Source organism: Esox lucius, chromosome 5 (assembly GCF_011004845.1).
Source record: "Esox lucius isolate fEsoLuc1 chromosome 5, fEsoLuc1.pri, whole genome shotgun sequence".
In the NCBI taxonomy this organism is placed as follows: domain Eukaryota; kingdom Metazoa; phylum Chordata; class Actinopteri; order Esociformes; family Esocidae; genus Esox; species Esox lucius.
This window is the reverse complement of record NC_047573.1, coordinates 25,381,477-25,451,085: the sequence shown is the minus strand read 5'-3', so window position 1 is coordinate 25,451,085 and position 69,609 is coordinate 25,381,477. Positions and strand designations below refer to the sequence as shown.

The 69,609-nt window shown below is 44.6% G+C and overlaps 1 protein-coding gene across 2 annotated transcripts; it reads right to left on the bottom strand.

Annotated features, from left to right (window-relative positions):
- Positions 1–9,572: 9,572 nt before the first annotated feature.
- ntn2 (netrin 2) lies at positions 9,573–67,059 on the bottom strand. 2 transcript variants are annotated; one of them, XM_010905113.5, is made up of 8 exons: positions 66,994–67,059; positions 66,587–66,895; positions 52,625–53,834; positions 25,845–26,033; positions 19,102–19,251; positions 16,297–16,356; positions 12,254–12,331; positions 9,573–12,078 (listed from the first exon to the last, which is right to left on the bottom strand). In XM_010905113.5, exons 3-8 carry the CDS (start codon positions 53,679–53,681, stop codon positions 11,696–11,698), a joined length of 1,917 nt encoding a protein of 638 aa, XP_010903415.1. In that variant the 5' UTR covers positions 53,682–53,834; positions 66,587–66,895; positions 66,994–67,059; the 3' UTR covers positions 9,573–11,695. The 2 variants fall into 2 exon arrangements, with proteins under 2 accessions (XP_010903415.1, XP_019902528.1); XM_020046969.3 differs by lacking the exons at positions 66,587–66,895; positions 66,994–67,059 and adding an exon at positions 63,358–63,693.
- Positions 67,060–69,609: the final 2,550 nt, after the last annotated feature.

The following is a 69,609-nucleotide window of genomic DNA, read 5'->3' as shown; positions in this document are numbered from 1 at the left end:
TAACTGTTACATTATTAAAATGTCATTCACTTTCAATTGAGGTCAAATACTAAATGGCTGACCGGACATGTTAGTTGGGTGAGGTATGTGAATGTGAATCTAGTCTACACCTAGCATTATGAAGTTAGCATCTGTGTGAAGAGAAACTAAATGAATGCACTATAGTATTCATGCCGACCCGTTACAGTACATATGTTTTGTTAAGCATTTAAGCTACAACTAGAATCAAATGAAGCAGCCATGAGTGGAGAGCTTGACTGCTTGGATGCAATGGCGTGAAAAAGACTACAGTTAGCGCCGCTAGCACTCGCTAGTGCTGTATATCCTCAATGGTTCATTGGTGTGGGCGCGACTGGCAAGTGGCATCTGTCATCGGAGTGCCCACACCCGTCGTGCACGCCAATGTGGGTTTATTTGGTTTGATACGTTGGTGCTCTGCCTGTATTTTCACAGGTGCCTGCGTTGTTAAACCTAGAGCCTGGCTCCTGCTTTCCCTGGCACACACAAGGCCCACTGTCCACAACTTCCCCTGGTGAAAGGGGGCCTGCTTTGTGGTCCCTCAGGAAATGTTCCCTTTAAAAATGTCCTCTCTCGATCTCATCACGCCCGAGTCTGGTCCTCCACTGATTATTTGGATTTATTAATGCGTTTATTAATCATGCACCGAATGTGTTTATTGTCACTGTCAGTGCGATATATATTTGATGTCAATTTAGACTACCTTTCTCCGTACTTCTGTTTTGACTCATTATTGACTTTCTCCTCAGTGTCAGTCAGGTTTCAAACGATTAAACTCATAATGTGCCATTACAAGATCAAAACACCTTTAATACGTGTTCATGCGAAATAGCTGTTTTTAACATTACACAAGCATATTTGTGTATCACTGCCTGTGTCCAACATTGGCTTGGGTGGAAGAGTAATGGGGCAGCAGTTCTCATTAGGAATGATGGGACCCTGGTTCCACTGTGGTAGCACAGGGCTGAATAAACCGACCAACCTGGAACACCAGGCCCCAAGCCAAGGTCTGCTTCTCAGCCCTAGGCGGTTTGGGTTGCTGCGCGTCCATTGAGAAAAGGCTTGCCGCTGGACTGGAGCTCTGACTGAACGCAGTGGTCTCCTGGAGCGGTGGAGGGAGGTGGAGGATTGAGCCCTGACCACCAGATCTAATGGACCGACTTGGGAAAAGACAGCTCCTATGTTCCTATCAGTCTGTCTCACGGACAAAGCTCCTCATTCCCATCCTCCCCATGTGTTTCTCCACAGGAGAGCCTGCTGGTCTTGGGCTTGTAAAAGTAAAGAGAGGGACCGGAGATCTGGGGATTTGGGAATCTCTGAGGCTCACAGTCAGTGGTTCTGTTTGAGAGAGGTGCCCTTGTCTACTGCAATCATCCATGATCTAGGCTTGCTTCCAGACTCACCAACAGGCAAACACAGGACAGGGATGATCTCAGAGCAGCGCCAGGTGAGATATCAATCTAGTCTCAGCTATCTCTGGAAGATTAAGCTTGTTCCGCTAAAACCTGAAATGGCATAGGTCATGTTTTATTCTCTTTCACAGTCTCTGTCATTTTTTTTTTTGCCTCTTTCTTTATCTTAACCAGCATTTCTTTCCCCAATTCTCTCTAATCTTCCCTTTTGCCCTCCTCACTCCCTCACCCCCTCACATCTCTCTCTCTCCCTTTCTGTTTCACTCTCCACAGATAAGTAGGTATCCCTCACCTTTCACATGACATCACATGGTAGCAATCAGAGCGGGCTTTGCCATACAAATTAGCCTGGTTAATGTGGACCGGAGATCAGTGTGGGGGCGGCAGAGCTGCTGCTAAATACCAACAGATGGGCCTTGTGCCTGGCCCAGCATAAGATAGAACAGTGAAGCACAGATTAGCACAGCATAGAACTGTAAAACATAGAGCATTGTGCTGTGCTGGCCTATCTGCAGCAATGGAAAAGGTATATAAGCACCAAAGCGGAGGTATGTGAGTGAAGGACAGAGGGTTGTGAGAAAGAGAGCGAGAAGAAGAGCGAGAGAAAGAGGAAAATGGTAAGAGATTTACGTATTTTGTTTAATTTGGAAGAGCTTTTAGTCACCAGGGTGAAATCAGTATGAAACTGTAACGTGATGGTAGAGATACTGAATTTGGTTAAGCACTGAAGGAGATGTTCTCCATCGGACCATTAAGGCAAATCCAATTCTTTTTGAGGTTTGGAATGACAAGCAGAGTTCTTTTTAACTACTGCCCAACTGTTCAGGTTCTGATCCCAGACCAGATGAGGCACCACGTTGGGATTCCTTTGCTCTGTGGTCATCATTCTGAAGAGGTATTGTCACCATAATTAATCTTTGGCCCTTCTCTATGGAACATCATGCTCTCCTCAAGAGCGGAGAAACAAGCAGGCTCCTAAACTCTGGATGTTGCCAAGATGTTTGCTTCAATAGAAGAGGATAGAATACGGTGTTCACTTCTACTATCCAGCCATACTGCCAGTCCATTCAACACTGCATGAACCTCCTCTTAATGGTGTTACTTCCTGTTGTCCATCATTTTGTCTTTCATGGTCCAGTGGTAAAACTCCCATCTCCACATATGTGTCTTCCCACCGGTACCCGTTTCTACCCTTCACCAAAACAACAAAAAATATATATTTAAAAAAGTAATATTCTCTCAGAACAATTTACTGGGCCCTTCTGTGTAAACATTTACTTACTATGACTGAATTGCTTTGTTGTCAAAAGATAGATACAATCGAGATGAATTCATTAACGGTAAGTTGCTCTGCATAAGAGTGTCTGCAAAATGTCTAAAATGTAAATGCAATCGCAATGAATAAAACATACATTCTTGGGCTGAAGCTGAGATATAAGCTATATGTGACAGTAACATTCTTTTCTTTTTTTCTTTTCATCCATATATAATGTGTTTATGGTTCAATAAATTTTTCAGTCTAGGTACATACTCTGACAGTTTGCTTTAAGGGATACTTTGGGATTTTGAGATTCGTTTTTTTCTCCTACTTGCCCAGTTAGACAAACTGATGGATATAATTTGAACGTCTGCGTCCTGTTTTAAGAAAGTTGAGGTGTAGCATATGGTTAGCTTCGTGCAACTGCTGGTTGTAAGTACGAGTAAGTAGTAGCCAGGTATTCCCAAACAGCGGATAAAACACAAGGATCAGTTATTTCTCTTTTTCTCTCATTTTTTCTTCTGGACCAAACAGTCATATGCTTTCAAAGTGGCTTGATCAGTGGGGTCTGTAAAACCTTTTCTGTGTTTCTCAACCCAGAGGCAAGTTAACAAAAAAAGGTTCCCACTCCGATCCAATCCTGACCCAAAACAAGATGGCTGCTTAAGCTCTCAAACCTGGATAGCCATTCTCTGCCAGAGCAAACACCCAAAAGTGTTACAGGAATGTTTTATCAGGAGAGACAGAAGTAGTTAAGAATTCTGAATGATGAGTAATAGAAATACGAGTAGAGGTCAACATGTCTGATATCCACAGGCACACCTGCACACAGTTCAGATACACACAAAAACAACACAGCGTTGCAGGCACACACACACACATTCCGCCAACATTATTCCCATCAAGGAAATGGGATTTTCCATAACCCCCAACCTACATTCTAATTGTAAAGTGGTTGAAATTTGTAACCATAATCAGCAATGTAAAAGGGAATCATTAAGTCTTTTTAAACATGGAAGAAATGTAACAAATGGAAAAAGGAAACACAACTGGCAAGTCTTGCGGTAAAGAGTTGTTTTTTACAAGTTATTGGCTAGTTGTTTATGCTTATGGCTACAGCGTTTAAAATACTGTTTTAATTACATTTTAGTAAAAAAAAAACAAAAAAACTTTGCACTGTGCCATTTAGTGATGAGACGCCACACATTAATGTTACAATCTGGATGTAGGGTGGAACATGATGTCCACTGTCTCATCTGAGTGTATTAATCTGTAACGCAGGTTTGAGCGCCAGACCAGACGCCATGCAGAGAACCGAGTGTGAAGCTAGAAGACAGCATTGACAACGAGAGGCTACGCAAGGGGTTTTCCCATTTCAGTACTGCTATCAAAGAGATGACGACAGACCCTCTTCTTCCCCAAGGAGCTCACCAAGGATGGTTGCATTTTGTCCACCGAGCAATTACAGTCCCCGGCCCCGAAGAAGGAGCAGCGCGTTGAGGTTCTGACAAGCCAGTGTACAGAAAGGAAGGCCGGCAGCATGTCAAAGATCAACCCTGACCCCGTGATTATCTCCAGCCTGCTGCTCAAACTGGCTTCATGGCTGCCAGTCAGGGGAATCCAAATAACTTGATTTCATGCTGACACCATTGTGGAATTTTAACTTGAGTAATGTGAAATAAGAATGCCACATTACATAGGGCTCTTACTGATGTGTTATTTGTACATTAATGCCTCTGGCCCAGAACTGTCCTGCCTACATTCCACAGGCTGACTTCACTGTGACAACCAGCTGGCTATGCAGACCACCATCTGAGCGGCTTTCACTGACGAAGATTGAAGACCAGCAGAAACAAAACACAACCTCTATAAAACAGTTTTGATTTTGTTTATTAAAAATCACAAACTCTGTGAGGTCTAGATAAGGTTAACAAATAACTTATGAGTATATTTATTAAATGTTACATTTGGAAATACTAAAGAGAAAGGCTAGTCTCAAACACACACACAAATTCAGACCTCTAATGTTACAGGCTTTGAAGAGACAGACTCATCCCCATTTTCAACAGTACCCAATCAAACACAAAGCCGAGGATAGGATTAGGATGGAGCCAGCCTCTCGTACCCAACGCTGTTATCAAAGCCGTTGCAGGACCACACCGGTTTTATATTACATTTCTCCTCACTTTCCATCACTCAATAGTGCAATGAGATTTGTTTCTCCAATAAACGAGACCAACAAAGGAACATGACTCAGGTTATGTACTCAGAGTCACCTCACTGCAACAAACATTGTCTGGTTGTGTAGAAGAAATTGTTGAAGTGTTGACGTCATTAGTACGGAGTGTGGACCTGGAAGGGTTTATTTGGATTTGTCTGTTAGTGCCTCTGAGGAAAAGTGTCAACGTCCCCCCCCCCAGGTTCATGAAATGGAAAGATCTAAAGATTGAAGGAGGACAGATGTGTGAACAGAGGTGTCGTCACGCATGTTGTCAGTTCCAGGGAGAACCAGGGTGTCTTCAGTGGACGCCAGCTGTTTTTACTTAGGGAAGAATGGAAGAGGAGAGAGAGAGAGACTGAATATTTATGACCTGGGTCATTGCAGACATCTCACCACATTTCTGTGGTTTCCAGGGGGCTCTGATTAGGTGACCCACAATACACTCAAAGACATACATATGTGCATTTTTATATGATGCTAATACGCGCTTGCACGCACGCGCACGCACACACGCGCACGCATGCACACACACACACACACACACACTCCATGTTGAAAAACACCATTGTTTGGCTTTGAAGCCGAGTGGTAATGAGGTCCCATTTAAGTCCAATGACGCTGTTTTGGCAGGTTATGAAAGCGTGATCAGTCAACCCCCCCCCCCACACACCCTAGCCCCCGGGTGGTGTGTATGTGTGCGAGTAGGACGGGATTTGGCATAGATCCGCCACGCACCACTCCACCTCTGTACGAGGCAGCAACCCTGTCCCACACAGGAGTGCCTGGAATCACTAGGCCATCACCTCCTTTTTTTTCTTCTTCTTCTTCTTCGCATGAACCCCCTCTTTTCCTGCAGCCCACCTCCTCAGCTGGCGAACAGAGAGGTGGTCTCACAGCATGGCTAAGACTTCTCACTTACATGCTTAACTGGCCAACATCCATCTGAAGAAGAACCAAGCCAGGGTTTCTACTTTTCAACGTTGTCACAGCCGATGTTTAATGACCTTTAATGACTTAAACGTAATGGTGGCAGGGACAGAACGCTCAAGGCCTTTTCTCGGGCTGCGTTCATTACAGCGTGTTGTTTCAGAAATGCTTACAAGGACAATGGTACCTCCCGTTTCCACAGCATTCTTTCATTTAGTGCCTGCTGAATACAGCCCTATGTTCCATCTCTGAACAGATTCGACCAGCCAAACAAAACCAGGGAAATGCCTCCACTTCACATATATCCTCTTGACCAACATGACATCATGAACAGAGAGAGAAAAAAAGAGGGTGAAAAAAGCACCTCCATAATTCTCCTGTACCTGACCTCTGTGCAGGGCTGAGACTTCCCTATTCTGAATATTATAAAGATTATTGAAAAGGAGTAAAAGCAAGTAAGCCAGGTGAAATGAGAGTGCATTGACGGAGATCTTGTCAAAAGCATTATTTTGGGACTACAGGAGGGGGGGGGGGGGTTATCGGGGTAACCTTTGACCAATCAGGAACTGTGATTTAGTACCCCAAATGTCCAGCTTCAAGAATCTCATTTGAGAAACGAGGTGGTATATGAAATGGCTGGAGTCCTTAATGATCCTAGTGATGGATATAGAAACAGCTGTTATTAGAATGACAATGTTAGTACTCAGCAGTTAATAAACCACAGACAAATCATATATTGCTATTTAACAAGGATTAACAAGGATTGCATCTGGACTATGTCTAAATAAATAAAAAAGTTTCAGTTTGAACGAAAGCTGGGCATTCTTTCCACGGGATTGAGATGTCCCTGGTCCACGCAAAAAGCCCATCCTCACGTTCTGTTTCCAGTCAAGGAGCAAACCAGCCGGACTGCCGGTAGCCAGAGACCATCCAGAGCCTGCCGGCGCGTCTGAGATGTCACGTCAGATAAGCTCTTCCTGTACGGTCGAGTGTATTTCAACACATGATTTCTCACCCCTATTGGTGGGAGACATGGACCCAGTACTGGTCTAGCCAATCTGACAAGTGCTGGGAACGCAGCAAGTCTATCGACCATGGAAACTCCACAAGTCCAACGTCTCTTGGCATGGGAAAGCAGAGAAGTGGTCGGTTGGGAGAAGGGAAGGGAGGACAAGGGGAAAAAGAAATGGAATGACACCTTTTGCTTTCCGTACTCCCAGGACACCTTGGCTGATCCCGACCCGATCTCAGAGAGGCTGCTGAGGTGGAGGCTGACGGCACAATGGGGTAACAGATTAAGGTGGGATGGGCCTCCGTCACGGGATGAAGATGTGTCCGGAATGTCACAGTCCAGGTCTGTGTACGTCTCTGCCCAGGTCTGTGTACGTCTCTGCCCAGGTCTGTATATGTCTCTGTCCAGGTCTGTGTACGTCTCTGCCCAGGTCTGTGTACGTCTCTGCCCAGGTCTGTGTACGTCTCTGCCCAGGTCTGTATATGTCTCTGTCCAGGTCTGTGTACGTCTCTGTCCAGGTCGGTGTACGTCTCTGCCCAGGTCTGTGTACGTCTCTGCCCAGGCCCTATTTCTGGTCCAGGGATGATAAATGACTGTTTTCCTGTAATTATCTGATGGCCTGTTTGGTTAGAGGGTGGAGAGAGAGGCGTCAGTGTGTGTGTGGGGTGGGGGTGTGGGTTTGGGTTTCCTCTAAGGTAGAGGTAGGGGTCTGGAATGAGATGGAGATGGGGGAGGCAGCACTGTTTATTTTCAGAGCTTCAGCTTCTGCTCCACCTTCGGGGTGAAGTGCTACAGTAGCCTGACCAGTTTACAGTTTGGAAAAACACCAGAACAGAAAGCCGTTAACTGTCACCCTGTTATGAGAAAGGAATCGCTAGACAGGCCGCTTGGTTACCAGTCATTAGTATATGAGCAAACACACAAACACAGGCTTTGGTCTCGGACAAGACGACAGCATTTTCTCCATTGCTTCAGCTGCACGAAACACAAAAGACAGGACAACGCACGCTTCTTTAACTAATAATTTATTTTGTCATTTACGATTAAAAAGTCAGTGGTCATTGCTTCAGTGGAAAATGTACAGGGAAGACTTATATAACACAGGTGAGGAAGGAAGCCGCGTGGGGAGGACGGAAACAAATCGCCCCGTCGCCACTCAGGAGGACTGTGTCTGTGAGCAGTGCACCGTGCTGAGACTCCAACGGGGGTAGCATTTCACAGACGTATCCTCAGTCATTCAATGCTTTCTCGATTTCACATATTTCATAAGGACTCATAACACCTGGTCTTGTAAGTCTAATGTTGTGGTCACAATCGTCTTGGGCTTGGATGTGTGTTTCTATTCTGCGTGTTTAACCATTTACGTCACTCTGGCTTATTAGGTGACAGAAAAAGGATTGGCAAAAAATGTATTGGCAGTTCAGTGCATATTTATAACACTATGCCCAAAGGGCAAAGGTAAATGAAATGCAGACAAAGTTAATGAAAGGTTGAACAAAGCAACAAGGCGGGACGGAAAACTTTACATCAGGGCTTACCGAAGGTGACAAGCCTGAGGTGAGAGGGCCGAAGAAATTCTACTGCATTTAAAATCAAGTCAACATTCGTCATTGAAAATCTCCTTCAATCCCTTGTAACCCCTGTCACTTTTCCTCATTGTCCGTTTGTCTCAATCTTCTTACTGAGGTACTTTAATAAACACTCTTTACGAATTTACGAACTCACATTCTCTCACTCTCCCTGCTCACTTTTACTCTCTTGCTTGCTTACACACACCTGTGTACGCCATAAATACTGCGTGAGAGGAACAAAGGCAGTGAGTTATGACCCTGGTTCCTCTGCCAAGCTGTTGGGCTTGTTAACATTAAACAACGGGGTGGCTCACCCGACGAAGACTGCTAAATGGCTTTCACAAAGTTTCTATTTCTAAACAACATGTGTAAGGTTTAGTAAATCTTGTAATAGGCCTACTCTAGTCCTACATTCAGGGTGGCACAGATTAAAGAGGCAGGTTAAAAAGGGATATATATGATTTATAACCCGGTCCCAGATCTGATTGAGCCATCTTGCCAGCACTTAAATAACCACAGAAGTTGTACGAGTTGGCAAAAGTGCCCAAACATATTGGGACCGGTTAATATGAAGTGTTGACGTTGAGCAACCAGGCATTGTAGACCGTGCAGTACAACCCGTGACGAAACGGCTTGGTTATGGGCTGAGTCAGAGAGGGATTCTGGACATCTGACATCAACATTCATCAAACCTGCCCAGGCTATCCACACATACCATGCAGGCAAATGGTGGCTACGGTAACTCCACCTGTTTGACATCTTGTCAGAGATAGCGATACATAAATAATCGGAAAATTTGGTTCTGCATTTTTGTGAAATTCCATCTCAGGGAATTCCACTACGGGAATATTATTTCTACTCTGAAAAGTAAGTGGATACGTTGGTTCTCTTTGCTGTTCTGAGAAATAAAGTTAAATTTAACACCAAAATGTATGGAAAACAACCTTTACTTTGGTTATGGGTTGGTTTTGGATTGGTCTTCAAAGCATTGTGCTATGCGAAATTTTGAATCACCGTATGATGCAAACATTGCTACATATGCGGAAGAACCCACAACCGTTACCCATAGAACCTATTCTAACCACACAGACCTTCATGTCAAATTCAAAATCCATTCAGCTTTTTTTGTTGTTGAAAGAATGACAATGCTTGGTTCACATTCTTAGCTTTAACGACATAATCTCATAAGTACAATCATACCATGTGTCTGTATGTGGTTTTTACATTTGACATTTTCTCATTTATATACATTCTTGAAGAAAATTAGAACAAGACTGGAGGACTTTGACTGGCTGCCGTGTCTCACTACTGTCACATTTCTAAGACACAAAAACACGCACATTCTAGAACAGAAAGAGACAGCAGCCTGACCAGAGGAGAAGAGACACTCTTCTGAGTGGCTTTAACAAACATACCGCTGCCACCGGCCAACTAATAGCGTGACATTACTGGTGGCATACAGCTTGTTAGCATGACCTCTTAAAACTGGGTTTACATTGTACCTTCTTTCTTAAATAAATTGTAAAATGCTTTTAAAAGGAACTAAAGAAAAATACAAACTTTGAGAGCAAAACAGATATTCCCTTGTGGTTTCATTTCTGTCCTGATTTTCTCATTTTCTTGATTCAATTTAGAAACAGGCTGATGCATTATTGGCAAACGAAGAGAGACATTTCGGCAAGGCCAATTAGGGGAGATGACTAAGGACATTTCCTTTGGATTTTGATGTTAACATTTGTTAATTCCCTGCTCTGCTTCCTGTAACCTTTTGCTTCGCGTCGGACTGACCAGCAAAACCACAAACATGCAAACATACAAATACTTGAGGATATACATATTCTCTCGTATCATAATACAATCAGGGAGCATAAAGAAGCTTGGAACGTTCCAGACTCATTCATTCTGTCAATCTGATACAGCTGGAAAGGTAAACTTAATCCAGCATTTGTCTGTTCTTTGCCAAATGGTAATGTTGATTTTAGCTCTTCTTTTAGCAAGCAGTCGCCAGCCCGTCATTGGACACATCAAAAGTGGCAAACATTCACATCAGAGAAATATTAGAGGAGAACCAACAATATTGGCGACACAATGACATCTGCAGGACGTTTTTTTTTTCTTCCAACAAACACTGGAAGACATTATGCATATTATCTCCAGAGGTTTTCCTGGTAACAATGGCATTGTTCTGTTTCCGAAGCCGGCTACTTTCTACAAAAACAAGAGGAAGATGAGTCAGCCAGAGATGTGTGGTTCCATTTCCTGCTCGTGGTCAGAGGACTAGTGGGCAGCATTCGATTATGAGTCAGTAGGGTCTGTAGTCGTGGGATCCGAGAACAGGAGTACATGAACATAGCAAAAAAGGGAGAAAACAATCAGGTTTTAGAGTTTGCCAGCCTCTAAGCAGTGTCACTGTCTGTGTATAAGCGAAGCAGTGCAACCAGCCAGTGAGCGGGGGGCTCGTCCGTGATAGCAGCTGCAGAGTCTCCGCTAGAGTCAAGCAGTTGCCCCCGTCTATGTTGTTTATATACTATAATGGCTATGGTGGTAGAAGTGAGGTCTGGTAGTGAAGGCCCCCAGTGGGTACAGCCCTTGTTGTGAGGAGGATCCTCTGAGGATGAAGACGGAGCCGTTGAGGTTTCTTGTCCAGAGTTGATGTCTACTTATCTTCCATTAGAATAAGGAGTGTACGCAACAAAATGACTGCTCTTGGCTAGTCGGTTATCGGCTTAGGGACCGTGAGACATTGGGTGGAGCCAAGGTTGCGCAGTGTGTGTCTTTTAGTTGGTTGCGCCACGCATGGGACCCCCCATGGGAAATCAGCCCCCGTTTCTGCTCTCCGTGCGTACTCCTGGTAAAAGAACGGGAAAGGTGACCTTCAATAGTTTTGAAACACTAACATGGTGACAGGAGCTGAAGCAGTCTGAAGGGGGAGAACTGGAGAGTTGGGTCGGGGTGCAGAGTGGATATCTTTGCCGTCGTTGTCGAGAAGGGCGTCCACTCTTGTCTACTATTCGTACCCTTTTTAATGGTCCCTTTTCAAGGCAGACCGATAGGAAACAAAAGACAGTCACAGTCCTACGATTATAACTGGAAATAAAACTGAATTATACATTATACACAAAGTGGTCCTTAAACAGGCAGGATACATGCAGTCTCTGTAATGTGCATTGGGCCCCGTTTTTGGGGGTCAGGGTTTGGAGGGTGTTGGGGGAGGTGCTCTATCCTGCCAACTAGCGGAGAGGGTGGATGGGGTTTGTGGTGCAGCTCTCTCCCCCATCATGCTTTGCCACACTTGCCCTTCTTCTCTTTGCGCTGGAACTTCCGGAGGCGCCGTGTCCAAACGTCTCTCCACTGGATAACCAGGCTGTTCTTATCAGCCAGGAGCCCCACGCGCTCTCCTCCTGCGGAGGCCCCGGGTCCAGCCCCGGGCCCCCCTGCCCCAGGACCCCCGGGGCCGGTCTCGCTGGTGCCCATCACCAGGAAGCGCTTGCTCATCTGGATTTTGGGACACTTGCAGGCCAGGTCCTTCATGTGGATCCACAGGATGTTATCGCCCCGTTTCAGCGGGTCACCGCGGCTCTTGTAAACGGACACCACGTTCACCGAGAACTTGGCCCAGTCGCCCACCGTCTCCATGTCCAACACGTTGATTTGCACCGCTGATGAGAGACAAACACATACAGCACACACAAACCAAACTGTAATCAGCATGTCATAGCCTTCCAGCAGCGTTTAAGACGTTTGTCATTGTTATTCGCTGTCCTTTGATTTGAGCTAAATCCCCCAATCATTTGTTGATAACTAAATGCAGTGTTCAGTTGTGCAAACACTCACCATAGTCTTTTTTGCAGTATTTCTTCATGTTGATCTTCAGATTACCTTTCACTGGTTTGCAATAGGACTCACAATCTGCTGTTAGAACAAAGAGTACAATTAAAACCCTCCCTAAAAAAGGCAGGCTAATAATTACACAATTAAGTTTCATCACACACTTAACTAGACAGCGGTAACACACTAAGAAATATTACACATTTAACCAGACAGCAATTACGAACTTGATTTTAAAAACGTGAAGATGGCTACTTTCTTAGGGCTTGAACAGACATTAGGATTACACACACTGAAAACACACACACACAACAAGAGGTACAAAGACAAATATGCACACGCGCATAAACCCACACACGCTGAAACATGCTCACGCGGCCACACACACGCCGGGGCTCTGAGACAGGCGTCTGGAAAAAGAGGACACGTTGGGTTTGGTCGGCTTTGCTGGAGTAAAATACGACCTCAGACAAATCACACGTAAGCCTCAGCAATAACCGGTTGTGGTGAAATATTACAGAGGGAGAAGAAGAAGAAAAAAAGTGTTCCGTTTGACATGTCTGCCTGGCTTTGAGGGGCCCGGAGAATAGACAGAGCCCGCTGGAAGTGGTCATGGTCGGTTGGCTATGAGTCCCACGGGGACCACAGGAAGACCACACAGCTGACCACTGGACAAACACAAAAAGGGAGCGCTACCCTGTTGAACGCGTTTCCACCTGGAACCTACGTTTGGTGGGTCAACTGGAGCGAACAGGACGGTCCCGACACGTAAAGTAAAATACTCCAACACAGGTTTGATTGAACTGGAAGACGGACAGGATATGAGAAAGCATGGATGAATGTAGTATTAATGGTACTCCAGTGGGAGGGAAAGGGCCCAACACTGTCAATAAGCCATGCCTTCACTGTGCTTGTTGTCCCAACACCGTCAATAAGCCACGCCTTCACTGTGCTTGTTGTCCCAACACCGTCAATAAGCCACGCCTTCACTGTGCTTGTTGTCCCAACACCGTCAATAAGCCACGCCTTCACTGTGCTTGTTGTAAATAGAGTTTGAAAAAATAACTAAGGAGAGGCCAGTTTCTGATGGAATTCTACTCAGGCTTTAGAAGCGGACATACCTGACACACGCTCCTGTTGTGACAACGAGGACCCCACGGCATTGCTGTGAAGCTGCGTTACCGCGACATGCGTTTTATCTGTAGTTGCGCATGACTGACCACAGCGGGTGCAAACTGTCCCAGCTTAGTCCACGATTGAGGGTGTCATGGTCAGTGAGACTTGCCATGTCGTGCTCTAGCGACTCACTGCGGCGAGAAAGGCGCCTGCAAGTTAGTTGTGGTTGTTAGCAGGAGTGTTCTCTTCCAAGCCCGCGGTTTAACATCCTGATTGACCAAACACTGTGACAAAAAGCAGCAAGGCTTGGCGGGACACGTTTCGGGAGGACGGGTATCTGTGGTTTCCCATTTCCAGCTGCCTTAAAAGTGAAATCATTGAAAAAAAGTTGCCCAGTTCCCGAACAAAACTGAAAAAGGAAAGTGATTGCTCGCAGCAGTTTCCCTGCGAAGGCTCATTTCGCTGAGGGTTTTGAGAGAGCTTGAGCAGGCGAGGGCAGGAGGAGGGAGAGGAAGAGAAAGGGGGCAAGAGGAACCAGTAAAACTGTCAGGGAGGCTTGGCCGGTAGATCAGAGTGATGGAGCTTTTATTAGCGACAAGCAGAGAGAGCCCAGAGCAGCTGCCTAGCGCCTCTACACTCACAGCAGCTTTCAATAAAGCACCGGTAAACAAACCTGAGTTCATGTGTGTGTTTGTATGTGCGTTTCTGTGATGTGAATGTGTGTGTTTGTGCGTTTCTGTGATGTGACTGTGTGTATTTGAGAGGAAGGAGGAGGATTTGGCGTGTTTTTCTTTGTCATCGGGGCCGTGAGTGAGAGCGTTTTGGCGCGGATTCATGGGTCATGTTGGAGGCCCACTGACTGAATTCTTCTGGATCTGTCCTGGGTAGGGCTGAATAAATCGGTTGACCTGTCCATCTATAGTAGCGAAGAGAACGCACCCTGGTGAGGGAGAGAGGCCGGCCAGTGAAGTCGCCTCAAGACGCAGGATCCCGGGTTGGTGGCCCACAGTGTCAGTGGTTTGTTTTCCCACCAAGAGTCACTTACTGATGGGCACTCACCTGGAAAGGCCCCTGGGGGAATCGCCCGCTGACCTAGAAAAAGCGCGTTTGAAAACACAACAGCCTCGGCGGCTCCGGTTATCCCTGTTCCCCGTCACTTTTTTCACGGTGCGGCGACAATGACAAATTGCCCCACCCCCTTGCGCATATACATGAAAATGAGCCCTTTTGATGTTTCAGGTTCCTTAGGGAGGAACCTGAGAGAGGAGATGCTGGATGTAGTAGTGCGAGGGTCGGCCGTTTGTTCCCTCACCATTTCTAATAACTAATCCGCTGCTGTCTGAATCCTGGGGAAACATTGAACATTTGAGGTCCTTACATGATGCTGACCCGCAGATAAAGAAAACACGCTGTGTTAGCCGAATTACCATATAGTTGACACAGAGCCATCTGTTAAGATGAGATGGGTCAAAAGGAAGACTGGCTGAAGGAAACCCTTGTGGCTCGCCTTATGCATAGGCTGCTTAACTTCTGAGAAGAACAGTATATATATATGAATCAACCCGTCCATCAATAGCAGGTTAGTTAATATGTAATAAGGAGAGATGAAGCTTAAAATCTCCTGAGCCGAGATGAACGGTTTTCTTATTTGTCACTGTGGAAAACACTTTCCTAGGAAACCAGAAAGACAGATGAGCGTTATGGTAACAAGCACAAGCAGAGATTGGGTTGGTGTAAGAAATTCGGTGAAAATGCCACCTAGCGTATTAGAAGAGAAAGGGAGGACAGGACCAATCATTGGGCTAAACTAGCTGAGGCCCTGCACATGATGTTAGAGTGCTGCTGGCAATGCTGATGAGATGATATCACAGACAACTGTGTGACAGTTCTTCGATATATTTTCTTATTTTCTCTTGGTCCAAAATGTTGAGTCATTTAGCAGATACACTTATTCAGAATGACTAACAGTACATTTTCATACTTTGCCCTCTCCAACTGGTCCCCTGTGGGGATTGAACCCACAACCCTGCAAGCACAATACTCTTCCAACTAAACCGCACAGGCCTTAAAAATGCATTGAAATTGAGACCCGGTCCGTCTTTGGCTGGCAGTAGAAATTCACCAAGCTTACCTCCTGGGGTGGATCCAGGTTCCTCCTAACCACTTATACAGGGTCTGATACTACCATCCCCTTATGGTTTGGAATTATGAATTCAAGGTAATCTGATCGCAGCTTTCTAGATTTAGTGTACATTTCTTCTGACCTGAGGCTTTCAGAGAGGAGAGCATCTTAGCCAAACCAAGTGAGAAAGCTGAGCAGCGGGTGTCAACGTTGTGTGAGGTGTGCCTGCGGTCACCGCGTCGTTGAGTTATGTGGTTAAAGCCTATGATGAATCACCATTTCCAAATCATCGCCTTGGCTGCAACGCTGCCGATGAAGCGAAGGTGTTAAAAAATGGGAGGGGGGTAATTGACCGGAGAGAGCCTGGACGGGGAAAGGACTGTCAAGACTCAAGGGCGGAAAAAGCTTTCGCTCAAACCGTTAGTTTGCCAGCATTCTTTTCACGCCTCAAAACTTCCTCTCCCCGGGCTACAAAAAAACGCCACTAATCACTTCTGTTGTAGCCTTTCCATTGGCTTTGGGTTTGGCTGGAGTTGGCTTCAAGCACAGTGAAGCGAAGCTAACCGGCTAAAGGCTAGCAGGCAGACATCAGTGCCAAGAGTGCAGGTTTTAAGACAATGGAAAATCTCACTTGGATCCAGAGCAGTCATTTCTTCATGGAACATCAAACAAGAGGCCCGCTCTCCATTAATATTTATTAATGCTGTATAGAAAGGGAGGCCAGAAATTTTCAAAAGCATGCCACCCCCCTCCCCCGCTTATTTGTAAGTGTCATTTGAGGTTTTAGGGTGTGGCTTGGAAAGTGACTAACCTGCTGGTTCCTCTGTGCTGCTGAGGATGACCGCGGCTGTAGGGTTCACCACTGGGATCTCTGAAATGCGCGCACACACACACACACACACACACACACAGTTTTATAGAAACAATTTATATCCATACATTTTCTGTAGACATGGTGTAATTGCTTTGGCCATATGCCTACAGTTTGCATGTGTGGCCAGGCCAATAAAGTATGCCTGAATTAAATCACAGTTATTTGACGTAGGAAGGGGCAGAGGGACGCTGGAAACGTATGTGGGAGCAAATGTTTGAACCGAGTGCTTTCACAAAAACAGAGGCACCGAACAATCCTATGGACCAATGTATTCAAACATACCAGACAGATGGCAAAGTAGGGAGGCAACCCCTCAATACCCCTGGTTAGCTTAACCAGATCCCCTTACCACGGCCAAAACAATCTAACTCAATTCCCTCCGCAACGAAGGGCCCCATTTTCAATAGAAATGCTAATGCTATGCTAACAAATGCTAACGCTAACAACAAACTCAGTGTTAATAAGAAAAACAAGCTGATTAGCTGGCTTAGCGTCGTTAGCGTTCACCCAGAGGAGCTTGCCTTTCGACTGGGGAGTTGGAAGGAGGAGGACCGGCTTGGAGTCAAACAAACAGACTGGGGGCTTTCCTTTGACACCATACAAGTGGCAGTTGGCTCGCTTCGAAATTATGGACACCCCCACTAAGAAAAACAAATAGGCCATTGAGCTTTGGACTGCTTGGTAAAGGCGTAGGGGAGAGGAGAGCAGCTGGTGAAAGGCCCGCCAGGCTGCCGGCTAGTCCTCTGAAGGTGCAGGGTCGAGGGGTGGATATTGCAGATGATAAAGGGATATTTAGATGAAGGCCAGTGGTGTCATACTAATTGGGTGTTAGCAGGCCTGGTCTCTGTTCCTGCCTGTGTTAGGGGGCAGAGGGGCTTGACCGGGGGGAGGAATGGATCGTACGATCGAATGGAAGGCGTTTCAGGGAGAAAGATGCCCTCTGGCTCAGAGGGAAAAGCTTAGATGACAATGCAATTGAATACACACGCACACACTAAAGCCAAGAAACATTTTCTCCTTATTGGTTGTCTTTCAGTGGCGTTTTAAAAAGTGTCTTGTTGGTTCTTCGGCCATGACCGCCATTGTTTCGTCTCTTTGCCCTCCACCATCTGCTCCATAACACCAATGTCAGACCAACAACCTGGCGGCATGTGGCACGACCTGGCAGAGCCGGGCATGGTAGGGCATGGCTTGGCATGGTACAGCGTGGTACATTCGTCTGGTGTGGCTGGTTCAGGTTACACAAGAGAGGTGTGTGTGTGTGTGTGTGTGTGTGTGTCATCGTGCCAAACCACAAGGCACAGCATGATGGCAAGCTGCCCTCTATTCCTCCTGCCCACAGGCGGTGGACTAGTGATCTAACTCACCCGCACAAACACACACACACGCCACAGGGGTCACAGGATGGTCCTGACATAGCCTGGACTAGTCCAGACCAGATAAAAACAACCTACCTTAGTTTTACCAGAGCAGGTCAACTGAGAACACATTGTCTTTCCTAACATAGCCAACGAGTGAGTAAATGTCTCTGAGGTTATTGTCCAATGAATGATTGTTTTAACAATGGCAGCAGAAGGCATTGATAGTGCTCACTTTCTAATTCAACACAGGCAATGGTGGATTTATGGCCAGGCTGGTTTCCCTCACGCTAACCTAGCGCTGCACGGTGCAACTTGGCCTTTAAAACTTTAATCGAATGAATAGCTAAACCTGCTAATGGGATGGCTAGCTCGTGACATCACAGGGAACATGCCTCTCCACCATGCGGTAATAGAAATAAGGTAGGAATAAAACAGCTGCACCTGTCATATGGTTGTAAAGCCCTTGTTGGAGCTGGTAAATGGTTCATGGTGTTTCCATTATATTACAGGACCATGGGATTTTTTTATGTGATATTTATGTGACAGGACTATGGTATTCCACAATGCTACAGGACTGTGGGATTCCAAAATGTTACAGGACTATGGTATTCCATTATGGTAGAGGACTTTATTATTCCACTATGTTACAGGACTATGGAATTCCCTTATGTTAGAGGACTATAGTATTCCACTATGTTAGAGGACTATAGTATTCCACTATGTTAGAGGACTATAGTATTCCACTATGTTAGAGGACTATAGTATTCCACTGTTAGAGGACTATAGTATTCCACAATGTTAGAGGACTATAGTATTCCACTATATTACAGGACTACATTATTCCATTGTTACTGTGGTATTTTTTGGTTTTCCTGTGTAATTAGTTCAGTGCCGACCCATCAGGTGCTGTGTGAAGCCTGGCCAGACTGGCGCAGCCCGTCTGGTAAAACCCCTGATGGGGAGAAATGAAACTTGGTCCTGGTCCTCAGAGTGGGCATGGCAACACAGACACAAACAGAGGAAGACTGTGTGTGCGTGTGCGGGTCTTCCCAAGTGCTTGATGTGGTTATCAATTGCAAAAAAACAGTGCGCCGTCTTTCCCGATGACAAGTAAATATGTGCTTCTGTTAAGTGCATGTCATTGACTTTATGACACAGGGCGGGCCTTAAAGCAGAAACACATTCTCAAGTGTAAAGTCATGTGTAAAGTGTAAAGTCATGCAGGAACTATCCGTGTGTGTGATATACTCAGTGAAGAGAGGCTACACTGAGACGTCCTGTGCGTGGCACTTTGTCCAAGTGTGCCCTGTAAGGGTGAAGCCTACATGAGTGTGTGTGTGAATGCGTTGTGTGTGCGCGTGTGTGTGGCTGATGTACTCACTGATGCAGGGGGCCACTGGCGAGCGGCTCTGCTGGTAGCCCTTGGCACAGCGGTTACAGGTGATGCCCGTCACCCCGTCCTTACAGGGGCACTGGCCCGTAGTCTGGTTACACGTCTTCCCTGCTGCACCCACTGGGTGGCAGTCACAGGCTGGACAGGGAGGGGGGTGGGGAGACCGAGAGACACAGAGAGACAAAGACCAAGAGACAGACACAGAGAGATGATTAGTTATGGCATTTTCCTAAACCATCTAGGGTTTGTCCGAGGCGTTTCATGGTTCATTCGGTACTCGACTCAAATCCGATGGCATTTCCAACCCCGTCATTAGTTGACTAGTTCAACACGTCTCAGGGTTTCATCATCTGCCATTCCAGTGTATTCCCAATGCCAACGGGACAGAGTGTTCCCCGGCTCCAGGTCTGGGAATCCTTTCTGCTCAACTGGGTTACCCTGCCACTGTCGTCTTCTGGCTTTTGGACCGGCCCCAACATGGTGGAGATATGTGTGTGTGTGTGTGTGTACAAGGAAGAAAAGCCTCCATTTGTCCAGTCTCTTAAGTCCTGTGTGTGACACATACACCCGCTCGGCTGTTTTCATCGCTTCCCGAAAATCCACCCTCCGCTCGCTGCATGCCAACAGCAACATGCCAGCCAGAGAGTCCCGGCCGCCAGGCCCTTTATGTGCTGCCGTGAGCGTCTGTCCCAACACACCTTGAGCTATACGGGGCTTTTCCTGTTTAAAGAGCTGCGGAACACTAGACACAGCCTGTCCATCAGGCTCCTCTCTTCCAAGACCTCTTTAGAAGGTGACAGAGAGGAGAGAGAGGAAGGGGGAGGGAGAAGGGGGAGGGAGGAGGGAGGAGAGAGAAAGAGAGGGAGGAGAGCGAGAAAAAAGAAAGGACAGAAGGGGGTTAGAGTTAGAGGAAGGAACGAGGGAGAAGAGAGAGATGGAAAGAGAGAAATGTTTTGAACTGGAGAAAGTATAAGAAAGAGGAGACCGGGAGGAAGGACTGTGGGCGAACTCACATGGTCCAGACCTTGCCTCTGGTGTGCTCATGAGCATAAACAATACTAAATCACCCTCACCTCGAGTCAACAGGGAAACCAGACGTGGGTTCGTCAGTCACACATACACACATAGCATGTATGCATGGACAAACACAAACGTCTCAGTCCGCATGCTATCAGGTATCACTGTTGCACTGTACACTGACCCAGCCTGACGGACACGGAGAAACACACAGCTTTAATATCCTTGGAACATTTGTTTAAAGGGGGTTAAGGGAATGATTTAACTTGGCTTGAACCTGCAGACCTGTCCAGAATTTTAAAATGTTTTTTTTTTAAAATCTCCCCTCTCAAAATATTCCGGTTAATGTTATCTTGTCAATCAGTTCTGGCATTGAGAATAGCCTTTAATGAAAAACAACTGGTCAAAAAATGAAAAAATAAAAACCTTGGGCGGGCGACAGGGGGACGGCTCTTTCCACCTACTTTGAGCTTAATTAGGTAGAAAACAAGCTTGACGAGTTGCAAAATTGCTAAAGCAAACTGCATTACTTAAATGTAATGTGATAGCTGGTAATTGTCATCTTGCTTTCATGAAAACAACAAGAAAGGGGAAATGAGCCTTTGGGGAAAACCCAGTAACCCAACAGTCTCTGATAGGACCTGCCAAGGAATTGCAGCTGCTGAAGGTAAAAACACTGGGGACTCAATGTCTGTGGGCTGATCGTCTACTGCTCCTTCACTTTCTGACAGAGGAGTCTTTTTTGTTTGCCATCTCCCGCCGTTACGTGGCTACCTTTTACCCTTCCAGATGATTCTACATTCTACTCAGTAGAGATGTGCCAAACCCAGAACGGGGACACACTTTTGAGAGGAGACAGCATTTGAGATCAAAGCCATCTTTAGCCATCTTTATTCTAAGTAAGATGGCCTGCCAAAACACATTGCCATCTACGATAACTAGCCAGTTATTATTGCAGCTTATTGAAAAAGTTAATTAACTTGCATTCATTCAGAAAGTTATTTGACTTCCTAATCCTTGCCAAGAAGGCTCTAATCATGAAACATCCTCCCATAGGGAGGCTAGTTTGTACTACTCTGAATGGGGGAAGTTACTCATGCTTTCAAAATGTGGAATAGCATCATGTGTATTGATAGCTGGTTTACACAGGTAGTCCCATTTAGATTTTTGTCCCTTTTGATCTGATTTTAAAAAAAGAAGAAACTTATTGGAAGTGTTTGAATGGAGCAACCTGTGTAAATTAGGCTGGGGATTGTTCTTCACGGCCTTGGGTCCTGGTTCCCCTACTGTGTGTGAAGCTGTTTATTTGTGCTGCTCGTTTTGCTGTCACAACTGAGAAGTAAAGACTCTACCAGCTGTTGATTTGGGATGGGGGTGGGGTGCTGGAGGGAATCTGGACCGTGACATGTGGGGGTGTGGGGTGTGGGGGGGGGGGTTAGCACTCTGATCTTCAGACGCACATGTGGTCCCTCAGTCCGGGTGTCCGGCTGGCGTGTCAATGTGCGTCCGCTCGTTTGAAGCTGGCGCTCGCTCTGTAAATCTGATGGCTTGCGTTCCGCTGCACCCAACCCGGCCCCAAACTCATAGAGGACTTTGATTGGGTCTCGGGTCAAGGCGGTGTAATACACAGTACATCTATATGGAATGGGTTGATGGACGGGGATGTGGGTCCAGACAATGTTGAGGGCCTCCGTTATGGTTTTGCTTTACCAATGTGACTACTCCCCCGGACAAACGCACCCATCTTCTACCCGTTTAGACATATTAAAAGGACCGCAGCAGAGGAAGCCGTCAACTGGGTTTTGAAGCCTGGAGCCGGTACATGCTAGAAAAACATAAAAGCCTTTCATTTCAAATCGCAAATATTCTATTTCTATATATTGCAAAATAATGCAACGTGCCTCTCTCCGAATTGAAGAGAATACACTAATCTAGCAGGTTATCCAAGAAACATTGAAAATCAGGTACAAACTGGCTGGCTGTATTGAACAGGGTGGGGGTTTAGGCAGAAGTGTAAACTTCCCGTCTTTTGATCTGTCTGGTAAAGTCTGTCGGGCTGGTTGATACCTGCACACCTACACTGATGAAACTGCAACCAACAATCATTTCTGAACCAATCCATTGTTTCCCTGATTGTCTAAGAGGACCATTCATGAATTGCAGTGGCATTTGCAGCCCTTGTCTTAGAAGAAATACATTGCAACCACAGCTAACATATATATAAAATACACTTCTAACACTTCACAATGACAAATCATTACATATCATAGATGTTTGTGTATAATGAACAATGAGTGAACAAAGTCTTATATCCAAAGTGGCACTTGACATGTGATGAATTATTTAGCAAAACTGCTTATCTCATTACATTTTAGAATCCTCAGACTCTACATATTTTGCCATTAATGATTATTTTTAATCATTAAATAAATAAAAAAACATCCAGTATTAAGTTATAAATCTGCCACATTAGTTGACTTAACACAAACTAACACATATAAATGAATTTGTTTCTGTTATTGTGAGAATGCAGAGCAGATAAAAAACATTACAACTGAAACATTTGGTTATGTCAACTTTGGTTGATTACGTTAACTATCTAACTTTCTTGCTAACATAAACTGAGCCAGTCATCAGAGCATATACCACAATATATATGCCTCTGCCATTATGAATCACAAGTTGTTTTATTTTTATTATTCAAAAATGTTACGTACATAGAAGCTATGTTACATCACATTATGAATGATGATGAATAACCAGGGAAATGGAAGCTAGTTTGAAGATGACTGTCAAAGAAAACCAGCGTGCTGGGGGACTCTGTGGAGGGCGCTAACACAAAAACCAATAATGGAGATGTCAGAATTGGGCCCTCTTATGTGGGTACAATTGCAACGTATTTAGCTACAGCCACATGTTTATGAGTTGTATGTAACACCTTGTAAAATGAGAAAGTTTGTATGTTTGTTCTATCCATGTACCTCTTTAAAACAAGGTTACAGTACTCTGAGGCTGCAGGTTTTTATTACGGTCTCTTTGCTCAGAAAACAACAGATGAGTGCCAGGATGGTGTTCCCGAGAGGGGCAACCCCTCCCTCCCCTGGTCAATCTCCTCCGTCCTCACACGGTCTTTCTGAAGTTTTATGTGCAGAGGCTTGGCCAGTGAAAAAGCTGTAAAAATGTCCTCAGATGTTGATTACTTTTCAAGCCTGTGTGACTGAAGGCGTGACAGACAGGCACCGCATTGGGAGTTGTAGTCTTTGGACAGGAGACATTTGTTCACTCAAACCCTGAATGGATCAATAGCACTAAGGGTGTGTGTGTGTGTGTGTGTGTCTGAGCAAAGAGTGTGAGTGTGTATGGGCACAAGAGCATACTGTCCATTGAAAAAGGTCCAAGTAGTTCTCTTTTTCTAATTGGGCTGTTTGCTCCATATACATCTGTCCGGTACTGGCATGGGCGTTTTGGTTTTTGGATTTCCTTATCCTGGATTTCCTAATTCCCTTGTTTCTCTAATTTATTCTACAAGAACGTTTTTACATACGCTCCACTTTAAGAAGCTGTTTGGAGGACAAGTCGGAGTACATTCAGTTTAAAGGCTTTTGGTGGATTTTGGTTGGCAAAGACCGCTGACGTCCTCTAAGTTTGAATGTCTTTCTTTGACATTTATTATAGTCTACATAAATGTCAGGACCGTGCCGTGTTCGAAGGCTCGTAAGGCGCAGACACCGAAGGGCTCCTGGTAAGCCTGCTTACAGCCGCGCTGTGACGGCCGGCACGTTTCTTTCATTTCCGGACTGTTTTCTTTACGCACGTAGCGGCGTAAAGCTGTGAATGGAGAGTGGCAGCAGCCGTGGCGCAGGCGCGCGGGAGCTTGGGAACCCCGCAGGGAGGCACTCGGGACTGGGGCAGAAGGCCGAGGGCACTGGGGGTAGGGGCTGGCGGGTGTGCGCGTGCGTGCTATTTAAACACCAAGTTATAACTGAGAGCAGATGGAAGGGACGCTGGCACTTGACCCATCCATCAGAGTTTCGGCCTGTCCATTAAACTGGCATTCCTCGAGTGTGTTGGACGACCCAAGCAGCAGGTCCGACAGGGACACTCGTCCTCGGAGGAGGTCTGATTGGAAGCAGACAGGTCCGGCTTACAAACCCTTCAGATGTACACGCCCACTCGTCGCTCCCCTTTTAAAAAACACCTGTATTTTATTGTGGGTGCTCTATTTCAGGCACCGACCTACTCCCCAGGCCTCACTGCGAGTGGACAAACGCATAAAACGTGGCGGCGGACAATGAATGAATCGGAGGACCAGAAAGAAGTGATAAAGACCAGAGGAGACGCTAACGGGATGAAGACCAGGGGAGACGCTAACTGGATGTGGCTCCTGGGCGTCTGCTAGATTACTAAAATGTGAGACCACTCGTTCCCCGGAACGACAGAGAGGGTGATAGAGAGGAAGAGAAAGTGGAAGAGACAAGCCCTAAAAGGCTTCTGGGATTGTTCCGATCAATCATGACGCCAGCCGCCCAGGTTGTGAGCCACTTCCACAGAAACTTTAATTTCCGTCACATCTGGCCCTCTGAGGAGTGGGTGATAAAAGTTCTGCAGCGCCGTGGATGGCTCCGCTTTGATAAAAACAGGTCGCATGGCGTCCCCGCGGCCCGATGTCAATATTAACGCGGCGATGGAAGGTGGAGTGTAAGCTATCTAGGGTGTATGAATGGCACTTGTCTTTTATAAGGGGTGTAACGCTTCAAGTCATTTTCTGTTTCAGAATACAAAATGATGCCATACTCAATGGCTTTGGGACTTACGACACGGATCTACCTCATTAATACGCCCCACCCCATCACCGAAAAAAATTACTTTGACATTAATGAAAAGGGATTTTACATTAACAATATGTCTGGTGCCGATCATGTCATTAAGAACAGATACTTCTGGCTTACTGCGGTTTGGGTTGGCCACCCTCCGAAATAGGAGAAGAAAAAGCACCAGGAGTCGGGGGAAGAGAGATTCTCACCATGTAACCTCAACTGAAAACCCTTCACAGCTAGCAATGTTGGCAGTTGTCACCATCCACATTGTTTTGAGTTCTCTGTAAGCCATCCCATAACTTCACTCATCTACAGGATTCAGAAAAAAAGGCAGGCTCCCTATGATTTGCATATTTCCCAGAGCAACAAGGTCAGGAAGCTGGTGTTGTTCTTCCGATAATACTTTTTTTCAAAAGCTCTCGCTGTAAAAACGACCCTAGAAACATTCCACAATTCAAACACCACTTTTTCCTGGAGAAATATCTCCATTAGCTGCTAACCTCATGTGGCTTGTGGTCCAAGGGAATATTATTTCTGTTCAATTTCACGAGAACAGCTTCTGTGACCGTTTCAAATTATTTTATTACGGAGGGCTGGTATCAGTCCGTTTTCTTCCCTAGATGGATTGTGAAGAACAAATGAGCTGGAAGCGAGGGAGACTGCAAACTTCTCAGAATACCGTTTATGCCGGTAGAGTCTCAAATATAACATTTCCTTCAATTCTTTCTTTGTTCCCTCTGGTGATTTATCACTTATGCGGGAGGAGTTTTGAATACAAACAATTAAACTCATCCCCCGAATGACGTGAAAGTGAAAAAAAATATTGCCACGACCCCGGCCGACCTGGATTCTTGTGAGCAGCACTGTGGAACAGTTGTAGAACACCAATAGCCGTACCTTTGCAGGCGCGACGGTGTGTGATGGGTCTGGCCATGTCCCGGTAGAAGCCCTCCTTGCAGTAGTGGCAGTGGCGCCCGGCCGTGTTGTGGCGACAGTTCATGCACACGCCTCCGCTCTTCCTACCCGACAGCTTATACAGCTCCATGTTGAAGCGGCAGCGCCGGGCGTGTAGGTTGCAGTTACACGCTAGAAAAGGAAGAAGCGGAGGGTGGGGAAGGTGGAGGGGAAAAACAGAGAGAGGTTAGACATCTTGGGAGTTTAGCGGGAGTAGATGTGCCCCGTTCACGAAACACGTCATGGCTTTTTGTTAAATTGTCGTAGCCGGACGTCGAGAACTACGTAGTTTACAACGTTAGACATTATGGGTGTAGTCTGTGAGTACCTCTTCAAGCACATTTTCAAAACAATTATTCAGACACTTTAGTGTCGAGTGGTAGATTAGGCTCCTAAGTCTCCAACAGCAACTTTCAGCAGAATACAGTCAATTCAAAACTCAGGGTCATAAAGTTATGATTCACTCTGTGTCGAGGGTGTGTGCCTTGCCGCTGTTACAGAAGTAGTCAATCATGAGGGAGATATTCACAGGGCTCATTTTCTCCATTCCATAATTAATGGCTGGAGCCAGGCTCTGTTCGTTAGTTATTAACGGGCCCCTTAATATGGTGAATCGCTGATGAGCAGAGCGAACTTTTGCCATCGATCATGAGTCCGAATCGGTCAGAAGGAGGAGGGGAATTCGGGCCTGTGTTCTGTAAAGTTCCCCGGCTCCCAGCCATGTGCCTTATTGCACCACAACGCTTAATCACTCTGGAAACTATTTGTGTATTGACCAATGACTAAGCTTAGAAAACTGTGTTTCAAACGCTGAATGCTGATTGGGTTAAAGTTGTGGCATACAAAACGGTATCGTGACCACCGTCACGACAAAACATTTATGTTTACTGTTCCAACATGATTGTAAGAGGTTTATAACAGAATTAAGGCACCTCTGGGGTTTGTGGTATATGGCTGCCTTCAGGGTTTGAGCCACCTGTTTATATATATATATATATATATATATATATATGTGCTTGTCTTACACATGTATTATTCACTAAAATACATTACACGTATGCAGATTTACATGTCAAAAAGTGCTTGCAGCAACCCGAGCTAAAACATCCCAAGGGAAGAAGATTAGGCTGTTACAGCCAGGAAATAGTTTCAAGAAGGAAGAAATATTATTTCTATTCCTATATCCTATTCTCCCTATTTTAGTGCACTTTTATGTCAGCCATTTCCTTCTCAGTTCAGGTAGGGTATGAGTTAGAGACTTAATGTGTAATCTCCCCATAACCAATAACATATATTGTTAAGTAACGCAAATATAATAATGATGACAAAATATTTCTGCATTTACTAAAAATAAGTTAGTAACCAACATGTGACCACCATGTGAACCTAGTTGAAGAAATCTGTAATGACTTCAAAACCCAAAATGCAACGCTCTCTCTAGACAGGTTCTGACAGGCTCGGTACATTTTTACCTCAGTGGCTATCTAGTTAGAATACATATCTATATACTAAAATAAATGTAATAGACAGAAGCAACTCCTGAGTACAAGGCTTATGACTTGCCATCTGAAGCACTCAGACAGCATTAAGAAAAATATTCTCTGGTCTGATGACACCAAAATGGTCTGATTGCCACCACTATGTTGGGCAAAAACAAGGTACCATACATCACCAGGCTACAACAGGTGGGAAAATCATGGTATGGGAATGCTTCTCAGCAATGGGGACTGGGAGAATGGTCAGGATTGGAGAGTGAATGGAGCAAGATACAGAAAAAGGTCCTTGGAGAAACCCTGATTCAAAGGGCATAGGCCTTGGACTGGGGGGCGAATATTCATCTTTCAGCATTCACAGACCCTTGGGATAGGTCTGTGAATGTCCTAGGGTGGCCCAGTCAAAACCTGGACATATCCAAAACCCCAATGAACATCTGTGGGGAAACCTGAGCATCACAGTTCACTAAAGCTCCCCATCCAATTTAACAGAGCTTGACAGGATCTGCAAGGAAGACTGGGGGAAAATGCCCTAAACCAGGTGTGCAAAGCAGGTAGCAGCATTCCCAAGAAGACTCAAAACTGTGATCAATGCCAAAGGCACTTCTACAAAGTACTGAATAAAGGGTCTGAAGACTTATGTACATGAGAAATTCATAATTATTACACAATTATGACAATATAAATGTAATAAAACAATATCATGTTCTGGACAAGTACGCTATCCACGCCATCCACACCATCTACTGGCTGATTTGGATGATCTGGAGCATATGCCATGTTAAAAAGCCACGTTACGAAACGTGATAGCTTATTATCCCTCATCTCCAGTGACCAAAATACATAGCTAGAATGCGTTATTACACAACTTTTTAGATTTCACACACAGACCATTTAGAGTAGTTAAATAATAAAGAAAAAAAAGATTCACCCACTGATACATACCATTTAACCAAATGTTATGATTTATGTTTCTGGGGGTAGATTACCCCTTGAAATAACTATCAGACCACGGATTCTTCCAACCCTTAGCCAAGAGTTCAAAGGAGGCTGCAGGAGTGCCTGGTGCCAGTTCAAATTGATCCCATGGAAACAGTTTGCGAGAAGCAAACAACAACAAAGAACTTGGAGCCCAGAAATAAAACAATAGGAAGTAAGGGACCAAAATAGATGGCGATATCAATTAAACTAAATCAGATGTGAGTGTATTGGGTGTGGAGAGTCAAAATAGAATTGTTTCTATGACTCTTTGCTAAGGCATAGACCAGCCTCTATTGAAACATAAAGACATAATTGAACTGTAAACATGTATTGCCTTTCAATGTGGCTAACGCAATCAGTAATGATGTTTTCATCTGATTGTCAAACACATAGCTTTAAAAAATAGGCTACCTGTGCAGTCATTCCATATACTTCCAACTCTTTAAAAAAAAAAAAACAGTGCCCTGGCACAGAAAGCGAGCATAAACGTGTTTTCTCATATCAGCAACTCAGTTTGCAATTTATTCATTATTTTTGAATGACTCTTACTGACTCTGGACTTAGAGTTATGACTAATTTTTTCAAAGTGACTCATTCATTGAAGTTGTTCGTTTGAACTGCTGGCCGCAATTCATTCTACAGCAGGGTCACACACACACACACACACACACACACACACACACAACACAATCTACTGGCTCTGCGGCTTCAGACACATGATCTGACCAATAAATGTCTGTCTATAATGTGAATGCAGAAAAACAGACCTTCAAGCAGCATAGAGAATGAAAATGTGTTTAGAACTGAGAAATGATCGCGTGGGGAGTTAGTGGTTTGCGGAATTGAAAGCATACATATCCGGCCTCTGCTTGACAACACTTGACCTTGAGAATGAATCATTAAGGGCTGCTGCTCCAGACCGTTAACCATAATGTGCTAATCACCCTCGCACAGTTGCAGCAGTCAAGCAGTTGGCAAGTGCAACTACCTAACAATGATGCTTACCTGCAAATTAATTGCTCTCATCTAATTTCCAAGGTCAGAATTAATCTATGATTAGAAGGAGAGGATGAAAACCAAAAATGTTTCAGCACTCCAGGACCAGAGTTCCCTAACAATGTTGTGAACCATGAACATTTGGTCAAAAATGGAACACTTTTTATTCATATTTATCACTTTAAAGCATATAATATCAAGGAGTTTAAACTAGCATTTGTTAGAGAACCCCAAAAGGTCTCATCTCTAATTCAGTGGGTCCCAATGGGCCCTTCTAATTTGTACCTTGTGTGTGAGTCTGAGTTAGAGTGACAACAGACTGAATTGTTTGTTACAGTGAAGGTCAGTGTTATAACCATATCCAGTGTAAATGATCACAAAGTCAAGCATGGCATTCCATTTGATAACAAAATTACCATTGACCATGAGATACTTAAACCAAACATCACCAGGCCACATCGATAATAGTGGAAATGTCAAACTGGCTGGCAGTGGAATTCTGCTTTACTAATGCTTCTTCACCTGGCCAAAGGGTCCCTGGCACACAGAGACGGGAAAAACAGACCTCTTTTCCCCCCAGTTTTCCTGGGTCCAAGGCCCCAGGAAGAAAACACATTCCCAGACTCCTTCCACCAAGTCCATCTGCCGCTTTATTATACATCCAATTTGTATGGAATTCTGAAGTTAATGTATTTCTAGTTGGGCCTGAATCCCCCTTGGAAATGTTCAGTTTCTTTAGCTACACTCAGGCTGAATATGTTTTGGTTTGGAAGTTCTAGGAGGCTAGCTGGCACAGGAATTGACGTTTGACCTCAAGCAAATTTAACTGAAGGGTTGGGACCATAGACCTGATGACTTCATTTAATGGATACTGGGACGGAAGGTACTCTATGAAAAAAACTGGACAGGTGAAACACACAGAGTTAATGGAAACCCTAATTCTCAGGTGGAGAAAAAACTATGTGCAGTATTGAAAACGTTCAGGACGTTTTATGTAGAGAGCTTCAGATGGTACAAAAAACTAAATAGTATTTTTTTTAATTTGACCAGGTAGGTCCATAGGAAGAACATATGAATCTTCATTATTGTGAGTATGGGATTGCATTGAGGTGTGTGTGAGTGTACACCTATATGTGCTTGAGGATTTATGCACGTGTCAATGTGTAAAAACAGCCTGGCCAATTTCTACTTATGAGGAATGTGACAAAGAGCACAGCAACCCAAACAAGGGGTTGGGGGTGGTTAGGGGATGTAAAGGGCGGAACAAGCTAGAGGAGGTGGGTGGTGTAATGGGCGGAACAAGCTAGAGGTTGTGGGTGGTGTAATGGGCAGAACAAGCTAGAGAAGGTGGGTGGTGTAGCGGGCAGAACAAGCTAGAGAAGGTGGGTGGTGTAGCGGGCAGAACAAGCTAGAGGAGGTGGGTGGTGTAGAGGAGGTAGGTGGTGTAGTAGGCCTGCTACACCACCCGCTACACCACATTCCTCGTAAGTAGAAATTGGCCAGGCTGTTTTTACACATTGACACGTGCATAAATCCAGAACAAGCCAAACACACACAGCTGTGAGAACTTGTGTCCTGTAACACATTGTAGCAGGACATGAGTAAGAGATGGAGTGGGTCACTGACCTTTAACCCAGAATAGATTTCAACATGGTGACATGTTCCTTCTGCACAACAGATACAGGGACTCAATGTTACAACTTTTCTACACAAAATGTGCAAATCCTGTGTAAATGACCAACAAAACCAAGAAAAGCTGCTGTCCGGAAGACGAGCAGAAATCAAATTTTGGATTAGTACTGGAGAATGAAATGCAGTGAGGGTCCGGTTTCATGGACCCAGATTAAACCTAATCTAGGACAAAAAGAATAAACCAAGCACGGGCCGGAGGTGTGACGTTGGATGGCCTGTTGGACCTGATCCTTGAAAACAGAATATCTCCTCATTATTCCCCATCTCTTTGAACCAGCAGGGGGAGATGGCGGTGGAGGGGTCTCTTTGGAACCAGCAGGGAGAGATGGCGGTGGAGGGGTCTCTTTGGAACCAGCAGGGGGAGATGGCGGTGGAGGGGTCTCTTTGGAACCAGCAGGGGGAGATGGCGGTGGAGGGGTCTCTTTGGAACCAGCAGGGAGAGATGGCGGTGGAGGGGTCTCTTTGGAACCAGCTGGGGGAGATGGCGGTGGAGGGGTCTCTTTGGAACCAGCAGGGAGAGATGGCGGTGGAAGGGTCTCTTTGGAACCAGCAGGGGGAGATGGCGGTGGAGGGGTCTCTTTGGAACCAGCAGGGGGAGATGGCGGTGGAGGGGTCTCTTTGGAACCAGCAGGTGGAGATGGCGGTGGAGGGGTCTCTTTGGAACCAGCAGGGGGAGATGGCGGTGGAGGGGTCTCTTTGGAACCAGCAGGGGGAGATGGCGGTGGAGGGGTCTCTTTGGAACCAGCAGGGGGAGATGGCGGTGGAGGGGCTGTTAACTTCACCTCAGCGCCTGCTGCAGGATTTGTTGTGGCACTTGAAATGTTTATGGGTTTGTTTTGAAGTGCTGTGTGCACACACAAACATACTTAACACACGCCTAGTGCACACACAAACATACTTAACACACGCCAAGCGTACACACACACACTCACGGCAAACATGCTGTATACACACACACACACACACACACACACAGACAAACTCCCTCTAATTAGTCTCAGCAGGGATAACTGAACATCGGCGAGGGCCATTTTTCAATTCATTAACACATCAAAGCTCCGTTGGAGTGCTCCAAAAACACTTGCTAATTGTTGTCTGGTGTAGAAGAAACCGGAGGGGGTTCAGAACGAAACAGCACAGGACACTGGTAGAAGAGCAAACCCCCGGCGGGGCTGATGCTGCTGCGTGAACCTCCACAGACAAACCACAGAAAACCTCTGTAAACAGGCTGAGACAAAGGGTACCGCAGAGATGTAGACAGACAGACAGAAACAAACACAGAGACAGACAAAGAGAAACAGACACAGAGACAGACACAGAGACAGATGGAGAGGAAAAGACACAGACAAGACAAAGAGACAGACTGAGAAAAAGACAGACACAGACAAAGAGAAACAGACACAGAGAAAGACGGAAGGGCCTCTTGACTGGGCTTTATGGTGGCGCACATCTACCACACAAAAAAACGTAACTGAAAGACTGGCAATTTACCTCTATAGACACAGACATCCACTGGCTTGGCTTCAGATGGGGACGGTTGAAATATGCAACACCCTTGAACAAGACTAATGTGCTTTATTGCCAGTAAACTTTATATTAAGGAACATCAACACAGCTTTTTTGTAGTGTAGTTAATACCAAGAAAAACTCAAAGGAGATTATTTTATTTATTTTAAAGAACACTAAGCGGAAATCCCCTTTTTATCAGGCTATATTATCAGGCTATAATATCACGCTATATTACTAGCATACAGGGCTTTGTAGAAGTATTCTGACCAATCAGCAATTCTTTCATATTACTGTATTACAAAATGGTACATAACATTTTGTTCTGTATGATGTGCAAAAAATACTAAAAATAACACTGAAACAGAAAAATCCATATCGTAATGTGGCATTGGTTTTATGTTGGGAAACACTTTAAAGAAAACAAAAAACTGAAATACGTTGCTTGCATGAGAATTAAACCCCTCAACAAATAAAAGAAATTGCCCCAACAAGGACAAAATTAACTTACCATTGGGTGTCCACCTGTGAAGCATTAAAGTTGCTTCACAATTTCTGGATAGAAATACCACTTTTGAAGAATCATTGGTCAGGCTGCGAATTTGAAGAACAATGAAGACCAAAGTGCATTCTAGAGAAGTTAGAGATAAGTTTAATTATATCCAAGGGATCACAGTTGGATCAATAAATCAAAACTGGAAGCTACCCCCCCTGCCACACACACACACCCAAACCTTGCCAAGAAAAGGCTGTCCCAGAAAATACAGTGGTCAAACAAGGAGACTTGTTTTGGAGCCAACAATCACTTTGAAGGAGATATCAAGTTCAGTGGAGTACTGTTGAAGCAGACATTTGCGCCCCCATGATCTTTATTTTGTGGGATAGAAATGGGTTTCACATTTGCATCAAATTCTTCAATGTAAGTTAAATATTAAACGTGTACATGTTTTCCAAGTGAATTCAATAACAGTATTTTGAATCACTTCACAAAGTTACCATGCCTTTGATTAGAACTAGATTCAACTTCCACCAGGTGAATGTCTATCTTTCAACAGCTTGCCTTTCTACCAAGTCATTTTTTAATACTTAAGAAGTACTAGCTGCCAACATTAAGTAGAAATTGCAGACTGCAGTGATTCAACTTAAGCAAGCTCACAAAGCTGCGGTATAATGGATGTGCAGTTTGCAAATGTATTATTTTTAAAAAGGTCTTCCCTTTGACATCCCTTTTAACTTCAAAAGTAAGCCCTTGTTGGGTCATAATTGTTCATAAGAACATTTGACAGTGGTATTAGGAGGGGGCCTTATGACTGTACCAGTAAAAATGTAGTGTTGGGTTACAAATTACAATTCAAATGATCTACATAATATATAATATTCTGTGAAAATGTGAGAAACAATTGTCACATTTTTACCAATGGAAAAAACTAAAGAATAACAGTAATAGTGACTACAGTATCTTGACAAGAAAATAGAAATGTAGAAAAAATTATTACAAAACCTGCATTCTATATGCAATAAGGCACTATAATGCAAAAAAAAGGAATCCTGTTTTGCCAAAATGCAAATATAAAACGACATATTAATGAGTAACCGCCTCCTTATTTTTAAGCATGGGGCTGTCTGCATCTTGGAATGGGTGTTAGGTATGTGACAAACTGAATACGTTCCTAAGTTTGTAAATGTACATTCACATCTGTTAAAATAAGAACGAAGAATCCATGTGTACTGGCCTGTGTGAATAGTTGTAGAGTCACACCATCATCGTCATCAAACCGGCACTAGTCTGAATCCCCCGCACAGCTTCTACGTAGCAATTATTAGGAAATATTGGGCTGATGAAAGTGGAATTTCAAATGACAGAAATTAAAGTTTAAATGAGAAGGACAGGCGACAGCACCAAACAGTTAGGCTTGATATGCAGTTAAATTATCAGTCAGAAGAGAATGAAACACAGTTAACCATTTTGTATTCTCCATTTGCTTAGCAGCAGCTAACCGGCTTATTCATAGATTGCACCTCCATCACTCCTTTACTATTGTTAACAATGCTCAGCCTTAGCTAGCTAGATCTAACTTGATCAAATGTAAATTGTGACATTAAAAGCATAATGTGCTTAGGTACTAATTATTTGCCTTATGTAGAGATGGCATTGTGTTTTCTAGTCTCAGGATAGCACATTAGATCTACTTTCCCATCAGCGCTCATTAAGAACACATCAAGTAGAAAGCCCCATTGGACATCAACTTCATCAGAATAGAAAAACAATGGGTGCATCATTTTCATAGAGAAAATGAGCGAGCTTGCCTGCTGCTGTGCATCTTTTTCTTTTGTTACACCATTGTTGCATTAGGTGTTTCTTATCTTTTGTTTGAGATCTCTTGGGTTGTTTTGTGATAAATGTTCTATGGTTTACATTTTGGGAATAAAAATATGATATTGTATTTTAATGTTGAGGATAAGCCCAGTAGGTTGTTTAAATGTTAAGCAAAGCATTTAGATACTTTGACATTACAACATATTCTGTGGACATTATTGACATAAAAATCACACCAAAACACAAAATCTATTTTAGAAAGAGAAAAAAAACGGTTTTAGGATAAACCCCACACAGTGCCCTAATGAATAGTAAACAGATTTTTTGGAACACATTCTGCAATTGAATAACCTATAAAAAAAAAAAATATCTCCAGGAGTTCAAATCCTGGTCATGGCATTCTGACAACTTCTGTGGGCCTCGCATGAGGCGGTGCAAATTGGCTCAGCACTGTACTGGGTTGGTGTCAGAAAAGGTTGCTTTGCTTTGTCGTGCTCCAGCTATACTTCTTGTGTTAAGTCGGCGCCTGCAAGCTAAACCGTGAAAATATATTTATAGAATAAAGCCATACAAATGTTTTTAGCTATATATCAGACAAGTATTTTTACATTGGAAAAAAATGTACAATAAAAATACACATATATAATGATATTAAATAACATCAACTACTGTAGCAGTATCATCAAGAGATGGTAACCTTTTGGTAGGTAAGTAAAAGCAGGATATGCATCGTTCCAATTGGAATAACCTACTTGGTAGGATATGTAACTCGGCTCATACAGAGAGTATGGATAATTGTATAATGGTTTTGACTGACACTATGATGGTTTTGACTGAACGTCACAGGGATAGGGGTCACTGTCCCAGTCAGAGTATCTCCCTAAATCCACTATATTGGTGACGGGAGAAAGCATATCCATGTGTTTTAGTCATTTTTCCAGAGGCGTACGTCTCCCATTTTTCAGAACTAATTTGTTGCAATATATTACAGTCTACTGAATATTTCAGCCTTATTCTTAATGTAACCTAATGGATTCAGCTGACTTTCAGCTTTAATTTACTTTCCTCCCAATTCTGGACAGTAAACAAATGAACATGGGTACACCCACCCACCCACACACCCCTACACACACACACACCCCTACACACACACACACACCCCTACACACACACATGGTTTGTTGTGATATTGTGATATACTGCAAAGTAGCGTGCATTTGTACTCCCTTGGTCTTTTAGTAGGACTCTAGTGTCCAATAAATCTGCTAATACATCTGCTGAAGAATGAAGACATAACATCAAGAACAAACAGAGGGGGGAGTCAGGGAGAGAGATGAAGAATGACAGAAGTGCAGAGGGATTGAGGGGAGAGAGAGAGAAAAAGAGTGGAAAAGGAGAGATGAAAGAAGAAGAACAGTGCGGAGGGATTAAGCAAAGAGCGAGAGTGAGAGAGAGTGGAGAGAGAGAGAGAGGGAGTGGAGAGAGAGAGTGGAGAGAGAGAGTGGAGTGGAGAGAGAGAGAGAGAGGGGGGGGAGGGAATAGGAACGACTATGAAGAACAGTGCAGAAGGATTAGGGAAGGGGGAAAAAGAAAAGTTGTCTTTCTTTTGAGATCTTCATCCCCCTCTCTCCAGGGAGAGCAGCTCCATCGTTTTCTCACAGCGGGCCCTAATTGGTTCCACTCATTCCAAACTTTTTATTTCAGTCAGGCATTATATCAGTCTGATTATACCATATTTATCAAACGCCACAAAACACTATGTTCACTCCACCCTCACTTCCTCTGAAGCCTTGTTAGCTTGGATTGTTTGCGCTAAGTACAAATTCAGCACTACAGTTGAAGGTCTTAGAGGATTTTGACATATACAGTACCAGTGAAAAGTTTGGACACACCCATTCAATGGTTTTTCTTAATGTTCACTATTTTCCACATTGTAGAATAATACTGAAGACATCAAAACTATTAAATAAAACATATGGAATCGTGTAGTAACCGGTAAAGGGTAGCAACCGGCAAACCAACAAAAATCAAAATATAGGCTATTTATATTTTTGATTCTTAAACTAATGTGCTCACTCAGCTTTGCACACTCTTAGTATTCTCTCAACCAGCTTCATGAGGTAGTCACCTGGAATACTTTTCCAACAGTCTCAAAGTAGTTCCCACATATGCTGAGCACTTATTAGCTGCTTTACGTTCACTCTGCATACCAAACCATCTCAAGTAGTTTGAGGTTGTGTGATTGTGGAGGCCTGGTCATTTGTTGCAGCACTCCATCACTCTACTTCTTGGTCAAATAACCCTTACACAGCCTGGAGGTGTGTTTTGGGTCACTGTAAATTATAGTCCCACTAAGCGCAAACCAGATGGCAAGGAGTATCGCTGAAGACTGCTTTGGTAGCCATGCTGGTTGAGTGTGAATTCTAAACAAATCACAGACATTGACACTAGCAAAGTACCCCCACACCAACACACTTCCTCCTCCATGCTTCACAATGGGAACAACATATGGAGATCATCCGTTCACCCACTCCGCGTCTCCCAAAACACAGTGGTTGGAAGCAAAAATCTCAAACTTTGACACATCAGACCCAAGGACAGATATCCACTGGTCTAATGTCCATTTCTCGTGTTTCTTGGTCCAAGCAAGACTCTTCTAATTAGTGCCCTTCAATAGTGGTGTATTAGCAGCAATTCAACCATTAAGGCCTGATTCACGCAGTCTCCTCAAAACAGTTTATTTTCAGATGTGTCTGTTACTCTAAATCTGTGAAGATGCAATCTGAGGTACAGTTTTTGAGGTTGGTAAGTCAAATGAACTGATCCTCAGCAGCAGAAATAACTCTGGGTCTTCTGTGGCAGTCCCCAGTTTTATTATAGTGCTTGAAGGTTTTTGCCAAAGTTCTTGAAATTTTCCGGACTGACTGAGCTTCATGTCTTAAAGTAATTATGGACTGTCGTTTGTCTTTTCTTATTTGAGCTGTTTTTGCCATAATATAGACAGTACAGACAATTATGGTCTTCTGTAAAACCCTACCCTTTCACAACACAAATGACTGGCTCAAACTCAATAAGAAAAATAAATGCCACAAATTAACTTTGAACAAGGCACATCTGTTAATTGAAATGCATTACAAGTTACTACCTCATAGAGCTGGATGAGAAAATGCGAAGAATGCACAAAGCTGTCATCAAGGCAAAGGGTGGGTAATTTAAAGAGTCATCAAAATCAAATGTATTGATCTGATTAACATTTTTTGTTTGCTACATGATTTCATGTCATTTCATAGTTTTGATGTCTTCACTATTATTCTAAAATGTAGAAAATAGTCAAACATATGAAAAACACTTGAATGAGCAGGTGTGCAAACATATGAATGGTACTGTACATTATATAATTTCCCTAAATGTATTTAAAATCTATTTTAAACAAAGTGTTTTAACCCTGAATGCTGAAAGCTGTGGTATACAAGATTGTATACAACTTAAACGGGCAGAATAAATGTTACTGTTCTAATTGCGTATAAAAAATCATTTTAAAAAGTCTGCCCAGTGCCAGACCCATCAAAAGAGTGGAGTGAACGGTAGTGGCAGAGAGACCGGTTTCATTCTACCAAGTGCCGGTTGCGTTTCACGGCACATATGGGAGATTGAGGTGGAGGAAGAGTGAGAGAATGCTCTGTTTTCCTTTTGTTTGTGTAGCTAATCGTATGTAAATATAAAGTACACTGTATGGAAAGATGTCTGGACACTGAAAAGGGCCAAGTCAAGTCACTGTGCATGGTTGTCCTTAAATTGGTTGTAAATAAATTATGTAAAATAAGACGCGTTCCTCTGTTCTTCTCTCTCTTAGTCTTAAAAATACTGTTAGACAACCTTCAAAATACTGAACGTTATTCAATACAAATGGAACCGATAGGAATATTGGCTTCCTTTTCAAAGCCAGACATTCATTGACAAATGGCGTGCTGGATCCCTGGAGCCAAACTGGCAGGTGTCTACACACACCCCATCAACCAGTTGGTCAAGTGTCCTATAACCAATGTCCTCATAAAATGGCGCTATCCAAATAAAACCAAATTGCACGGAGTGCGCAATGTCTCAACCCCGGGTCCATATGTCGGGGATAAATCGAACTAAATTGTTCCTACGCCCCAGCCTGGGCCAAGAACGTGTGCCAAGCCAATTGATTTTGGATGCCTGTACAAACCCAAATCCTGTGGCTAAAATTGGTCCTTGAAAATTGGAGGGCCCTCTCTCTTTCTCCCAGCACCTCCACTGGCCCAGGGCCCTGTCCAAACCAAGAGGCCCCCTGGGGTGTCCTGGGCCTGGCTGCCACCGCCCACTATGTGGGCCTCTGCTATCCACTGTGAGTGTGCCTGCACGCGTGTCTATTCTCTGGCCAGGGTACGACCGCAAGCATGGCCCCTGCCTGTGTGTGGACTCCGTTCCGCCTGGCCTGGCCCAGCCACCTGCTCCACAGCACCAGGGGAGCACCGGCTAATTATCTCCTCATTAGAGCCAGGTCCAGTGTGTAGGTGCACGCACGCACACAGACAGACACACACACACACACACACAACTAAATACTGGAGCATGTCTAAACAGCAAACAAAGAGAGTTGACGAGATGTAAAACCTTGTTAAATGACCACAACGGATCACAATGATTTACAGGCTAGCGATGATTGAAACCTGCTACAGTATGAAACAGGATAATGAGATGCAATTAACACCCTGGGTTTGTACAGGGTGACCCTAACTGATTTGCATTTGGGGACATTATCACAGTTTTTCGATATGGCAAAAAAAGAATCATAAAATTTTGGACCATTATATACCTCCATGGAGAGGGAAACACTTTAACATATATGGAAAAACGACCCGGAAAAATCCAGGTTAAATTGACAGGTTAATTCATGGCTCAACTCCCAAAAATAAAAATATATATTGCGTGTTTTATATTTCAACAGGCTACTAAGAGAGACATAACAATTGAAAAAAAGGACTATCTGCCATTACACAGACCAAGCATTTTCAGTGGATTGAAAAACTGTTTTGAATATCCTCATTCCTAAACAACTCAATGCACTTACAGAAGCAGAACAGATCCTCTAAATATGTGTATGGCTAAGTTGACTAAACTGGCTAAAAGACCAGATCGTCTGTGGACAAAATGCATGACAAAGGCATCACGGTAATTGAATGAGAGTAAAAATGTATGAATTAAGAGTAAAAAGGTTTGACAGTTTTTCAATACGTACATTTCTAGTCACTGGAAAACCGATCTTTGACGTACCAGTAACATGGCCTCCAATCAGTTTAGATATGATTCAGTTCAATCTACATGGAATGTGCTTTTTACATTCGATATCAAACAGAAGGAAATGTCAACGTACCATTTGTAAGTTAGTAATGAGAGCATCAACCAAGGCATATTAATATTAAGACTTATTAATATTTATCAAGCCTTATTATGATTTTTGCAAGGCACTCTCTATATAAAAAAAACTACACACTGTATTTAAATGTAAGATATATAGAATAATCACTGCAAAAAGAATGTTCAGCATATGGGTCATTGAACAGAACATCTGATACATTACCCTGTTACTGGGTTTCCTGAGCCAGTGGCTGTTAAAACATAAGGATCCGATTGGCTAACAAACGGTGGGAAACATTGTTCTGCTTTTGAAAAAAAGATGTTCGGGGTTCACTATAAAGACATGGTAAATATGGATGTTCAAGACCTTTGTGATACACCAGAACATAGTGCATGGATGTACTGCAAATGGAATAAAATAGCATGATAAAATACTGGGAAGGATGAGCAGTGAATATTAGACTGTTGGAGTTGAGATTGAGTTCACTGCAGACACTATGCCAAAGAATGACTGGAGAGAAGGGGGGCGTTTTTAAGATGGGGGGGGATTCATGGAGAGAAGAGAGAAAAATTCAAAGGGGAATGATGAAATGATGGACAATACACTTTATGATTATCTGTGATGGCTCTGATTAAAGTTAAACTGACAGCAATTCAACAACACACACAGGGAAAACATTTCTCCCTTTATAACATTTTCTGACAAGCAATCACAAATAGATGTGGTCATTTTCAATCACATAGATGTGGTCATTTTCAATCACATAGATGTGGTCATTTTCATGGTTCCATACTTCCTTAGAATGTAGGGGTACAACAGAGTCACAAAGGCATTAGTGAAAATTATTTGGTAATGTAGTGAGGAAGTGGTTGAGTGTTTGGACAAAAACTTTATATTCACTATAGTGTATAAAATCTTGAACCCTCCACAGACCAGTGCTGTATAGCCAATCACAGCTCCAGTACAGGAGAGCTCACACATTTTGGGAATATACCAGTCCTGATTAAATAAAATGACCAGTTAGGCTCACTCCCCCTCAAATGTGCTCATTAACAGCAGAAAAAAATCAACTACCCAGATCGAGATGAGCTAAAATTCAGGAGATGAACTCAAACCCTTCAAGTGTGTATTGCCAGTCAAAACTGCACTTGTTCTTCCGCAGCCTATGGATGCTTCTGGCCAAACCTGATCTCAATCCACAATTAATGGGCACTTGCCTGACCCCAGCACCAATGCATTTGACATAAGAAATACTATGTTACATGTGGATAGTTTTCATTAAGTTCAGTGTACTGTGGCCAGTTTGTAAGGTACATTTCTTAAGTTAGTTCAACCAAATGGCACCTGCATACATCCATTATGGTTTGGGTAATCGGAACATACATCTGAAGCTACTGCTTAGCTGCAGCCACCAAAAGATTATTTGGGCAAAAAGGTAGACCATTGCTGTTCAGACACTGGGTTTTATAGCAGGCTGAATAAAGATAATAAATAAATATAAAGATAGATTAACCAACCAGGTTATCACTAATTTATGATCATCACTGCCCTCGTTAATTATTCGGTGTCGGACATGTCTATCCATATGTAATACTTTTAGGGCAAAATAATTTAACCATTTATAACAAACCACAATACCAAATGGCTTGAGGCAGCAAACAAAGTACAAGTCTGCAGGCTGGCCACACAATGGAAATGTACTATCATACATAAAGTAAATCACCAGCATTAATATAGACAGCTCCGGAAAAAATTCAGAGACCAGTGCACCTTTTCCTTTCCTTTCCAAAAAAGTCAAAAAGGAAGGTTTTGAATGGGGAAGAGAAGGGTTAAAATTAAGAGACCACTCCAAATTGAACACTTCTCATCCTCACTCAAAACTTTCCTTATCAATTTTTTTTGGGAAAGAAAAGAAAAAGGTGGTCTCTTAATTTTTTCTGCAGTGGTCTCTTTATTTTTTCCAGAGCTGTACTTGTACATTTTCAAAAGTCAAAGAAATGTTGCCATTTAAGCCATTTAAGTTTAGACAATCTGTTTTACATACACATTGTAAAGTGAGAGGGGCGCAATATACAGATTTTTTCTAACCTTACTCCAAACCTTTACCACATTAGAGTATTAACACTGCTTTTCGAACAGGGCTTCCCTCAAAGAGATATGAAATGGCTTGCCCCCCGTACATTGGCATTTGGGAGTCGATGTCACAAACACTGGACACGCAAATATGTAATCAAATGTACATAAAACGGATTTTCCAAATGTAGAAGTGTTTACGTCTGAAGGAGCGTTCACGTGTAAACGCATTCGTACATGTGGGGAACATAACTTTACATTTGTCTACCGACAATCTTAAATGAGATCACGTTGATTTACAACCTGATATCTATACATTTTTTTTAAACAAAAATTAAAGATGGGTTTGGAGCCAAAAAATATAATGTCATATATTTTTAACACATTATGATAGTTATTTTTTTGTTTACTGCCAATCAGTAAAAAACGCAGTCAGTTCCACTTAAAGCTGATCTTGCCAGTCTCACAGACTTGGATTTCCTCCCTGTGATTCAACTCGTCTTTAAGGCTAGAGACGAGACAGTGCCAGAGCTCCTGGGAAAAGAGACAGTTCTGGCCCAGTAGCACAACGAGGGTCACACACACTCATTCACGTGCACATGCATGCATTCGTACACAAGCAGTGTAATACTACAGGACTTTTTTAGGAATGCCAATTGATTTACAACAGAAATTATATTTTCCCTAACGCTAAAGCTAAAATCTTCTCATAAACCTAACCCTAACTTCAAACCCTAACCCCGAAATCCAGAACTCTAAACCTAATATAACCCTAAACTTAACCCCTAATCCAAAAATTGCATTTGCTTTATTTCTCTTGGTTTACTGTACTAGTGAGGAATTGTGGTACTCACAAATAAATCAATACCAGTACACACACACACACACGCGCACACACACACACACACACACAGTCTCAGTTTCTCATTCTCTCCCCCCTTTTGACCCTCCCTCCCTGGTTTTGCGGTGTGCCACACGCCGTTGGCTTAAGAGCCAGCTCTCTACAGCCCTTTTCGGCTGAGAGTCCCTTCATTTCACCCTCCCTCCCTTCCACTCTCTGTCTCATTCGCTCTCCCTCCCTCCCTCTCTCTGTCTCATTCGCTCTCCCTCCCCTCCTCTCTCTGGATGGCATCAACAGTGGGAAGAGTTTAACAAGATTAGCCTGGAGGGTTGCCAGATTGGGGCCTGTTGTCAGTGGGAGTCTGCCTAAGCTCTGGTCTTTCTGGTCCACTTCACCTCGCCACGTATAAACACTGTTATCTCAGTCCCCTCTTTCCCCCTCGCTCCCTCGCTCCCTCTCTTTCCACTGGAAACTCTTCCTTCCCTTAGACTCAGTGATCCCCAGACAGGTAGGAAACATTAGTTCCATGACAAAGATAACCATTTTGGAAACCAATCGCGACAACGAAGACTGCATGTAAGCTGCATTTGGGTTTCCGGTATATGGCGTTCACATGGTCTCTCTCCCGGGTGCTGTAAATGACATTGAGGCAGGTCATATGTGTGGAGATGAACTGTAAGCTGGCGAGGAAGAGAACATGTTGAGCCTAACAGGCAAAGGGAAAATGGTGGATGATATTGACGAGAGAGGGGTTGACATCTATTTACTACCTTTAAATCTTTCACTGTAATGATCAGACAGAGACAGAGGGAGGGAAGAAGAAGGATGCTTTGTTGAAGGTGAGAAAAGAGTCACACAGAGAGCCACATGTGTAGATGTGAAGGCCAGACCACTATGACCTCTAACAGGCAGATCGCCAGTCCAGATGGCACGAGAGGAACACGGGGCAAATAGAGAGGCCACCAACCATGTAACCTGTTAGACCACAATGGGCCCTTTAGCGAGTGTCTGATGGGTTGAATGGAGCAACCTGGACTACTGTGTGTTTCCAGTTAAACCTGATAGCAGTACGGGGGGCGATCTGGCTGGGTTAACCAAGACATGTCGGCAGCGTGTAATGAATATACAAACACTATATGCACCTGTGTATTAACATGTTTAATAATAATAATAGTAATATTTATTATTTGAGTTTGGCCATGCTAATGTATTTTGAATATAATAGATTCTTATGTTCCTAAGTGCATATAACTGTAGGACCATGTGTTGGATGTTTTATGTTGAACACCCCCCCCCCCTCCCCCCTCACTCACACACACACACACACACACACGGAATCAGAATATGACCTGAAAAGATCTAATGTGATTGTGCAAAAGACCACTAAATGGGAATATCAGAAACAGGCTGCCATTACAACATATACTGCAGAAACAGGCTGACGGTTTTCAACGAGCGAGAGAAGCTGACAGATTTAATAGAGAGAGAGGGGCTGACAGTTTTGAACGAGAGACAGAAATTGAATTGAGAGTGGAAAAGCAGATATCTGGGTTGGAGTGTCCCAGTGGAGCTGCTCCATAAGAAAGGGATGAATCTCTAGCCTGAAACCTCCACTGTTCCATTTATAACCACTCTGCAAACACACCAGTCTGTCCAGACACACACACACACACACACACGCACGCACAGACACACACCAGTCTGTCCAGACACACACCAGTCTGTCCAGACACACACACACACACACGCACGCACAGACACACACCAGTCTGTCCAGACACACACACACAGACACACACACACGAACATACACTCACACACGTCTGTCCAGACACCCACACACACCAAACACACCAGTCTGTCCAGACACCCACACACACCAAACACACCAAACACACCAGTCTGTCCAGACACCCACACACACCAAACACACCAGTCTGTCCACACACTCACACACGCACAAAAACACACCAAACACACCAGTCTGTCCAGACACTCACATACACACTCACACTAAACAGGGTACACTAAAACTGGCCAGCCAGCTAACTCCCGTCAATTAGACAGTTAAGCAATTCTTCCTTAAATAAAAATGAAATCTGTCAGCACATTTCAGCACATTAAGGTGGCTTGGTTTGGCTCTTCTTGGTAGTGTACTGCTCAGCCGTAGAATAGGCCATCCAAAATACGGATGAAACACGCTTCCCAGGCGGATAGATCTACTTTCTCCCGATAGACAGATATGCTCTCCTCTCCACAAACCCAGCTCTTCTACAGCCATGATGAACAATGGCTAGGAGCCCAAACCCACATATTTTCACAGGAACACTTTAAAAGGAATAGTCTACAGAGAAGACGGACCAAACTGAAACAGTTATTAGAATTAAAGTACATTTTATGACATCAACATGAAACAAACGTTACAAAACCCAACCTCAGCATAAAATACTACCCCTGTGCCTCAACTGTAAGTCCCGGAGAGTAAACTTGACGCTGGGGGAGGTCACAGACTTTGACAAGATTCAATTACGGCTCAGAACACCCCAGTGGCGGGCACCTCTGGTTGTGATTGTTAACATCTGTGGGATGGAATAGGATCGGGGGGCATTGGAGTGCAGGCGGGCGGGCATGCTAGCTAGCTGGAGACCCCCGCCCACCAGCTGGCCTTGGCACAGGGATGAAACGCCACATCTCAGATCACACTCCCAGATTATACGTGGCTCACACACGATATACACCCACAACCAAAAACACACATACACACACACACACACACACAAGTTTGTACAGCTACCCTCATGGGGACCAGAAAATAGAAATTGCATGCTAACCCTAACCCTAATCTTAACCCTAAACCTAACCCTTACCCTAATCCTAACTTTAACCTAACCCTAAACATTACCCTAACCTTAACCTCAATAAAGTAACATTTATGCCTACACTTTACCTAGATGTAATGCCTAACCTTAACCCTAAACTTAACCAACAACAGCTGGACCTTAAAGAAACCCCAATTATAACTATAAAATCAATTGTAAGTTCGACCCTAAAACTAAACCCTGAGCCAGAAATTGACTTTTGCCTCACGGGGACCGGCAAAAGGTCCCAATGAGTCAAATTTTTTCTGGTTTTACTATTCTCATTGGGACATTTTGTCCCCATGAGTTCAGTAAGACCTAACCCACACACACACACACACACACACACACACCGCATGTATTCCCAGAAGGTTTCCTGGGTTCCAACATTACTTTGCTGATGTTGTGGATTTGACATTTAAACAGTTTTTGTCTGAAAATATTGTTTTTAGTGTCTTTCCACACTGCCTTTAACGGCTTAACAGAATAAAAACACAACGAAAACCTCTGCAAACCACTAGAATGACTCAGCCAATCAACAATGAGAACTGTCCCAACTGGCTCCGCACCGGAGCTTCTGTAAAGCAACAGAGGCAAACGACTAAACAAACGGAGACACTGCAGTATTAACATCTGTCTCTCCAAACCCTCCTCAACCAAGGATAAGGAACACTTCTGTTGCTTCAAGCCATTCCATTTTGCATGCCCCCCTCCGACCCCCCCGCCCTTGTAAAGAGCACGTAGGAACTGTCAGCGTCACCATACATGGGTGAGCCCCCAACATTCTCTCACGCTAACCACCCCAGAGGCACCATTTCATAGGCTTGCTGATTTTAGAACAACATTCCTCGCCCATGTAATTATTTGAAAGCCCCCCCCCCCCCAAAAAAAGACCCAGCTCATTTGGGTGTCACGCTGTAAGTAATTGTAGTGTCGGTTCACGGTGAACCCCAGTGGAGGGGTTGGCGATCAATTAGCGATGGAGGAGCATGGCTACATGCGCAGCACGCGTCGAGACGCTCGGAGAAGGCCCGGGTTGGCTGACTGACAAGGACACACAAACACCTGTCAGAGTGCCCTCTGGGGCCAGACACGGAAACTAACCCTCATAGGGTCTCACTTTAACAGCGCTAACCTGCTGGCCAAAACGTCTACATCACTATTCATTCATCATGGTGCTGTTCAATTGATACACTGGTGGACCTTGTAACCTGAACTGGTGTGTGTGTGTGTGTGTGTGAGAGTGATGTCATTCAAAGATCTGGTGGTTAAATGTGGGTGTGATGGATATGTTATGGTATGGGAGGGGAGATGTGACCTCTCTTTGCCCTTGCTGAAAGCTTTGTGAGGAAGGGAGACGATGGCTTTGAATAGATATTATTATTCTGGAATTATAATCAGTGTCATATTAGAGGGAGAGAAAAGGCGAGAGATGCCTCTTATTGCGCCTCTTCATCCCCCAAAAGACCACAGGTCCACCACAAATACTGATTCTACCCTCAAAGGCAGAATGAGTTTAGACTAGCAAAAGAAAAAACCAATGTCTTTCTCCTCTCCCCTCTCAATTCAATTCCGCTCTCTCCCTCTCTGTAGAAATCCTATTTCCAAGTAATTTCCTTACCTCATTAGCATGGCAGACATGACCTAATATTTCTTCAATAAATATAATTGTAAATGTTTCATATCAGACATCAGAAATTCAAAGAGGAACTGGGAAATTTTTCTAACCACACTACATGGATTTAGACTGTCCAGAATAGCATAATGTATACACCGATCAGCCATAACATTATGACCACCTGCCTAATATTGTGTAGGTCCCCCTTTTGCGGCCAAAACAGCCCTGACCCGCCGAGGCATGGACTCCACTAGACCTCTGAAGGTGTGCTGTGGTATCTGGCACCAAGACATTAGCAGCAGATCCTTTAAGTCCTGTAAGTTGCAAAGTGGGGTCTCCAAGGATCATACTTGTTTGTCAGCACATCCCAGAGATGCTCGATTGGATTGAGATCTGAGGAATTTGGAGGCCAAGTCAACACCTTGATCTAGTTGTGTTCCTCAAACCATTCCTGAACCAATTTTACTTGGTGGCAGGTCCCATTATCCTGCTGAAAGAGGCAAATGCCATCAGGGAATACCGTTGCCATGAAAGGGTGCACATGGTCTGCAACAACGCTCAGGTAGGTGGTACATGTCAAAGTAACATCCACATGAATAGGAGGACCCAAGGTTTCACAGCAGAACATTGTCCAAAGCATCACACTGCCTCTGCAGGCTTGCCTCCTTCCCATAGTGCATCCAGGTGCCATGTGTTCTCCAGGTAAGCGATGCACATGCACCCGGCCATCCATGTGATGTAAAAGGCCACCTTCTTCCATTGCTCTGTGGTCCAGTTCTGATGCTCACTTGCCCATTGTAGATGCTTTTGGCAGTGGACAGAGGTCAGCTTGGGCACCCTGATTGGTCTGCGGCAATGCAGCCCCATATGCAACAAACTGAGATGCACTGGGTGTTCTGACACCTTTCTATCATTAACTTTTTCAACAATTTGAGCTACAGTAGCTCATCTGTTGGATTGGACCACACGGGCCAGCCTTCGCCCCCACGTGCATCAATGAGCCTTGGCCGTCCATGACCCTGTCGCCAGTTCACTGCTTTTCCTTCCTTGGACCACTTTTGATAGGTACTGACCACTGCAGACCGGGAAGACCCCACAAGGTCTGCAGTTTTGGAGATGCTCTGACCCAGTCGTCTAGTCATCACAATTTGGCCCTTGTCAAAGTCACTCAGATCCTTAAGCTTGCCCATTTTTTCTGCTTCTATCACATCAACTTTGAGGACAGAATGTTCACTTTCTGTCTAATATATCCCATCCACTGACTGGTGCCATGATAAAGAGATTATCAGTGTTATTCACTTCACCGGTCAGTGGTCATAATGTTATGGCTGATCGGTGTATTTGTCGTGCATTATCATAATTGTAGTAGGAATATTGCTTAGTTCGCAGGCCTCATGCTCTCTTTGTGGGCTTCGTGCTCTTGTTGTGGGCTTTGCGCTTTCTTCGTGGGCCTCGTACTCTCTTCGTGGGCTTTGGGCTTTGAGTGTCAAATGTTTGAAAAACCACCCTGCTTCTGGTCCTCACAGTGTGATGAGTTCTTGCGAAGTCTGTCTTACAGAGGACTGCAGACTAAACAAACCCAGGCCTGGTCTCTAGACTGTAGCATATACTAACGACAAGGAATAGAGAAAAGACTGGCTGGTCAAGGAACCAACCTGGGCAGACCAGGGTTAACACAGAGAGCCAGGACTGGAATGCTACATAGTTAGCGGATGCAGGGTTGGGCGAGTGACGGAAAAGTTGCACGTTCCAATTTCTGGGGGTATCAGTTGAACATTTTCATAAGGTGAACATTGCTGTGGTAAGGCGATGCGGAATAAAACTTTCCGCTAAACGTCTTGAATACCACTGCAAAAAGTACACAGTCAAAAGATAAAAATGTAAAAGTCAATTGTAGTAAAAGCTTCCTTCCATCGTCATACCATATGGAGAGGAGCAGGCTGTACCATCTGGGTAATACTTAAATATGTAAATATGTACGACCTGCACGCCACAGCCACAACAGTAAACACAACAGTAAAAACAGTAAGTTATAACACACTTGTTCCCCACTGTTTTATAGTTCTCTCTTTAATACTAGTGAGACCAAACCAGTCTTATTTTCAGTGATGTCTCCATTAGATGGAGAGAGCCCCTGGAGACCTCCTATAAGGGCTTCTTCAGTAAAATGGTCAGGCTCTGGGTTTGCTAGCGCGTGTCTGTGGGAATCGTGGCAGGGCCGTAGGCTGGCGGTGAGAATGTGTCTGTGTGTGTGTGTGTGTGTGTGTGTCTGTCTGTCTGTGTGTGCGCGCTCGCTGGGTTGTGTCTGCAGACGGTTCCTGTGCCTGCCAAGAGCCCAGACAGTAATCTTGGTGAGGTGCATGTCAACAATCAAACAGGTCTAGGGAGACAGCTCGGCTTGGCTCGTCCCAACGTACAAGTTCAGAACCGGGAAGGCGGGTTAAAAGTACCTTTTAATGAACCCGGGGAATGGCGATGATTAAGGCCAGAGGGTATAAATGCTGCCTGGCGTGATGCTCGTGAGCCGTGTGGAGGGAGAAGTTGACCTGTTGTCAAGAGCACTGGGTAAACTAAGACCTCAATAAACGCAGGTCTTAATAATAATAATAATATTGTTTTTTTGTCATTCCCTTGACCATAGCACTTAACCCTAATTGCTCCTGTAAGCAGCTCTGTAGAAGAGCATCTGCTATTTGAATAAATGTGAAATGTGTATTTCAAGGCCCGTCCGTTCCCCCCCTTGCCCCCACCACCACCACCAGCCATGTTACCCTCTTAGGTCCCACATCAGGAATACGACATACAAGGCAGTAAAACATGGCGGGGTATCAGGGCACGGGTGAGGTCATGGCTGTTGGCCGCGGCACATAGGCCGTGGAGTCCAGCAGTAATGGGCCGAGGTGACACGCCAATCCCACCGAGCAGGGATATATGGGAAGCAGGTGGAACGCTTCCCGAAACAGCCACGGGACACAAAACAGGTGGTGGCGGGAGATGTTCCTGGTCGGAGAGGGAGGGTGGAGAGGAGGGGGCTGTCGGGGTGCGGAGTGTGTTGGGGGGGGGGGGGGGGGGGGGTGGGGGTGGGGTTCCCTGTGAGACAACAGAGCTCTTTGGGTATGAGGTGGGTTTGAGAGGACAGGGTTGACGGGTCTTTGGGGGGGGGCAAACTCTTTGGCCCGACACTGCAATGGCCCCGGCTCTGTTCCTCTGGTCCTGTCACTCTCTCTCCCCCTTAAGCAGATCTGGCACAGCTCAATGCTAAATATGATTTCAGGCCAGCAGCGCTGGCAATTACAACACGTTAGACAAATATACACTGTTTTTCAATGTTCTACTCCTGGGTTTTTTCTTTACTCGCCCGTAATTTTATTTAGCTACGGGTAAAGGTTAAAAGCGGGACAGTGGCTTCTAATGCAGGGTTACTTTCCAACAGCTACACATTCCTATGCCAAGCAGAATATACCTGAATTAGGTTGCGCTTCTGGAGAAAATAGTTTTCACTTTTACCACTGGTAGGCTGTAACAGAATTACACGTAAAATGATTCAGAAACATAATGCTCCTTTAAGAAACTACTATTTATAAGAAAGTGTGTGCTGTTAATTTGTGGTTAGTTTGACATATGAAAACCTACATTCATGTGATGTATCATTCCCATAAAAAAGTATATTAACAAAAACTATATATTTAAAGAAATTCAGAATGGAATTAGCTATGTCTTAAGGTGAGGGCATTATCACTGCCAAATGACATTCTTGGATGACTGAGACAAAGTGCTGTGCCAACGACTCCAGTTGCTACCATTCGCTGTTTAGACTTGTTCATGAGGGAGCGTGTTATTTATTTGTTTTTGTTTTATTTCGATGGGGAGGGCGCAGAAACACCACAATAGGTTGAGTGTTTCGAGGTCCTGTTTAAAGAGATACAATCCCAAAAAACTTTACTGCTGCTGCATTTTGTCTATTATTCTTTACAGGGTTGGGGAATGCATTAGGAATCAAGCAACCACCAGAACATTCCACCCTCATCTTTACCTGTGTCAACTGCAAGTCATGCTCTGCATTCAGGAAGCACACACGTCAAGCCTGACTATTGTCAAACAGAGATAAAGTGGAACTACCTGCACTGCAGAGACCATCACAGCAACCTTGGAGAACACATGGTACGAGAGTGAATTCACCTCCTTGATGTGCTTTAGGGCAAAATCTGCTGAAAAGTCAAGAAAATTGTCCTCCCTCTGGGGATTATAAATATGGAAAAGCATTAATTTGTCTTTTTAATGAAGCTAACAATTGCTTTAAAATGACGACTTAACCAATATTTCAACCGTAAGTATTGAAAGTTATGGTTAGGCTATTTGACGAATGAAAGCACTGCCAGCGGTACTCAAAACGCACAGGAGGATGACGCAGAAACAGAGACAGAATCCCTGACAGGCGTGTTTGTGTTGGACCTGTCTCTTCTCTCAGCCCTACTGATGGGTGGCTGGACAACAGGCCTCAGTCCCTGTCCACTCTCTCATTAGTTATTCTGAGGGGCATTCAGGAGCCTGTCACTGGCAGAGAATACCTCCTTCAGTCAAGGAGAGGGTGGGAAGGGAGAGACAGCAGGACGGAGTGAAAGAGGGCTGAATATAGAAAGGTAATGAATAGACCTGCATAAAGGCTGAGGACATCGAATTGGCGTGGAGTCTCACAGACCACACTGCTGAATGATATATCTATAATGAGCCGTTCGAATAAGTCGCAAGACACAAATGTCTGGTACTACTAGATGCTAAAAGAAAAAGCATGAATACTGAATAATTCCCATTTATGCTTAGGCAATCATTGCAATAATGTGAGTGTGTGTGTGTGTAAATACCTCAACGTTAGCCAAACTAACAAAGAACATGTTTGTAGTTAGGCCGGACTGAACGACAGAGAACCCAAAAGCGACGGAAGATGTAGGAAAAGCCCAAACTCACGTAGACACTCGTTGGCCTCACGCGCGCTGGCCCTCTGCCACGGCCGGTCGTAATGGAAGGGCTTGCAGCGGTCGCACTCTGGCCCCTCCGTGTTGTGCTTGCAGTCACACACCAGCTTGCCCTCCTTGTCCTTGAGGCAGCGGGACGCGTGGCCGTTGCACTTGCACCTCCCGCCCACCTGGAAGTCCCCCACTGCGTAGAAGTAAGCCGGCAGGGACGTGGAAGGCGCCGCCGGGTCCTCGTCTGCCCGGACTCCCCCGCCCCCTCCCCCACCGGGGCCTAGCTCGCGGGGCAGCTGGGGCCGGCTGAAGACCACGCGGATGTCGGTGACCGTCACCCAGTCCTGGAGCACGGGGCTGTTGTCAAAGTCCTTCCCGGAGGGCCTCCCGTCCAGCGTGCTGAAGGCGATGAGCCCCCCGGAGAGCGGGTGCGGGTCGGTGTGGCCGTCGGTGCACAGGGCCTCCTGCTCGTTCTGCTTGGTGATGGCGGCCCGGTTGGGCCGGTTGTAGACGCGCCGGCACTGGGAGGAGTAGTACTGATACGCCGTCCAGCTCTTGCCGTAGTCCATGCTCTTGTAGATGGCCAGCGACTCGGGCCGGGGCGAGCAGAACTGCAGGCTGACGTAGGTGATCTCGAACTTCTTGCCCAGCGACAGGGTGAGGGTGACGTTGTGCGGCGACGCGTGGAGGTTCTCCGACTGCCAGCAGGTGAGGTTGTGGGCCGAGTTGAGGTCGGTGAGGTAGGAGGGCGGGTGGGCGCGCCGCGGGTCTGCCGCGTCGCAAATCTGACACGTGCGCACGGAGGGCCGCTCCTCGCCGCGCTCTACCACACTGCAGGAGCGCGACGGCGTCGGCCGGCCGCACACGCTCGACACGGCCACCTCCTTGCCGAAGGCGGCGTTGATGAACTCGGGGATGCAGCGGCGGGCGGCGCCCGCGTCATCGTAGCACGGGTCCGGTGGCGTCTGCTGGACGGCGAATGGGTTGGCGGGACCGTGGGGGGAGGCGGAACTTGCCAGGAGGCACAGCGCCAGCAGGCACCTCCAGGCTTCCCTCATACTGCAGAGTGTGAGTGAGAGAGTGTGTGTGTGTGTGTGTGTGTGTGTGTGTCTGTGTGTGTGTGTGTGTGTGTCTGTGTGTGTGTGTGAGATAGGGAGTGAAAGGAGAGTGTGACTTGGTTCACGGGGACTGTGACCACCGCAGCCTTTCCTCTGAAACGGAGACAAGAGGGAAAAATTGAGAGAGAAATCAGTGCCAGAGATGTGAAAGGATTCAAGACGACCAACGTTTGTCCACAACTTATTCATTAAAAGATTCAGAGTTAAAAAACTATATTTTGTCAAAGTGGACCTTTCTAATTGTCTGAAATACATAAGTCATCCTATTTCTTGTCAGTTCAACCATACTTTTTCCAAAAGACAGAGAGACAGACAAATAAAGACAGATAGGCAGGGCGAGAGAGAAACAGAAAGAAACAGAGACAGACAGGGAGACCACATAAAGGATTGTAGCTAACCCTTAATTCAACAAAAAACAACAAGAAACTCTGACCTAAAGCAGAACTAAAGAGGACCAAGTGACAGGGCCCACCTTTGAAGGCGCCAACCGGTTGAGTTTGTTCCCCCCGCTGAATAGTATGGAATAGACAAATAAATCAAGCTGCACACAGTCTTGAACACAATATAGTATTCACTTCCCTCAGTGAGTGCAAAGCTATATTTCAACCCAACATAAAACATGCGCATATGCTAACTAGCTATGAGGCTACCATGGCGACAATGGCCTCTTCACAGACGCAGGTTCCTGCAAGGAGACACGGACAGATCCATTTGGATGAGGCTTAGAGTTCTCCATAAATCGTCCTCTCGTCAGCGTACCTGGATGAGATCATTCTGACGTCTCTCCGCAAGACAGGGGCCTCTCGTTTCCAGAGAAAGGCAGAGAGGATGGAGCAGAGACAGCCGGGGAGTGACAGAAAGACGTAGAACAGACAGACAGCGAGTGTACTTCCCAGGGCTTTTGCTCCCTAATCCCTACTCGCTGGGGTGTCATGCCTGGAAGGACCCAGTTTGAAAACCGACAGCCGAGAGGTTGAGAAGGCGCCTCGACCCTCTTAGCAAGGAATTTATTAAGCTACAATGAAACCGCTGCCCTCTCTACCCCCCCAACCTTCTCCTCCTTCCCCTCCTCTTTAGGGCATCCCTCTCCCTGGCTGAACAAAAGCCTGCCTCAGCCTCGCACTTCGGTCGAGGATGAAGACAGACGGAGCGAGTTAAAATGTGATAGAAAACAAAAGTTCCCTTAATTTCTCTCTGAGAGGGTCTAAAGCTAGTGACTCTCAGAAGACTAGTGAAAAAGCCCAGTTGTCCGGTAAATAGGATGTCATTCCTGCTCACGTGCTTAAGCCTCGCTGTTGGCCTCTCCTATGGTTGTAGAGAGACCGTGTATGCGTGAAGAATGTCATAGGATTGCACCGAATTTTAAGATTATAAACAGGAGTTCTGAACGCTTTGTCCAGTTGTTTTAAACTTGCATACTTGTGAAATCATAGGAGAGGTTTACATATACAGCTCTGGAAAAAATTAAGAGACCACTGCACCTTTATCTTTCCTTTCCAAAAATGCCAGAAAGGAATGTTTTGAGTGAGGAACAGAAGGGTTAAAATTAAGAGACCACTGCAAATTGAACGCCTCTGTTGCTCACTCAAAACTTTCCTGTTCAAATTTTTTGAAAGGAAAGAAAAATGTGCAGTGGAATTTTTTCCAGAGCTGTACGTCCGAACCAATGTAACATAGAAATAATGTTAATTATGAAGAGGCTATAGTTCCAAAAAGTTAACACAAACCTCTTTCGTTTCCCAAACACTAAACAGTCATCAGAATTTAAGTATAGAATAAAATCCTTTCACATAGATACACAAACATGTTCTGAATGTCATACATACCAACAAAACGTAGACCTCACATAAAATCTAATGAAAAACAGAGGTAGAACGGGCCAAGCCTGGTTCATAAATGATTTGGCAGGGAGGGCCGGGTGGAGACTTTGATCAATGGGATATGTCTGAGGGGAAAGGCTAAAGTGGCTACGCAGGCAGGAGAGTCCATCATTGGAGGCAGTCCATCATTAAAGCCTGGCAGGCAGGCTGGGCAGCCAGGGCAGGCCCAGAGGAGGAGACCGCTGATGGAATTAGCAACTCATTAGCATTGCGGTCCAGCTTCCTTCAGCGCCACACCCATCAGAGAGAGAAAGATGAAAAAGAAGAGAAAGTTGGAAGGAAGGAGAAACTATGGTGACTGTCAAAGAGAGGGAGTTGGGGAAGAAAGGCAGAGAGGCGTAAAAGAAGATTGATTGAAAGCAGAGACAACTGAAGGGAAAGCAAGTGAGGTCAGACGAAGAAAGCGAGGGAGAGGCGGAACGGTCAGACAGAAAGAGGAAGTGAGAAAAAAAGAGCGGGAGTCCGATTAAGGTGCAGGATGACACCACTGGTCTGCAGCGGCTAGTGGATGACTAAATATGGTGAGGTCCACACACAGCTCTGCTCTGCAAGCTGGGAGATTCTTCCCAGGGTCTGGTGCTGTCAAGCGCATCCGGCAGATGAGATGCGTAGGTTAAACAGAGACAGAACAGTGGCATGGTCACTCTAATTACGCCTCTATAGACACTTCCCACCTCACTTAAATGCAACTCAAAACACGCGCTAACAGTCAAAACAGGGAATGCTAACAAGCTAACCACCAGCTCAGGACAAAGCTGTGCTCGGTCTGTTAAACTAATTTACAAGTCTGTTCTACACAAGTGTGTGTGCCAGTTCTGCTAATATTCTCAGCCAAGATTCTCAGCTGAGTGACATAGCCCGCTGGCTTCTCTGAAACGCTAAGTTTGAAATTAGCCACAAAATTATCCGCTGCCCTCAGCGTCAACAATGTCCCGCCCCCCTCCACAAGTCATGAGGTTGTCATGACAGGGGCAGACACTGCCTACCCTTAAACATGTTTGCAGCAGGAACAGCTGTGTGAATTTGTCGTGAGGACCAGGGAATATCAACCACAGTGCTAGCTAGCTATAGATATGGCTACCTATTGAGGAGATGCTAGATGTTACTAAGTGGAGCACTCTACATGTCATGTTCCATGGATTTAACTCAAATAAATCACCCAAACCTACTTAAAAGGCAACAGTTCCACCCACTTGGCTAAAGTGCAGAGTCATTCAGTCACTCAGCAAGTACTGAAGTGGCCAGTGCTTGCACTCCAATGCCGCTCATGACAAGGCGCTTTACAGTCCCAAGAGGTTAGCCCATTTACTTCTCCAAATTGATGTATGCCTTCATGTGTATGGGATATGGAAAATTGATTCGTCGCTCACATAAAGCTACATGGACACAAGGTTCCTTAATATTACAAGGCATATCACAGTACTTGTGTGATTATAACTAATTCAATAGCTGTTTCCCTAAGAGGTTAAATATATTATTTTTTTAGATAAGGGGGGACAGTGTGAGAGAAAGAGACAGAAAAAGGCAAAGAGACACCAAGGAAGAGCGACAGTGAGGAAGGGACAGAGAGAGAAAGAGAGTGATAAATTGAGAGAGAATGAGCGACTAAGTGAGACAGAGATAGGAATAGGGTGGTCTCGGAAGAGAAATTCCGGGGAGCGTTTTTTCAGCTTCGCCCTGTCACCAGGAGATCATCCCATGTTGAGCTGTGTCCCTTTCAAGCACGGCTCCTCTGTCAGAGTTCACGGATTAGGAAAACAAGAGGTGCTGAGAGGCTTTATTTGGCTTGGGTGTGTGGGGGGGGGGGGCAGTCATGGGGGGCACCTCGAAGACATGTCAGAGGCTCCCACGCTGAGGCAGTGTCCTGAATGGAGGTCACTGGGGCGGCTCCTCTCAGATGACCTCGGAGGAAGGCCAGATCTCGTGTCCCGCTGGCTAGAAGTCACAGGCCCGGCATACAGTAATCCCTGATTGCCCATTTAGCAACTGCGACGTCAGAGTAGGCGTTTTTTAAGAGTGAACATGAGGGCGCTGTGCTTACCCAGCAGAAACATCTTCACCAAATCCGACAATGGGTGGATGGTGGAGGGGCTACTCTGCTATTCATTAGTAGTGAAAAGAGAGAGACAGGGGTAAGAGGAGGTCAACTCTCACAGCTGAGGGTGTCATTAGCAGGGGGATCACTGACAAATTCAGAAAAGCCCCCCCCCGCCCCCAGACTAGAGATCTGACACACAGGGTGACCCAGAAGGTGGGTTTCGGGGCCAGAGAGCAGTGTTTCTCTCTCTCTCTCCTGTTCTCGTCATTCTAAGGGAAGGAGAACGCCCAGGATAGGAATGCAGCCTGCTGTCCTGGCCCAGAGTCCAGTGGTTAGTAAAACAACAGAACCTGATCCAGAACTACTGAGGGGAGAAGCTGTACTAATCTTGTGGTTCACTGTGTTCCCCTCTACTATAAAGAGAGGCAGTCCACTGATGTCACACGTTCCGGGTGTTTTCTGTGCTTTTGATATTTCTGTCAATTCAGTGTCTTCGGTCAGTGAGAAAAGTCTGTGGAGATTAGATTGAGGGTTGGAAAAGAAAAGGTCAGACAGAGGTAAGTCGGGTCAGAAAAAGGTTCCCTTGTATATATTGAGATGGATAGAAAGGCAAGGTGGGAAAACAACATCCAACAAACACAGACAAAGGAAAGACAATTGAGAGTAAATTGGATGATACCCAGAGATATGGACCCATCCTTACCAATCTTAACCAATACCAACCTCTGATGTTAGTGAACATTGCGACATTGCCTGTTAAATCAACTTGAACCAACTGGATGCTCAGTCACCAACATTTGAAGTAATTTATTAGACACTCTTAAATCATAGTGATTTACAGAAGTGTCTGCGGGGGTAACTGAACCTACACAACCTTGGCAAGAGCCAGTCTCTTAAGACTCAACCACAAAGGACCTCTGCTGTAAAGTCATCAGCTATGGAGTCCCTGGGACTTTTAGGCCTCCTGTCCAGTTGGAAACAGTCTGGATATTATAACTAGGAACAATTGTAACCCATATCATGAGGGCGTGGGGAGATCTAGGACCAATCATAACCTGTAGCTTTAGGGGGTGGAATGATCTATAAACAATCGAATTCCATAGATTAAGGGGGCGTGGAGTTCTAGAACCAATCGTAATCCATGGCTTTAGGGGGCGGGGAGATCTAAAACTAATCATAATCCATAGCTTTAGGGGGCGGGGAGATCTAGAACCAATAGTAATCCATGACTTTAGGGGGCAGGAAAATGGGAGTCTGACACGGGCTAGAAGGGTCAAGCAGTTTGAGCTGCAACCAATGATGAACAAAGGTTTGAATCCATACCACTGCTTTGTCAGCACACTCACCTACACCTTTTCCACAGTCTCTACATCTAGCTAGAAAACTGGAGAGAAAGAGACTGAGAAAGAAAGAGGGTAAAAAAGAGATACAACTTGATACTGCTAGTCCAAATTAGTAATTGTTGCCATCCAGCCTACACCCTAATCTTGTTTTGAGAACATGCACATTTCTATCCCTGAGTCTCAAAGATCTAATAACATTCATGTGAAACATTTTATACGGGAAACGGAAAATGTACCTTTGGTAATGAGGAGATGGGAGCTAATTCGTTTCATAACATACTGGTGGTTTGGCCTTAGCCAAAAAGCATTTACAGCCTGTGCCGCTTTTCTATAAAAGAAATAGAGTTCCCCTTACATGTGCTCTCAAGATGGAAGTGATGACACCAACTGCTGTGTGAGACGTCAGAAAGATGATGGAAGACATCCCATCAGGACCTGAGTGAAGCCCTAACACCATGGAGATGCCTGTGACATCTCCAAGGCTTGGTTCAATAAACAGTGTTGGCATGTGACGCTTCAATTGAGGATCCAGGAACCCACTTAACCGTCTCCCCCATGGCATTTAGTTGGCCCAACAAGGAGGAGTTTGGTGACCGCCTAAAGTGGGGAAAGGGTAGTGGACCGCAACCGTGGTTCTGGTCTAGACCATGCGGTCGGACGTGGTTAGGACTGCCAGGTGAGCTGTTCCTGGATGAGAGGGGATGGGAAGTGGTTCATGGGGGTGGGGGGGTCCGAGGTGTGTGCTTCAAAGCCCTTTGATGGCTGGCTCTGCGGTAGGCAGGCTTGCGGTTTCTCCCCGAGCCACTCCGACAGGAAAACAGCTTTTTCCATTTCGCAAGCCGGGCCACTTTGAACTGGGGGTGGGGGGGGGCACCGCGAATCATTTTATTAAGTGTTCAAAATACTCGCACACATCCGCGCTCACACACCTAGGCCACACATTGGCTCCAACGTGCACACAAAGAGACCAATGTATTATCAGAGATGCCAGGACTTTTAAAGCCAGAGGCTGAATCATCAGATGACCCGCCCTTTCCTCTTATCCCCCATTCTCTCCTCCTCCCCTCACACTCTCTTCTCAGAGGGCTCGATGGTGATGTCCATTTTCCAGACCGGACCATGATAATGGCTCACTGCACAGGAAGGACTTTAGAAAAGCAAGAGACAAGAACGCAGAGACAGGGACACGGAAACGCAGAGACAGGGACACGGAAACGCAGAGACAGGGACACGGAAACGCAGAGACAGGGACACGGAAACGCAGAGACAGGGACACGGAAACACAGGGACACGGAAACACAGGGACACGGAAACGCAGAGACAGGGACACGGAAACGCAGAGACAGGGACACGGAAACACAGAGACAGGGACACGGAAACACAGAGACAGGGACACGGAAACACAGAGACAGGGACACGGAAACGCAGAGACAGGGACACGGAAACACAGAGACAGGGACACGGAAACACAGAGACAGGGACACGGAAACACAGAGACAGGGACACGGAAACACAGAGACAGGGACACGGAAACACAGAGACAGGGACACAGAAACACAGAGACAGGGACACGGAAACACAGAGACAGGGACACGGAAACACAGAGACAGGGACACGGAAACACAGAGACAGGGACACGGAAACACAGAGACAGGGTGGCCCTCTGGCCTCCTAGTCCACTGAGCTGGTCATGTTGCCACGGAAGCCCCTGGGGGGGACTGAGGAAATTCATAACAGTCATCTGCTATTTAACTGGGCCCGGTATCCCTGCGTTCCCCTGCCTTCCAGGGCCCCCATGCAGACTGGATGTCCCAGCGATGAGTGGGAGCAGGGACTACGAGTCGTGGGCCCACCTGCAGTTACTGTATCCCCTGGAAGGCCTGTTGAATGTGAGCGGACGACACCCGGCCCAAGGCCGAGGGAAACTATTGGAGTCATTTGGATGGAAGTAAAACACAGGCATGTGCGTACTGGTGCCATTTACCCAGTCGATAATTGAGATAACACGACAGTTAAACCGTAACAGGATTTAGATAGCGGGCTAATCAAAGAAACACCCTGAGCATAAACACACACACACACACACGCGTATAGACCTCACACACGCACACCCTTCTGCATCTGGAGGAAATGTGTGCCGAATTGGCAGGGCGCTGGGAGTGGCGGGACGGAGCTTCGGAATCTCGGCCCGGGATCATCCCACGGGAAAGGAGCGCGCGCGGCGTCACACTGACGGATGACGAGAAGCAGCCAAAGAGTGACGCCCCGGCCTGCACTGAAACACGTCCGCGCCACCGGAGAGACAGCATTTCTTCCCTTCTTTCCCGCCTCTGGTGAAAGGGGGAGGAGGGGCGGGGAGGTGAGGATGGTCCCTCCTCATACTGCCACCGGCCGGTCATTCAGTCAGTCCGTTCCCACACTTAATCTCCTCAGACGAGAGGCTTGCGTGTGCAAAGTTTCAATGGTTAGAACTAACAAGAACGGGGCCAAGTTAAAGCCTAGCGAAAAGCCACTTTTGGAGAATCGTATGCCAAACCATTAGACACAGTGTAAAAAGACTCTGGTAGATTTGGGGAATAAGAGAACTGCATTGGCATTCACGTTTTGGTTCCAAGAGAACCGTGACTTCGGATATGCATCAAATGAGTGTTCGCCTGGCTGGCAGTACTTCCACAAAGGGTCAAACTTGAGCCCAACCTATGGACTCAACACTATGATTTGTTAAGAATGACAAAATGTTTATACCTGCAAACCAACAGCTGTCCCAGGCCCACTGAAAGAAGGAAAAACAAGAAAGAAAAAAAACGACCAGCAGCATTCCTTTCCCTCCGTCAAGCTGTTCAAACCAGAGAAGAAAAATATATTGGATGTGTTGACTTTACTCGTTCAGGTGGACAGAGCCAAGATTCCCGAGGAATCCTGCCTTTCAAAGCAGAGAAAATGATCTGCTTACGTTATGACAACACACACGCACTCACACACTCCCAGAAGTTATGGCCATATTCATTCACACACACACACACACTCCACCAGGAGTATAAAAACCTGCTGGTGTAAGTTCCTGTGGATTACCTTACCCACCAAGGTCCTGGGTCCTGGTGGCTCCTGGCTCAACCATTTGGCTGAGTGTTATTGATGGATCATAACATGACTCCATTAACTGACCAGGATTAATAAAAATAAAACGATTAAATGACACGATTTTCAATGAATTACAATGCTGTTGTGAAATTTGACCTGAACATTCTGTTCATAATTTTACCACATTCCACCATTAAAGCCATATGAAAAAAAAAGTATATCTGAGTTAATTCGAGGGTGTATCAAGGACACTATCTTTCAGGACAACTAACAATAACAATTTGCCAGGAGAATGAGGACAAGGGGGTCAAGTGGCTGACACTCTTTAACAGGGGCATAGTTTAGCCTCAATTGAAGCATTTAAGATAAGGACTAACTCTCCCCACAGATTGTCTGCATTCTGCTGCTAGGTACTGTGATTCAATAACCTGAATATATATAGTATCTCTCACATAATCCGGTGAGCAAAATGTTGCTCATCTTCTTGTTATTTTCAGTAATCCACTGATGTTTTTCTATATAGAAATGGGGTCTCTTTATTGTACTGGGAAAATTACACAGTTGACAAGCATTATGAGAGTATGCACACGGTTTCAAGTCGGCTGCAAGATTAGAGAAATGCTGCTAGTTTTGGGATTGCTAATTACATTGAGTGATATTAAAACACATGGACTCCATACTCAACTAAACTCTTCAAACCTGTATTAAATTCTCAGTTTAGACTGTTCTTCTCGATCTTTCCCCTGACCCACCAAGCAGCTGTAAACTCAGAGTTCACACCGCGCTCTACATCTCGCGTCCGGCGCTCTTTGATCGCCCACCTGTCCGAAATGCCTCTACACTACAGGACGCCCAGAGGTTTTCAACAAAAAATAAACTGTAAAAGCAGCACTATTATAATTACTGTAAGCAATAGTAGGCATTGCCCTAATAATAGTAATTAGTCGTGATCTGAACAAATTCTAGGATTTTGGACCAACATTTTAGGCTTGACAACGTTTAACTTTCCTTAAAAAGAATGGAAATAAACTATTCCTCGTAGAACCGATATCTCTTTTTGTTTGTACATTATAAATATTAAGTCGGCAACAGCGTAATTAATACGGCTTTACGCCGTGTGTTAGTCGTATAATATATCAGTATAAAGAACAAATGTAATCAAAAACATTATATATAAAGCTAATACTTTCAAAACATTTAGGCATCCGATAATTACAGAAACTGACTTCGTAAACGCACGTGTGAAATGCGTAAAAGGGACACTATAAACTTACCCCAAATCGGTGTGTTGGCGACTGTTAAAACGATTAACGATCGAGGTCCAAAACCATCAAAAAGGAAAGCACATCTGTCAAAAGAAAATCTACTTCCAAACGCAACGTATACGAGTCCCGTCTGCTCAGTTTCAAGCGTTATGCGGACCATACATTAGATAAGAAACAGAGGCACATTGAATATTCTCCAGATTGCGACAGATATCATAAGCACGGTAAAGAGGTGAGACACTGCTCTCACCCGCGCAGTTCAGAGCAAGTGAAAAGAGACCAATACATCCATAGGTTGAAAAGCAGTCGAAGGACGGGCTACTCCCCGTTAAAATCAATTCCAGATTTTCCCAACCTAACGCGCAAGAGCGTCTAGTATCACAGTTGCGAACGCAGAGAGCGAGAATGAAAGTCAATATTTTTAAAGGAATTTATCTCCTCACTGTTATTTGGAGTAAATAACTAGCAAATAAAAATAGGTTTTAACCAAGTCGACCTTTAAGTAGGCTACTTCCAAACGAAGAGCGTTAAACAAAATGCGTCTCATTTTACTTTACATTATATACATTATATAGCCTAAACTCTGTTTCTTTAGTGATAGTGTTACTGTGAGCGTGATAAAATGAATGCCCGATGCTTGGTGTTTTCGCTGGCAACATATGGCAGTTGTAATGAGAACACAAAACATTGAACTTGTTGAAACTCAGTTCAGGGGGCTCGAGGGCTCGCAGAAACTAGAGGCAGATGCGATTGTTATAACGTATTAATTATAATAATAGCCACAACCAGCTTGGTCATATTAGCGGGCGCCAACGCGCCAAAACAGCCACATAAGGACATGCGTATTATGACAGACAACGGGGCACCTAATTAAATAAACAGGAATGATATGTTGCTTGCAGCGCCGGTTTTTGGTTGAACATCCAAGAACAAGGCCTATTGCTACGTTTAGAAATTGGAGGCGCTTTCTACAGACCTTTTCGTTCTCCTTTTCAGAGAGGTCCCTTCAGGCACACAAATGTCCCGCATGTGCCGTTATAACTGGGGGTTGCTATAACAGCAGAGCATCAATAAAGCCGCCCCCCCCCCCCCCCCGCCCCGGTCATTCATAATACCTCGTGGTTAATTTGTTAATAGGCCGTACATTATGTGGCATATGCTTTGTCAGCATGAGTAAGAGTTCATTATATAATAAAGAAAACTGGGTTGGTTAACGGCGCATTATTTTAACTACTCTCGACGGGACTATCAGGTATGGTTTATTACTAAACCGTTAATTTACAGTGCACGCATATTTGGTGCGTTATTGTGTTATTGCAGGTGTAGCAATGAATAATTGCACACACCGTTATGTTGTGTCCCTGCACCCATTATGGCTCGTTCAAATTCTTAGTGCCTCCTGACTACATTGTAAGCTGATCAACATTCCTACTGTATTTACTGTACCATCCACTGGGGGTAACAGCAATAGGAAACAACTCATTCATTTGTTCCATTTCAATTATTGATCCAAAACAATGGCTGTCTTAAGATTATCTATGGTTCTTAACCTTGAAAAACCGTAGGCCTTCACTTTAAAAGGTTCTCCATGTGAATTTGAGAGCGCATTGTGTGTGTGTGTGTGTGTGTGTGTGTGTGTGTGTGTGTCTGTGTGTGAGTGCGTTTGTATGCGGGTGTGCGTATCTGTCTCTCTAAGGAAGGGTCAAACAGTGCCGTGTGAAGGGTTAAATCACACGGTGGAATGCATGAATCCGAGACCCATAATGCACCTGCCAGCCACTTCTGATTTATGAGCCGCAGGTCTACCCCTGGACAGCTTCTCACACGACAGAGGAGAAATGGGCAACAGGAAATACTCACATTTATGGTTAAGTAGGCTACTCACACACAGTTGGTTAAGTAGGCTACTCACACACAGTTGGTTAAGTAGGCTACTCACACACGGTTGGTAAAGTAGGCTATTTTCACACAGTTGAACTGAAAGACAACAGAAAACCAGTCAACAGACAATATCGTACTGGAGAGAAGTGTTTTACATGGGTGTAGGCGAAGTCAATACAAAATAATACGGCCACAAATCGTCTATTCTCCACCATTTGTCCTGCTCTAGGGATGAGCTTTCCCCATCATCTTCCTCTCCACCCCTACTGTTCGAGTTAACAGCTATAGCATGGTAATAATCTCCACTCTAAGCAATGAGGCATGAGCGGTCTGATAAATGTTTGATATGCACCAAGCCGATCAACATTCCAGGACCAAACTTAACCGGTTCATAATTTGTTATAACCAATTGCTACATTGCCTTATATGTAATAGTATGTCACGTCGTATTTGTCTTTCTTTAATTTCACCTATTTACTCGTAATCTCCATGATAGCACATTTGCTATTTCTCTCTCCCCACATGCCCCCTTCTTTCAAATGTCCTCGACTTCCTCTAACCTTTCTTAACATTAACCTCTTATGAACTCCGTCTCCTCACCTCACGACGTTTTTCTGACAGTTAGCTAATCTGAATTACTTTTTTTACTGAAATGTATGACAAGGCTGAAACAGTTACGAATAAATATAAAGGCCCATTATTGCGCTGTTTTATCTATCTTTGATTACAAATCTACAAAAGCTGGATCAAGAAATAGGCCCATCTGCCTTTCGCACTTACAAACCGGACCCCATCTCTGTCATAATATTATAACTTGCAGTAAAATTTAGAAGCAAATGGGGGGATTAAAAAGGTTTACAACATTATTAATGGTGTTTTTGCTATAACCACATCGTTTTCCATCTGCATAGTTTTGTATTCGTATCAGTAGAGGGCAGTAATCATTAGACTGATTTTAAAAGAAAAGCACTGACCCATCATATAATGCATCGTGATTGTAACCTTATGTAGAAACAACAGTTTAATGATATGGGTGACATGTTTTTTCTTTAGGCTCCTTGGTGTTGTTAAGCCTAAATGCTAAGCCTGGTCTCCAAGCAAACACTTAACAAGCAGTAACATTTTAATACTGTAAATAAGTGGGCCAGTGAACCAATGATGCACACAGCATGAAACATGGATCATTCAAATATCTCCTCCTCACTGTAACTACCCGATTTGTCCTGGACAATGGAACTAAACTAAACAGGCACTAATCTACCTGGATTATCACTCCAATTACAAGTGGGGACAGATTAGGCTGCATTAAAGGAAGAATGAAACAAGAATGAAAGAAAGAGCAAGAACAGGCACTCACTTGCTGTCACAGAGAAACCAAGCGGGGAGCGCTCTGCAGTCCTTTGTGTTGCTGCACTTGGATTACTGAATTTGTCTCAAAAACAAGCTCCAGGGATTTTTCCAAAGCTCCGTTCTCCAGCGTTGGGTTCCCTGCGGCGGACACCTTTAAGAAAATGTCAGCCTTCGGCTTTAGCCTCGCTTCATTTTTGGCACTTCACCTCCTCTGCGGAGCGCAAAAAGCCGAAGGTACCTTCCACTAAGTGAATTTCTACACCTGCATGTAAGTGGTTGGAGTGCTCCCTCTTCCGACCACGCATCGTACTTGCAACTGTAGACCATCCAAAGGGAAAATATGCAAAATAAATGATAGGTTAACATAACCAACCAAATTAGATCATTTGGAAACCGCTTTATCCTAATACCTACTTTAATGGGTCCAGGAGAACTGAAAAAATAGCGAAATCTTTCGCTAAGTTCTGCAGATAATGTCTAATTAGTAAATCGATGTCAGGTGTGAACATGACCAGTTGACCCGTCGCTAAGCCCCGCCTCAGACATCTATGCATCCAATCGCAACGTCGCAATAAGGCACGTTCATAGAGCAGGAAGATCTAATAAGACAAAACAGAACTGGTCCATAACATTAGGCAATGTCTATTAATAATTTAGGTAGGATAGTACAACTCCGTCCTAGGCCTTTTTCTCAGTGTGATTTCATCAAAATCTGTGACGTTTCTTTTGCCTATTTTCTCTTGAATGCCTATTTTCTCTTGAAAAGCACCAATTAGAGTAAAGGACACACCAATAAAGTCTTTCTTTAATGAGAGATCAGACAATAAGTTAGCTCTGAGCAAACCTGCCATTACTGCAGGTGGCAGTTACAAAGATGGTGGACATGTATTAAGATTAACCGCTTATCTGGGAGGAGGGGTTGTGAGCAGGGCTTCCCAGCCTTTTCCCACCAGGGCCCCTAATTTACATTCGATATATTTTGTTCAGTTGTGTTGGTAGGACAGCTATGACAGCCAAGTGAGATCTTTAGTGCGGTGGCATTAAAGGGGTAATTTGTAGAATGTATGTATTATTATATTTGCAGTTACAGTGGAATGATGCTGTTTCACAATGTTTATTCACCAGTGCATGCAAACGCGTATGCTAAAATGATTGTTTTGTAGCCGATCGACAGTGGCTGACTGGAACAAGTAAAATCCCTCCGCCATTAACTGGTTGCTAAAATACTTCAGTTCACTCGTTTTCGGGAATCCTGAAAAGAATAGAGAATAATTGTGCCATCTAAATTGTACAATAAATCTACATTTTCAAAAATATTGTTTTTACATTTAAAGATGGTTGAACGAAAGTTAAAATAAAACATCAGTAGAAAGCAGAGGTGTAAAAAATACCAAGTAAAAGTACCCAGCTAGGTGCAGCTGGGTTCACTACTTTAGGGAAGTATCTAATTAAGAACTGAGTAACCAGGTAAAGGGATTTCAAACCTAACCAGTGATCAATTAAATAAAAAGGAAGAGTTTAAATGATCAATTAAGGTCACTGGTTAGTTATGAACTCTGTTTACCTGGTTGTCCCAAAACTGGTGAACACAGCAGAGTACTTCTACTTTTTACTCCTCAGGGATTGATGGGATCTGGGAGGGATATTCTATTTTGCTGATCTTCCAAGATCCCATCAATGTGAATAAGGAAATGGCACCTCAATATGGTGACGTTCAAACCAGTCCATGGGCCATCTACACTTGATCAGAGTGCCCGGCAGAGTCACAAGGATGTCTTTCAGAGACTTGAATAATGAGATTCATGTTCTACTCGTAATGAATAAAACAAGCCAAAAATTCCAATAAAAAATCTCGTCTGTCATTATAGAAGAAATTACCCTGAGGAACAATTTCACATTTTATTGTAGCTGGTTTTACATGTTTCTCAAAATCTCTCAAAATCAAACAAACAAATTAATAGGTCCCTATGTTTCTAATATTGTTTCTGCCAGGCCTACAAATGGGTTTTGTTTTGACAAAAGCATGCATACATTTATAAACACAGTATAATTATTTGTTTTATCCATAAAACATTTTCACAGGGAAAATTCCATTTGGCTTTATCAATTTACACATTACTTTAGGGATCTACCTCTTTGTATGTAATTTGCTTGAGGCAGCGTAAGTGGACAGACACTTCTACAAGCACATTCACTCTCCATGATTCCTCAATTACTGTTGACATTTTTAAAAGCAGGCTAGAGAGGACGAAGCAGAGGAGAGGGAGGAGGTGAGGAAATTAAATTCAGAAAACCTCTTCACGGCAAAAAAAAAAAAGAATAAAGGTAATCTACAGAGACAGCAATTATAAGAAACGTGGACGGAAACAGGCTTTTATGAAATAAAACACAATTGTGAAATGTGTGGCTAAAAAAAGTGTTAAAAACAAATGCAGTTAGTGGTAAAATACATTTGATTGGAAAAATGATAAATTGCCCCTGTGCATGTTTTTCCTCTCTTCCAGGACTTGCGCATCTAAAAATCATTGAAACTATTCAGTACTTTACATTGGTACTAAAAAAGACATAAAAAATACTTTCACCATGCTAACTTCGGACACGCATGGCCTTAGCATGGCCTTAGCATGGTCTAGCAGTCTGAGCTGCTGCCTCCAGAACATACACACCAATGTGATCGTGGGTCGGACTGTCGTATGTAATAGAAAACAATACAAAAAGACAAAAAGGAGTGGACTGCCCCACTACTGACAATTTAAATTCCAGCATCCACATAGAGCCAGCATATACTTAAGCCTTCTCTTGGAGGTGAGAGAGAAATGCCAAACTAACTCTAAAACATTTTGGTGGTGTGAGTAATTTGTTTGACTATGAGACTAATCAATTTCTAAAGGAACCAGGGGCCCGTTCCCATCCTCTGGAAATCATTATGCAGCATTATAAATGTCATCCATCAGCTCTATGCAGGAAGAGCCAGCCCCAGAGAGTGATCCCATTTTAATTGTGTTGCTCATGTTTGTTTGGCCCGGAGTA

What these genes read in the sequence shown, in the direction of transcription:
- ntn2 (XM_010905113.5), bottom strand. Translation starts at nt 53,681, where the DNA reads ATGAGGGAAGCCTGGAGGTGCCTGCTGGCGCTGTGCCTCCTGGCAAGT. An exon ending in ACACCGTCGCGCCTGCAAAG is followed by an intron (nt 19,252 to 25,844) that starts GTACGGCTATTG and finishes CTCCCTGTCCAG; the next exon opens with CCTGTGACTGCCACCCAGTG. An exon ending in CAGCACAGAGGAACCAGCAG is followed by an intron (nt 12,332 to 16,296) that starts GTTAGTCACTTT and finishes TTGTTCTAACAG; the next exon opens with CAGATTGTGAGTCCTATTGC.